This window comes from Rousettus aegyptiacus, unplaced genomic scaffold (genome assembly GCF_014176215.1).
Source record: "Rousettus aegyptiacus isolate mRouAeg1 unplaced genomic scaffold, mRouAeg1.p scaffold_m13_p_17, whole genome shotgun sequence".
NCBI classification, from domain to species: Eukaryota; Metazoa; Chordata; class Mammalia; order Chiroptera; family Pteropodidae; genus Rousettus; species Rousettus aegyptiacus.
The window spans coordinates 296,147-368,235 of record NW_023416292.1 but is presented as its reverse complement, the minus strand read 5'-3'; the positions used below and the strand labels follow the sequence as shown (position 1 = coordinate 368,235).

General features: G+C 35.5%; 1 protein-coding gene and 2 pseudogenes across 1 annotated transcript in view; all 3 read right to left on the bottom strand.

Moving 5' to 3' along the window:
* LOC107503189 (olfactory receptor 10J4-like) overlaps positions 1–14,773 on the bottom strand; it is a 16,417-nt gene extending 1,644 nt beyond the window's left edge. Inside the window, 7 exon segments of the mRNA XM_036235273.1 lie at positions 795–975; positions 10,837–11,489; positions 11,492–11,601; positions 11,603–11,663; positions 11,666–11,787; positions 14,460–14,563; positions 14,675–14,773. Of these exon segments, the coding sequence (XP_036091166.1) occupies positions 795–975; positions 10,837–11,489; positions 11,492–11,601; positions 11,603–11,663; positions 11,666–11,787; positions 14,460–14,563; positions 14,675–14,773 (1,330 nt within the window).
* A 37,397-nt stretch (positions 14,774–52,170) lies between these two features.
* LOC107503181 lies at positions 52,171–62,224 on the bottom strand (annotated as a pseudogene).
* Positions 62,225–63,674: 1,450 nt separating this feature from the next.
* On the bottom strand, positions 63,675–70,927 carry LOC118612961 (annotated as a pseudogene).
* Positions 70,928–72,089: the final 1,162 nt, after the last annotated feature.

Below are 72,089 nucleotides of genomic sequence, written 5' to 3'. Positions count from 1 at the left end.
GGGTAAGATTTCTCTTGTCCAGTGGCCCCTTGTATAAGTGTCTTTTCCTTTGAGAGTGGGCCCTGGGCGCTTTGTAGGACAGAGTAGGTAGCTCCTGTGTCCACCAAAAAGTTCACAGGCTTGCCTCCAACTGGTAAAGTTACCCTGGGTTCCCAGGGGCTCATAATGTAAGAGCCCTGACCTCCTCATTCTGCGTCCTCGAAAAGGATGAGGAAGGCCTTCTGTTGGGGGGCTTGTCCTTTTTCAGGGCACTCATTCTTCCAATGTCCCTTTTTCTTGCAATGTGCACATTGGTGTTTTTCTAACCTGACTCTCCTGGGTCCATTGTTTGCCCTGGGTGCCTGTTTTCAGCCTCTGCCTTTTCCTGGCGGTCCCTTTGGCTGGGCTCCTTGCATGGTTGCAAGCAGGATCTTGGTCATCTTAATATGTGCTATATCTACCTCATCTCTATTGTTGAATACTCATTGGACTATGTCGACTAGCTCAGACAGGTTCTTTCCTTCAAACTCTTCCATCCTCTGCAGTTTCTTTCTAATATCTGGGGCCGACTGACTGACAAAGGCTAAATTCACAGCTCTCCTATTATTAGGGTCCTCTGGTATATAACCGGTACAACTTTAAGAGTCGTTCCAGGAACGCCGCCAGTTTGGATGACCTCGCTTACCTTAGATAAGTTGGAATTCAGTTTTTAGTTTGGATGACCTCGCTTACCTTAGATAAGTTAGTGGGTCATCGGGTGGCAGACCAGAAGCCCTGGAGCAGAAGCTGGTGATACCGTTGGGGAGCCTCCTTACCTTGGTCAATTTTGGGGTCCCAAGGCGGACGCGTTTTCGGGAAAACATGTTGGACACGGGCTGGATTGGTGGAAGGCTGCCCGTTGGGTTCTACCGCCTTTGCAGCCTCCTTCTGGATCTGCTCCCGCTCCTCTGAGGTAAACAGGATCTGGAGGAGTAGCTGACAGTCGTCCCAGGTCAGCTGGTGGGTAAAGAAAATAGTCTTTAGGAGAGAGGTTAATCCCTGGGGTTTCTCTGAGAATGAGGGGTTCTGATGGTTCCAATTGTACAGATCACTGGTGGAAAAAGGGACATAGACCATGAATGGCCTCTGGGTTTCTCCCCGAACTTGGGGAGCCAATTGCCAGAGTGGAGCCAAGACTGCTGCCTGGTTCTATGAGTCAGGGACAGGATCAGGGTCTTGTGGGGACCGGTACACAACCCCAGGGCAGGTGTGGGGAGGACTAGCGATCTCGGGGTCCTCAGGGGGTGCCTGAAAGACTGTTTGCAGGTCGAGTGACCCCTCTGATGGCCACCTTGTTCCAAATGTGGGCCAATTTAACTGGCAGAACCTCCGAAGGTCAAAGGGAGTGACACTAGCTCAGTAGGCTTGGGCTCGTCTCCTGAAATCCTTAAAATGGTTAAGGAGGCACTGAAGAGGGGTAGGACTCAGGTGAGTTGAAAGTCATTGAGATCTTCATTGCACATGTGCGAGTGACTAGCTTAATCTGGTACCTAAATCTCTGCCTGCTGGTTTCTTTGAGTTAAAAAATGCCTCTGGCTTGCTTAAATGTGGGTGGATTAGGGCAGACCTCTTCTAAGGTAGGATGACCTCAGTGTCTTTGCAGGCAGACCCAAAACCCCTTAACTCACTTTCCTGCCTACCTCTTTTCTAAGAGCCATGAACCCCCTTATTATTAGTATGGATGTTGAGGGACAGGAGGTCTCTTCTGTATCTGCTTCCTGCTGAGAATGGCCATAGTCCCTACCTACAGGGGTTTCATGGAGCTGTTTCCTTTTGTGCCTCAGTCAGGGTGGGGTCTTGGGTTTCCTGCTGAAGTGCCACCTCAGTCCCTAGACAAGGAAAAGAAGATACAAACTTGTTATTTAAATTATGCATTGGTTAATACTGTTTCCTAAAGAGTAAAATGAAAGACCTTTGGCTTAAAGTCCCCCATCTCCCCCCACCTCCCCAACCCCCTAACTCTCTTCCCCACTCCCCCCCCACCCACACACACACACCCCTAGACTCTAAGGGCTCTGCCAGCCTTAACACCATTTCTGCCTAACAATGGGCTGATGACCCTTCTAAATAGCCAGAGGATCTGAGTCACCAGGGCAATTATCAGGATTTGAGGGAGGGATCCTTTTTCCAAAAAAAGGAGGGAAGAAAACTTAACTAGGTTTACTAAAAAAATTAACTCTGCAAAAGATGTTCCATTTCATTTCCTGCTAAAAGATTAAGAATTTTACAAGCTATGTCCAGTCTCAACAGCTTACTTTTTTTTTTTAGTGTATTGATTGCTCCTCATTTTATATTCTCATAGGTTCTCACCTGTATTTCCAACTTTCTGCTGAGTTATTTCCACTTAGTCTTCATAATTACCTCAAACTCAATGTGTGTTTACAATTGAACTCATTCATATTTTTATGAATCACTTCATGCTTTTTTCACTGAGAAAGGTAACAGTGATCTTTCATTCTAATATAGGAAGAAGGCAAGAAAATTAAAATGTTAATCAGGCCACATTCAGAGACTGCAATGTGCTGATCAGCCCAGCAGCCAAGCCAGGAGGACATCTTCAGAACAAAGGAAGATTTCTGCTGGGATTGCTAACAGCCTATTCCCCACACCTGTGAAGGAGAAAAAGGAACTAATAGTCATTCCCTGTGGCTAAAACCATGGGGAACCTATGGATGAAAGGCTGGGAACTGCCTACAGGCCTTTCATTCTACATATTCTTACCTCTGGTGTCCCTCCCTCCTTGTCTGGAGTGTTATCTCTTTTCTAATAAACTCTCCTTTTGACTTTAACTTTGGTGTGTGGGTTGAATTCTTTCTACATTCTCTGCCAAAGGACCTTCTTCTCTTGGTGCTGGGCTTGATCTCCCGCCACCAACTCAGGAAAATTTGACTCGTGTTACAGTAATCCGAGTGGCAAACATAATATGATTTCTTGTGTGTGTGTGTGTGTGTGTGTGTGTGTGTGTGTGAGAGAGAGAGAGAGAGAGAGAGAGAGAGAGAGAGATAAGAATTTAAAAGTTGTATTTCTCTCTATGTGTGTGTGATATAAGAATATAAGAATTTAAAAGTTGTGTTTCTCCCTGTTGCTACTGTTGCAGTGGTCTGTGTGTGTGTAACCCAGATAATGCAAACCCAAGAAAAAAATGCTTTAGCTACCCGAAGTGTGTAAGATAAACAGACACCCATGCAACTGGCTGATGAGACACCGAAGACATCATCATAGAGTATAAATTGAAAGCGACTCTAATGCAGACTTAGAGAGCATGGTCCTTTTCCTCCCGGGACTACGTTCCTCCATCTCTTGGTTCCTGACTGCTGTGCTCAAAGAAGAGGCCTCCGCTGATCGACCATCGCAGATTGACAGCATCTGAGCCAGCATCGACCAGTCACTGCTTAATACATGTCTTGTCTCTGCCAGCACCGCCGAGTGGTCTACTAGGACTGAAATCCATCAGGATCTGGTATGATTGAATTTGTGTGATGCTTTGGCAACTATTTGTGTGTGTGTCATCCTTGCTTAGTTTTTTTCTCGCTGGGCTTGTTATATATACATATCTTAGATGAAGTGCTCTCTGACACCTGTACTGACTTGATCTTAGGGAACAAGTTGAGCCACCTATGTACACATCCACGGAGAAGTTGGACACCTTGGCCTGCATCAATTTCACCGTCTTCCTCTTGTTTCGTATTGAACCTGGGATCAGAGTACGATTTTTCTTTTGTAATAATATTTCCTCTCCATTTCTGCTCTCATCACTTTGGTTCAGGTTTCAGTCATCTCATTATTGATGATATTTTGAAAACATGGGAAAATATTATGAATGTAGTATGAGGGTCTCAGTTTGAAGCTAAGTTGTGTTGCTACTGGGATTCAGACATGTCAAAATTAGACTCACAAAAATTCATTTGTATAAAATAATTTCTATGTGAAAGAAATTATGCGGAGGGATTTGTATAGGGGTAGAGGAGGTGAAGAAAGAGTCTGGAGAGAGATAGCATGTTTTATGCTTCTTAGTAGAATGTCTGGAAGAGGACATCCAGGACAAGCTGGTTTCATGAGGGGCACTATAATGCATAAACAAGTCTGTCTCTGCTTTCAAGTAATAAGGAGGAATGCAGGTTGAGAACTTTTCCCACTCTTTAGAGAAGACTGCAAAGACACAGTGGAATAGCATAAGACCTGCTTGTCGCTAAAATTCCTAAAAATATTTTAATCAAATGAAGACAAAATGAAGCAACACAAAAGTTGTGTGTGTGCGTGTGCGTGTGCGTGTGCGTGTGTGTGTGTGTGTGTGTGTGTGTTTAGGGGGGGATCTTAAAGGAGACATGTTATATTCCTTAATGGGACAGTCAATATTATACAAATATGTAGAATTGATTTTTGACAAAGGCACAAAAGCAACTCAGTGGAGAAAGAATAATTTTTGCAACAAATGATGTTGAAACAATTGGATATCCATATATATAAAAAAACCTCACGTCTTATACAAAAATTTACTCAAATGTGTCTTAAATCTGTATGTAAATCCTAGAAGTATAGAACTTTTAGAAGAAAACATTCATGAACAGAGTTAGGTAATGGAGTTTTTAGACATGACATCAAAAACAAAATCATTAAAGACAAAATCGATTAGTTGAACTTCATCAAAATCAAAGAAATGTTTTGTGAAAGTAACTAATATGAGAATAAAAAGGCAAGCAACAGACTGGTATAAAATATTTGCAAATAATATTTGACAATAGACTTGTTTCCAGAATATATAAAGAGCTCTAAAATTTAAGAGTAGGAAGACAGACAATCCAATTAAAAATGGCAAAATATTTGAAGACACTTCACCAAAAAGATATAAGGATGACAAATAAACATATGAAATGCCGCTCAATATTATTAGCCATTAGAGAAATATAAAGTAAAATAATTATAATACAACTACATACCTCTCAGAATAGCTAAATAGAAAATACTGACAATACTAACAGCTTACAAGGTTGCAAAGCAACTGAAATTCTAATATTGAAAAGCAAATTGGTACAGCCACTTTGGAAAACAGTTTAGCAATTTCTTATAAAGTTAAACATACACTCACCATATAACTCAGCAATCCCATTTCTTGTTATTTACCCAAATGAGCAACCACTAAAAACGCTATAAAAGAGATCTACTTAAAATGCTATAGAAAAATCAAAATACGATTCAATTCTCAAGTGTGTTTTCATGGGAAAGCATGAAAAAGAAAAAAAGAAAAACATAAAAAAATAGACAACAAAATAAAATATTGACTTAAGCCCTAATATATTAATAATTACATTAAATGTAAATGGTCTAATATACCACATTAAAACAAATACTGGCAGAGAGGATTTTATAACATGACCCAACTATATGCTATCTAGAAGAAATTAGCTTTAAATATAGTTATTTAGGCAGATAGGAAGTAAAAGGATGGAAAACAATAATCATGCGAACTTCAATCAAAAGAAAGTAGGAATGACTATATTAACAGCAGATACAATAGAGTTCAAAGAAAAGAAAATCACCAAGGATTAAAGATTTTGGAGAGAAAAAACACAGGGAAAAGTGCCATTTTCATCACATATTTTGGGAATAAGCTATCAATATGACTTATCACTATTGATGTTACTCTTAATTACCTGGATGAGGTAGTGCTTTACAGGTTTCTGAACTATTAAGTTCTTTTTATCCCACTTTCCCACTGTACTTTTTGGAAGGAAATCGCTATGCGCAGTTCACTCTTTAAATTTTTGTAATTCAAATATAGTTGGCATTATTAGTTTCAGGTGTGCAACATAATGATTTTACATTTATATGTCTTATGATGTGATTACCACAGTAAGTCTAGTACCCATCTGTCACAAAGTTAATATAAACGTTGTTAACTATGTTCCATTTACTATACACTACAACCCATGGCTTATTTATTTTATTACTAGACATTTATACTTCTTACTTCCCTTTACTTTTTTCACTCATATCCCCAGACTTTTTCCCTTTGTCAACAATCAATTTGCTCTCTGCAGCTTATTCTTAATAAGAGAAAAATTATGTTCTACATCAATGAGGGTGGAGTATGTGTAAAAATTATTTGGAATTCTTCTACCTAGGATATTTGTATATTCTCTTTCATTTATTTATTATTTAGTAACTAATTTATATCCCATCAGTATGAACTTGTGAATATTTATTTTATCTTTTGGTTTATAATCTGTCTTTTAAGCACTTTCTTACTTTTAGGCACTACAAGATGCTCCAGGCTCATCTTGTATATTTCCTACCCTATTTCTAGAATCAGCCTTTTATCCAAAGATTTCTAGTTCCTTTTTTTGGAAAACGATATTAGAAACCAAGATCTGGGTTTCTATAATTCATTACTATAGAGATCATTCTGGCCTTCTCTGTTGCTTGTCTGTAACTTTCCATTCTGATGATGAAAAACCTGGTTTCAGCCATTTGTCATCCATTTTTTAAATTGTTCAGCACTTTATGGAACTTTAAAAATTCTTAATCTGAATAGCTGTAGGAAACAATTTTAAAAATTAGAAGACAGTGCTAATGCATAGTTGCTCCTGCCTTTAGTCTTACAGACTTCACTCATTTCCCAAGTTACTTAGGTCAACACCTTTCCTTTTTTGCACAGTTGTAATACAGTTAGCTTCTTTCTCAGCCTGCATTCCATTCTGAGATCTTAATCTCCTAAATTATTTTTCTTTCATTTGCATACATTAAGGGTCTATAGACCACTTCCAGTAGTATAGACATTTTAACGATGTTGAGTCTTTCTATTTCTTGCACAGTATGTGCTTTCATTTACTTGTTTCTTCAATTTCTTTCTTTAATGACTTATAATTTTCCAAGGACAGATCTTTTACCTCCTTAGTTAAATTGATTCCTAGATATTTTATTGTTTTTGATGCAATTTTAAGTGGGATTGTTTTCTCAATTTCTCTTTCTGGTACTTCGTTATTGATGTATAAAAATGCAACCAATTTCTGAATATTAATTTTGCATCCTGCAACTTTACCGTATTTATCAGTTCTAATAGGTTTTTTTTTTTTTTTGGTGGAATCTTTAGTCTTCTTTTTATATAGTATGTCATCTACAAATAATGACAGTTTCATTTCTTCCTTTCCAATTTGGACGCCTTTTATTTCTTTCTCTTATCTAATTGCTATGGCTAAGGCTTCCAATACTATGTTAAATAATAGAGGTGAAAGTGGACATCATTGTCTTAATCCTGATCTTAAGGAAAATGCTTATAGATTTTCCCCATTGAGTATGGTGTTAGCTGTGGGTTTGTCATTTATGACCTTTATTATATAGAGGTATGTTCCCACTATTCCTACTTTGCTGAGACTTTTGATCATAAATGGATACTTGAATTTGTCAGATGCTTTTTTCTGTGTCTATTGCTATGATCATATGATTTTTATCCTTCATTTTGTTTATGTGCTGTATCACATTAATTGATTTACAAATATTGAACCAAACTTGCATTCAAGGAATAAATCTCACTTGGGCCAGATGTATGATCTTTTTAATATATGATTGAATGAATTTGCTTTACTAATATTTTGTTGAGGATTTTTGCATCTATGTTCATGAGTGATATTGATCTATAATTTTTTGTTGTAATGTTTTCGTGTGGTTTTAGAATCAGGGTAATAATGGCCTAATAAAACTAGTTTGAGAGCATTCATGCCTCTTGAATTCTTTGTAATAGTTCGAGAAGAATAAGTGTTAATTTTTTTTTTACATGTTTGGGAAAATTTAACTGTGAAGCCATCTAGTCCAGTATTTTAATTTATTGGGAGTTTTTTGATTACTAATTCAGTTTCATTAGTAGAAATCAGTCAGGTTAGATTTTCTGTTTTCTGGGTTTTTTTTTGACTCAGTTGTGAAATTGTATGTTTCTAGAAATGTATCCAGTTCTTCCAGATGTCCTATTTGTTGGCATATAACTGTAATATTTTCTTATATTACTCTGTATTTCTATGGAGTCATTTGTCACTTCTCTTTCATTTCTGATTTCATTTATCTGAGTCTTCTTTTTTCTTTATGAGTCTGGTTAAAAACTTATCATTTTTTTATCTTTCAAAGAACCACTTCTTGGTTTCATTGATCTTTTGCATTGTTTTTCTAGGCTCCATTTGATTTATTTCTACTCTGATCTTTATTATTTCCTTTCTTTTACACACTCTGGGCTTTGTTTGCTGTTTTTTATTACCTAATTCCTTTAAGTGTAAGGTTAGATTGTTCATTTAAGATTTTTCTTTTTCCTTGAAGTAGGTCAGCATTCCTATGAATTTGCCTCTGAGAACTGCTTTTATTCTTTCCTATAGATTTTGGGTCATTATGTTTTCATTTTTGTTTGTCTTAAGGTATCTTTTGATTTCTTCCTTGATCTCATTGTTCACCCATTCACTGTTTACTAGAAAGTTATTTAGCCTCCATGTGTTCGTACATTTTTTAGTTTTTTTTTTCCCTTGTAATTGATTTCTAGTGTCATACCACTGTAGTTGGAGTAGACACTTGAAATAATTTTATATTTTTAAATTTACCATTTTGTGTCCTAACATGTGGTTTATCTTGGAAAATATTCCATGTGCAATTGAAAAGAATATATATTCTATTTCTTTGGGATTTAATGCTCTAAAAATACTGATTAAAATCATCTGGTCTAGTGTGTCGTTTAAAGTCCCTGTTCTGCTGTTGCTTTTCTGTCTGGAAGATCTATCCCTTGATGTCAGTGGAGTGTTAAAGTCCCCTGATATGACTGTTATACTGTTGCTCTGTCCCTTGATGTTAGTCAATATTTGATTATATATTTAGGTACTCCCATGTTGGGTGTATACATGTTTACTAGGTTATGTCTTCTTGTTAGATTGATCAAATGTCCTTCTTTGTGCCTTATTATAGCTTTAGATTTACACTTTATTTGGTCTGATATAAGTCTTGATACATCAGCTTTTAAAAAAATTTATTTGTTTAAAATATCTTTTTTCATCTCTTTGCTTTTATTTTGTGTGCGTCTTTTGATCTGAAGTGAGTCTCTTGTAGACAACATATGTATGAAGTCTTGTTTTCTTATCCATCTAGCTAGCTTATGTCTTTTGATTGGAGCCTTTAATTCATTTGCATTTAAAGTAATTATTGACATATATGTAGTTATTGGCATTTCATTATTCATATTTATGTCTTCTCTCCATCTTTTTATATAAGTCTCTCTAACATTTCTTGGACTATTGGCTTGGTGGTGATGAATCCCTTTAGCTTCTTTTTGTCTGGGAAGCTCTTTATCTCACCTTTAGTTTTAATTGATAGCCTTACTGGGTAGAGTAGTGTTGGTTATAGGTCCTTGCTTTTTGTCACTTTGAATTTATTGTGCTAATCCTTTCTGGGCTGAAAATTTTTTGTTGAGAAATCAGCTGACAGTTTGGGAGCTCTCTTATAAGTAACTAGCTGCCTTTCTCTTGCTGCTTTTAGGACTCTGTCTTTAACCTTTAGCATTTTAATTACGATATGTCTGGGTATAGAACTCTTTGGGTTTATCTTGTTTGGGACTTTCTGCACTTCCTAAGCTTGTATGTCTACTTCCTTTGTCAGGTTTGGGGACTTTTCTGTCATTATTTCTTCAAATAGGTTTTCAATCCCTTGCTCTCTTTTCTCCTTCTGGTACCCCTATGATGTACATGTTGGTACACTTGATGTTGTCCCAGAGGCCCCTTAAACTATCCGTATACTTTTGGGGGGATTCTTTTTTCTTGATCTTGTTCTGATTGGGTGTTTTCTGCTACCTTATCTTCTAAATCACTGATTGGATCCTCCACTTCATCTAATCTACTGTTGATTATTCCTAAGGCATTCTTAATTTCAGTTATTGTATTCTTCATTTCAGACTGTTTTTTTTTTTTTATGTTTTCCATCTCTTTGTTAAAGTTCTCACTGAGTTCATCTATTCTTCCCCTAAGTTCATTGAGTGTCTTTATAATTAGTGTTTTGGACTCTGTATCTGGTAGGTTGTTTACCTCTATTTCATTTAGTTCTTTTTTTGACATTTCCTACTGTTATTTTATTTGAGACATTTCTTGGTTTTCTCATTTCTCTCTGTTTCTATCCATTAGGTAGATCTGTTATGTTTCCCTGTCTTAGTTGAGTGGCCTTATGTGGTAGATGTCCTGTGTAGTCCAGTGGTGCAGTGTCTCTGATCACCTGTACCAGGTGCTCCAGGAAGGACCCTTGTGTAGCTGTGTATGTCCTTCTCAATCAGTTTGCGAACTGGCGATCATAGCTTGTGTCTTACATAGCTGTCTAGGGTTTACACATGTAGTAGTAGGCAAAAGGTAAATAATTAATGAAGTGGAAAAAATTTTAGATTATAGTGTAAAATGTAGCATAGGAAGTGTTATATGTAAATAATGAAGAGCTTACTATTTTAGTGTCCCTGATTTTCATGCTGAAGCCAGCTTCAGATTACATAAATTCCTGTGCTATGATATGATATATTCTTCCCACCTTCACTGTTTTACAATATCTTATGCCAAGGATAACAGGAATAATGTCTAACGCTACCTTATTCAATTTTCACCAAGCTTTGTAATCCCATCTATCAATCTTGGAAAATCCATTCATTTCATTTTTCATTAATCTTTTTCTTCCTCGTTTCACTATATCACTTTCATTCCCAGACGCTTCCCAGATCAGGTACCTGGTGCCCTCATACAATCTCTTATCTGACTGGCTCCCTTACTATGACACCTCACCAAATTCTTTTAAATTTATTCTTATTAAGATTGAATACACATAAGCAAGGGGCTTTCTGCCCAAAGCTCTGAGTAAGGCATCTTGGACCTCTTCGTTCCTCAGGCTATCTACAACAGGGTTTAGTAGGGGAGTGATGACAGTGTAGCTCACAGAGATGAGTCTATCCTGCAGGGAATTTAGGGATTTGGATTTTAATTAGATGAAGGAAGTACAGCCATGGTGAACAATGACCACTGTGAGGTACAAGGCACAAGCAGGAAAGGGCTTTTTCCTACCCTGAGCAGATGCAGCAGATGTAATCTTGAGGATGGTTGTAACAATCAGGACATAAGAGATAAAGATCAGTATCATAGTCAGACCAAGAACACACAGATTGATGAACAAAGTGATACATTTTTTGATGGTAATGTCAGCACAGAAGAGCTTTACTGAGGGTCAGATGTCACAAAAAATGCAGGAGATGATGTTGGTATCACAGAAGGGCAGGCTAAACACAGAAGAGACTTGAATGTTGGCTGTGCTTTGGCCAATGCTCCAGGATATGTTTGCCAATTGTATACAAGTTTTTTTGCCCATGATGACTGAATACCATAAGAGGTTATAGATAGCTATGTAGTGATCATATCCCATGGCCATCAGCAGGACGTACTTGTTGCCAACAAAAGTGAGATAGAAGTAGGTGGCACAGTTGAAATGGAAATGCCTTGTTGGGGAATGAGGAGACTGAAAAACATTCCAGGGATAATAGCCACTGTATAACAGGTCTCAAAAATGGATAGCACACTCAGGAAGTAGTATATAGGTATAAAGTTGACAGTTGATGCAGATATCTGTCAAGATGATAACATTGCAGGCAAGGGTTACAGGTAAAAGACCAACAAGACCACAAAGAGAATGAGTGTGTACTGCCATCCAAAAATAGAGAAGGCCTCAAAGGTAAACTCTGTGAATACCATGAAATTGAATCTTGGCTCTGAGGAGAATTTGGGTCTGAAAGATATAAAGTAGAAATTTGGGTCTGAAAGATATAAAGTAGGAAGGTGGAACATTCATGCTGGAAACAGTAGGCTGGTCCAAGTTCATCCTCAGCCATATGCAGGAACTCAAAATGCGTATAACTTTGTATTTCAGAAATTGTCAGCATTTAGACACTGTCAAATGCTCAAAAGACTTCTCAAGTTTCTCTATGCCATGATATTAGAGACAGATGGGGGTGGGGGAGTAAATATGTAAATATGTAAAAAAAGTAGTAGAAGTACCTAACAAACTTGGCTAGAAGCAGATGAAGACCAGAGAAGTCACCAGACTGAGTGTACGCAGTCCTGGAACTCCACCAAAACCCATCTACTTTAGACCAACATTGGTCCATCATATGTCAGAGACCCAGTGCAAAGGGATGTTCTTAAAAGGAAGATTCAAACTAGGGACAGATCTCCCCATATGAGTCACACTTCTGGGAGGTAAGAGGCCAGCTTCCGTTCTAATCAGAAGGCTTAGTAAATCAAGGTACATAACACTTCCCCCTCTCACGTTTCAAATTTAAAATGACTAATGTGTGGAATAAGGCAGTGGTAGGAGACATCTCTTTTTTCTTGAAGAGATACTAGTGTGTGGACTGAGGACATCTTCTGATCCAGAGCCAACTCTCTTGTCAGCTCTGCTTTTCTCCAAATAACTCTTGTTTTAATACCTGAGTCTTCTTTCTGTGTGGAAGATATTTTCTGCTTCTATTTGCCAGTCTCTAGTTAAGCACAATAAAAAGTCTAAAACTTATTAAAAATTTGAAGTACCAGTAACTATAAGGAAACAGTGATAAAAACAACAAAATATTTAATTTTTTAGAAATCTCTGACTTTAACCTCAGTGTAAGTGGTGGAATGCTTGATCTTCTTTGCCCACTTCACTTGTTTCTACTTCTCATCTATAAAATGAAGAGAATAATATCTACTCATAATTTTACTATGAATTATTATTTGTAAATAGCCAAGCACAATCCTTGATACATAGCAGACAAACAATACATTAAGTTTCTGCTTCCCTCCCTTTAACTGTCCTCCCCATCCTCATTCCCCATAGACCTGGGTCCTACTTGTATGTCAGACCCACTCAAACAGAACAACACACACACACACACACACACACACACACACACACACACACACACACATTTATTCTCTCTCTCTCTCTCTCTCTCTCCCCCCCCCTCTTTCTTATTCATGGATGGTTCTTGTCATTAATTTCTCTAATCTTTAATGATTAGAAAGTTCATCCTCATTTCCCTTTTCTTTTCCAACTCTAGATTGTAAAATGTGTAGAGATGAGGTGGGGTTTGTCTGGAACCAAAAACCTTTGTGATCAAATCCCAAGTCCACTTACTTCACATATGACCTTAGAAACACATTTCAGCCCCAGTGTTTTTACCTGTGAGATGGACTAATGGAAGGATTACATGAGGAGATGCCTGTAATGAGTTAAGTAGTTGGTCTGGTATAGAGTAGACTATCAATGAATGGTAACTGTTGATAAAGATGAGCATAAATTTTAAAATATGAGTATGTTGGGTCATTATTTTATCTTCTCTTCTCTCCCAAATCTGCCTTGAGGTTAGAAGGTGGTCAGTCTTCATCTAGATAGCATTTGTATAGCAGCCCACAGTTTAGAGGATGTTTTTCTGTCTTTTGGAGAAATTAAGGGAAGCAGATAGCAGAGAAGGAAACCATATTCAAGCAGGGGTATGAATCCCAAAGACTAGGGGGAGAATCTGGATGTTGATTGAAAAGGGTAAGGTATTCCTGGTGCAGCAATTCTGCAAGTATGCCTGTGTCCAGGACCCCTACTTTGGATCCTGCACTCATGAAATTTTAGCCAGCCATTCACTAACACCTTCTTGGACTCGGGTAGATATCTGGGCAGGAAAAAAAGGAAAAGATGAAAACTTCTGTTTTGGTAATATGCTTTTACTAGTATAAGGAGGAGAAATAGGTTCATCCAACCAGGGTCAGATGTTCCATTTCTTGTCTCCAAGCTCCACAGACTAGAACTGTGATAGAGAGTGGCAAGGACTAGAAAATGTTCCCAATTCTCCTGGCTCACTCGGTGTGGTACTCTGAAAATTACATTTTAGGACAAATTAACCAGTTAAGTTCTTTGAAAATTCTACCTGAGATTTTTAAAGCTAATGCCCAGATAACCTTTTCTGAGTGTTTTTTTTCCTTCAGTATTTATATATTTTTTTATTTCCTAAGTTTTGTGGCACAGCTGTACATTTGTTTTCCCACTTGATAGTATTCCCAGGAGAGAAAAGAAAATGAGAAGGCGATTTCCATTATGAGGCAAGGTCTATGAGGCCCCCTCTAGACTGCTTCACTGAGTCTTGGAGTATGACTTACATCCCACCAGACAGGTCTGAGACTCATGTAGGCTTCAGGAGAATGAGGCTTGAGAGCATGGGACCTTGCTTGCCAGCATTCCTGCTGTGTTGTGGCAGACATGACACACAGAGACGCTGCTGAAGAGGAGGACTAGAAGAAAAACTCTAAACCCACTAGGTTCTATTGGTTAAACCCTTTCCCTAGTAAGTCAGATCTGGGAGTAATGGACAGAATACAGCACCAGGCTCCCTGTACCTCCCCCATAACCCTATCCCTTTAAGTCTGGATTACAGTTCATCAGAAAGAACCATTCTCCCATGCTCCAGGACTCTTGGGTCCCTCTCCTCAAAGCCAAAAAATTGTTCCCAATTCTCTGGCTCACTCAGTGTGGTACTCTGAAAATTACATTTTGAGACAAATTAACCAGTTAAGTAATATTCAAATACTATGGTGTCTGGGGATCTCATTTAATAAGAAGCTTATCAATTCCATCACATAAACAGTACACAGGCAGTCTGGGGTTTTCCACAGAAACGAAGTCTTTGCATCAAGACATCATCTTGCTCTGCTGAGTGGATGAAGAGGAGCTCTTGCCTCATGGCCATCATTGGAGAGAGGGCCTCAGAACCCAATCATGTTTAAGGGTGAAGCTTCATTAGGCAAGCCACTCACACTTTAGGCTCTCTGTACCTCAAGAGCTAAAGGATCTCTGCCTGAGATACTTTTCAATTTGAGTGTTCTAGAAATTGATCCATTCATTTACTGATCCCTTCAACAAATATTCATTGAGTGTCTCTCACATTCCAGGTACTTGAATGTAGAAGAAACTGGGGACATGGCATGTGTACTGCCGGAGCCCGCCGGCAGAGATCGAACAGCACCTAAAAGAGGAAGGTGAAGCCTCAGAAAAAAGAAGACAGGAAAGTGCTTCGGAAGGGCATACAGTCACTGTTGCAGCCCTGAGTTTATTTAACACAGCCTTTATATAAGTTTTTGGATACAATAGCAAAGCCCAGAGAACAATAGCAAATCCCAGAGTACAATAGTAAAGCACAATGTACATTACCATAGGAATGCTGACATTTACTAAGTTCCTATATATCTTTCCCTCAGGGTACAAACATCCTTTTCTGGGCTGTAAAGCATTCCACTATCTTAAAAGGATTTCTTTAGGAGGCAAACCTCCCCTCCGGGGTCAGTAATGTTTAACTCCACACCCTGCTTCCTAGAACCATTGTTAAAGCAGTCTCAGCAGTTGCTTCATGGCTATCAGCTACTTGACTTCTTCAGTGTCTCTTAATGGCTCCCAACAGTGTACTACATGGCAGTTCTCCTGGGTGTCCACATCAGACTCCACGGTACCATATAGAAAAAACAAAGAACCTTCACCTTGAGGGAGATCAGAAAGACTTCATTGGAATCATTCCTGCATCTCCTCTCTTTCTCTCTCCCAATGTTTAGACAGTCAGTAGACCCAGCCTTGTTGCCCTTCATAATGCTAGCCTAAAATGGGACTTTCCAAAGGTCGAAGGATAATCAGATATCAAATCTATTAAGGTTAACTGTAAGGAGAACTTCGGTAATTCCTAGTTCTGGTGTCCAGTTTATGCCTATCTCTTAAAGATCTCAAAAATCAGAAAGGCTCCCTTTATAAGAATGAGCTTACTGAGAAATGAATACTTGGAAGCAAGACAGTTTATTGTGGTGTCTTTGACAAGCCAAGTAATCTGAGAGAGACTGACAAGTATGAAATACTTGCCAGATATTTGGTTCAATGTCACACAATCTCTTTCAAGGTCATCAAAGGTTTACCCAAGAGAAACTGGAAATACTCAGATTCATAAGCCATAAGGACCTAGAGACCCATAGCTTAGAGATAGATACGCAGTATATTTATCACTGATTGAGAACAACCAGTGCATAACCTCAAGAGAACTGCCTGAAATCCTTCAAGGAGCAGCTAAAAGAAGCTAAAAAGCCGGTCAGCAGTTTTATCAAGATGTTTAAATAACCAGTTAATTCTGGTTATTTGTTAACATCCCTTCTTCACAGTTTTTCTGGTAGATCTATTTAAATATGTAGCTTTTGGAAATTAGAAAGAGAATGGAATTGCAAATCATGAGGAAGGAAAATAATCATGATATTGAAATTATGAACTAAAAATGACTAAGTTTTTTTAAAAAAAATATAATTCTTACTGTGTACATTTATCTGAAAAAGAGTCTAAAGTGGATGGAATATTTTTCTGAGGAGATAAAAATACATTAATGATTCCACCAGCTATGTGTTTTGGTAATTTGATCTTTGACATTTTGACTTCTTAAAGACAATTTTTTATTCTTCGATTACAGTTATACACATTATTATGTTATTTTCACATGTACAACATAGTGATTAGAAATTTATATAACTTACATAGTGGTTACCTCAATAAATCTAGTGCCCATCTGACACCATATACAGTTATTACAATACTGATATTTTCCCTATGTTATACTTTATAACTCAATGACTATTTTGTAGCTATTAATTTATACCTCTTAAACCCTTTCTCCACTTAATTCATTCCCCAACCCCACCCCTATTTGGCAACCATTAATATAATCTCTGTATTTGAGTTTGTTTCTGTTTTGTTTCTTTTATTTTGTTTTTTAGAATCTACATATCAGTGAAATCATATGGTGCTTGTTTTTCTCTAATTTTTTCACTTAGCATAATACCCTATAGATTCATCCATGTTGTTGCAAATGGTAAGATTTCATTTTTTTATGACTAATATTCCATTGTATATATGTACCACTTCTTTTTTGTATGTTTTTTAAAAAGTTTATTTATTTAAATTAGTTTCAAGTATATAGTACATTGGTTACACATCTATATAGTTCAAAACGACTCCTCCGATTGCTCTCTCTCTCTCCCCTGACCCTCCACCTAGCCATCATATTAATGTTAACTGCATTCCCTCTGCCATGCTCCCCATCCCTATGCCCAACTATCAACTACTAATTAGTACTTCTTTAACTCTTCACCCCATTCTCCCAGCTCCCTAAACCCAGTTCTCTCCTCTGTCTATTACCAAATTGTCTTCTATATTTATGTGTTTGTTTTTGATTAGTTTGGTTTTTTTGTTCCTTAGATTCCGCATATAAGTGAAATCAAATGGTATTTATCTTTTTCTGTCTGACTTATTTCACTCGGCGTAATAACCTCTAGGTCCATCTATGTCATTGCAAATGGTAGGATTTCAATTTTTTAATGGTTGAGTAATATTCCATTGCACATGTGAACCATAATTTTTTTATCCCCAATCATCTGTTGATGGACATTTAGGTTGCTTCTATATCTTGGCTATTGTAAATAGTGCTTCCATGAATACTGGGATGCATAGATCTTTACGAATTATTGTTTTGGTTTTCTTCGGATAAATACCCAGAAGTGCACTTGCTAGGTCAAAAGGTATGTCCACTTTTAATTTATTGAGAAACCTCCATACTGTTTTCCATAGCGGCTATACCAATTTTCAATTCCACCAACAATGTATGAGGGTTCCTCCACATCCTTGCCAACACAGGTTGTTTTTGATTTATTGATGATAGCCATTCTGACAGGTATGAGGTGATATCTCATTGTGGTTTTAATTTGCATTTCTCTGATGATTAGTGGCCTTGAGCATCTTTTCATATGTCTATTAGTCATCTGTATTTCTTCTTTGGAGAAGTATCTGTTCAGGTCTTCTGCTCATTTTTTAATTGGATTTTTTTTGTGTGTTGTTTTTGAGTTGTGTGAGTTCTTTATATATTTTGGATATTGACCCCTTATCAGATGTATCATTAGCAAATACCTTCTCCCAGTCAGTTGTCTTTTTGTTTTGTTGGTTTCCTTTCTGTACAAAACCTTTTAAGTTCGATGTAGTCCCATTTGTTTATTTTTCCTTTTGTTTACTTTGTCCAGGGAGATTTATCTAAAAAGAAATTCCCATTAGTAATATCAGAGAATTTACTGCCAATGTTTTCTTCTAGGAGTTTTATGGTTTTGGGTCTTAATCCATTTTGAGTCTATTCTTGTATATATACCACTTCTTTGTTCAATAATTTATTGATGGGCACTTAGGTTGCTTCCATATCTTGACTATTGTAAATAATGCTGCAATGAACATATAGATGCATATATCTTTTTAAATTAGTGTTTTGGATTTTGTTGGATACCTAGATGGGAAATTGTTTGGTCATATCCTATTTTTGATTTTTTGCACCCATTTGCAATCTCATCAATAGGGCATAAGGGTTTTATTTTCTCCACATCCTCACCAACACTTGTTATTTGTTGATCTATTGATAATAGCCATTCTGATAGATGTGAGGTGATAGCTCATCGTGATTTTAATTTGCATTTCTCTGATGATTAGTGACATCGAACATCTTTTCATATATGCATTGGCCACCTGTATGTCCTCTTCGAAAAAATGTTTAATCAGGTTGTCAGCCCATTTTTTAATCAGAATGATGTTAAGTTCTATGAGTTTTTAAATTTATTTTGGATATTAACTCCTTATCAGATGTATCATTGGTAAATATTTTCTCCCATAGAATAGGTTTCTTTCTGTTTCGTTGATGGTTTCCTTTGCTGTGCAAAAACTTTAAATTTGGATTGTAGTCCTATTTGTTTATTTTTTTTTTCTACAGTTTCGTTTTGTCTGAGGATACACATCCAAAATAATAATAATAATAATAATAATAATAATAATAATAGTAGTAGTAGTAGTAGTCATGGCTATGTCGAAGAGTTTACTGCCTATGTTTCTTACTAGATGTTTCCCAAGAACACCTAGAAGAGTTACTCTAACCCATTTTGAGTTTATTCTTGTACATTGTATAAGAAAGTTGTCTAGTTTCATTTTTTTATATGTATCTGTCCAGCTTACCAAATACCATTTTTTGAAGAGACTGTCTTTACTCCACTGTATATTCTTGCCTCCATTGATGTAGATTAATTGAACATATAGTTGCAGATTTATTTCTGGGCTCTCAATTTCTGTTCCATTGATCTAGGTGTCTGTTTTTATGCCAATACCATACAATTTAGATTACTATAGCCCTGTAGTGTAGTTTGATATTAGGCGTTGTGATACTCCAACTTTGTTGTTCTTTCTCAAGATTGCTTTGTCTATTTGGGGTGTTCTGGAGTTTTATATCAATTTTAGGATTATTTATTCTAGTTCTATGAAAAATTCCATTGGTATTTTGATAAGAATTGCATTGAATTTGTAGATTGCTTTAAGTAGTATAAACATTTTAATGATGTTTCTTCATATTAATGAGCACCATATATGCTTCTATTTATTTGTATCTATCTTCTTTAATTTTTTTCTTCAATGCCTTATAGTTTTCCAAGTACAGATCTTTTACTTCCTTGTTTAATTTGGTGGTAATTTCTGTCTTTTAACAGTTCGAATATTTAATTCCACTTTCTCCTAACTTGTAGAGTTTCTACTCAAAAGTTCAATGATAGTTTAGTGGGTTTTCTTTATAGGTTACTGTCTTCTTTTCCCTGGCTGCCTTGAGATTTTTCTTTGTCATTAATTTTTGACAGTTTTAATATAATGTGTTTTGAGGAAGGCCTTTTTGGATTGAGATAATTAAGCGTTCTGTTTACTTTGTAGATTCTAGAATCTATTTCTTTCCATAGGGAAATTCTTGTTGACTATTTATTTGAATCGACTCTCTGTTCCCTTCTCCCTCTCTTCTCCTTCTGTTATACCTATTATTCTTTATATTGCTTTTTTGTGGTGTCAGATAGTTCTTGTAGAGTTCTTTTACTTTTTTTTTTTTTTTTTTTTACTCTGGAGCCTCTTTCTTCTTCCATCTGCATCATTTCCATACTTCTGTCTTCAATATTACTAATTCCTTCCTCCATCTATTCAGCTCTATTTTCTAAGCTTGCCATTTCGTTCTTCATCTATTTTACTGAGTTCTTCACCTTCAAAAGTTCTATTTGGTTCTTTTTAGTGTTTCAATTTCCTTGGTAAAGTATTTTTGTTGGTCATTGATTTTGTTTCTGAGTTCATTGAACTATCAATTAGATTTTTTTGTATCTCGTTGAGTTTTTTTCAGAACTGCAATCTTGAATTCTCTGTCATTTAAGTGGCATATTTCTATATCTTTATTTTCTGGGGATTTTTAATTTTCTTTCTGAGTTTTCTTGTCAGTTTGGTTGTTCATTGTATTTGATGAATTATTTCTCCACCTAGGCATTCATGTACTCTGCTCCTTTTTTTAAATTGGTTACTATTTAGAGTGATCTCTCTTTAATAGGTTGATAAGATAAGGTTTTTCTTTTGTTTTCCGGGAGGTAGTGCACAAGCCTCCTGCACTACCCAGGCCTCATAGATCTCTGCTTTGTGGCAAAATAGATAAAAGAAAAAAAATAAATAAAATAAATAAAATAAAATAAAATAAAATATAAAATAAAATAAAATATAAAATAAAATAAAATAAATAAAAATGACCTTTTATTCCTAGGGAAATGTTTGTCTCCTCTGTGACCAGGTCACCTTGGTCTCAGGTCTCCACCTCCATGGGAGAATGTAATGTGCAATGGTGATTTAAGCCTCTGAATTGTTGCTGAAGTCTTGGTGCTGCCTCAGCAGCCAGATGCATCATTGTGCTGTTTCCTCCAAAATCAGCCTGGATGCGGGGGAGGGGTAGGGCGGCTTGGGAGAGGCCACTCATGCCTATGGCTTTTTTCCTTCCAGTAATGGTAGCCACCAAATTTCTGCTTCCTGGTCTCTATATCTCCACCCTTGTAACTGGGACCAGGTGCAGCATGTTTCTTCTCAGTTCCTGGGGTATTCACTATTTTAGTTTCCCCTGGGTCTTGCTGTTAGCTCTGGGAGGGTTTCAGAGGTGCACTTTGGAAGGGTGCAGGAAGCTATATGATTAAAGCATAAAGTGTTCTGAGTTATTAATTAAAAAGAAGGTAGATTTGAAGCTACTATGGGCTATTCTTAAATATATAAGTCTAAAATTTATTTTTATTTCTTGTTTATTTTTATTTTTATTGCCTAAAGCACCTGTTTTTTTCTAGATGGTCTTCCATCCAATACCAACCAGGCCCTGCTTAGCTTCTGAAATCAGACAAGATTAGGTGTGTTCAAGGTGGCCTGGCAGTAGACTAAATTTTTTTTTTTTTTTTAAGGATAGTATTGATCAGGGAGCAGTAAAAACAAAAGCATGAATACTCATGTAAATCCTTGTTTACCTTCATGCAGTGCAGTTGACTCCCCATCCATACTAGAGAAGGTTCAGGGAAGAGCTGAGAAATGCCCTCATGAGAAGGCAGGGGCTCCCATGTGCAAGTAGACAGAGACTCTGAAGTCTGAGGTAGAGAAGCAAAGAAAGGATGTGGTTCATTTCAACACATTATGAATAGTGTGTGAACAGAGCTAATATAGGCTCATTAAATTCACAAAATACTAGGAAGTACATAATCGAATATTCACTTTGCTCAAATTTCACTTTTGTATTTTGGAAAATCCTACAGAACACGGCATGGTTCAACCCCAGATTCTTAGCCAGGTTACCCTTATTTTTCTAATAGTAAGCACCAAGGACTTATCTTTTTTAAAGCAGCTATGAACCACACAGCTGTAAAACCATTCAGAACTACTCTTTATTCCATAAACATGACATGATTATCCTTAATAATGATGATGATAATGATAATAGTAATTATGGCTGACATTTTTTGAGATCTTACTATGTGGCATTCATTTTACTCAGTTTTATGCATTAACCTATTTGAGTATTATAATATTTTTCTTAGTTAAATACAGTGCAGTACTAATATTATCCATTATATTGATGAAGAAAGTGTGTTACAGTGAGGATTAGATTTGACCAAGGTAAAGTAAGATTCTATCATAGGGTCTTCTGGCTCTGGAGCATCTGTACTTAATCACTGAGCACTAGTAATTCTCTTGTTGCTTTGTCTAGATCTTTACAAATGCTGAACCCTCTAACTAGATGCCCCCTGTGACACTTGCATCATTCAACTGTGCCTACCTTGGATAATACCTTTTTCCTCCCCCAATTTTGGCTTTATTGAAACATAATAGACAATTTGTTGCTTGTATTTATATTGTACAATTCAATGAGTTTTTTTTTTCAATTATAGTTGGCATACAATGATATACCAGTTTCAGTTGTACAGCATAGTGATCAGAGATCCACATAACTCTCAAAGCAATCGCCCCACTATATCTAGTACCTACTTTCCCCCTATGTATTTATTAAAACATTATTAACCATCTTCCCTATGTTATACGCTACATCTCCATGTCTATTCTGCAACTATCCATCTGTACCTCTTAATCCCTTTGTTTGTTTGTTTGTTTGTTTTTGCTACTACCCAACCCATCTAGTAGCCCTCAAAATATTCTCTGTATTTATGAGTTTATTTCCACTTTTTTGTGGTTGTTGTTTATTTTGTTCTTTAGATTCCACATGGACATGAAATCGTGCAATATTTGTCTTTCTCTATCCAACCCATTTCATTTTAGTGCAATACCCCCTAGGATCATCAAGACAATATCTTTTTCCATTCCCTTACTTTTAGTCTCTGTGTGTCTTTTAATCTGAAGTAAGTTTCTTGTAGGCAGTATATGTAGGGGTCTTGTTTTCTTATTCATTTAGCCATTCTCTCTTTTGGTTGAAGCATTTAATTCCTTTCCATTTGAGATACTTGTTGATAGGAATGTAGTTAGCGCCATTCTTTATTCCTATTTTTGATACATGTTTTTTTTTTCTTCTTAAAGAAGTCCCTCCAACATTTCCTGTAATACTGGCTTGGTGTTGATAAATTCCCTTAGCTTATTTTTCTCTGGGAGGCTCTTTATCTGTCCTTCAATGCCAAATGATAGCTTTACTGGATAAAGTTTTCCTGGTTGTAGATCCTGGGTTTTCATCAGGTCAAATATTTTGTGCCAAGCCCTTCTGTCCTGTATAATTTCTTTTGAGAAATCAGTTGCCAGTCTTATGAGTGATCCCTTGTAGGTAACTAACTGCTTTACTCTTACTGCTTTTAAGATTTTCTCTTTGTATTTAAGCTTTGGTATTTTAATTATGATGTGTCTTGATGTGGGCTTTTTTGGGTTCCTTTTTTTTGGGATGCTCTGAGCTTCCTGGGGTTATATGTCTATTTCCTTCATCAGGTTAAGGAAGTTTTCCATTGTTATTTCTTCAAGTAGCTCTTCAACATCTTGTTTTCCTTCAGTTACCCCTATGACATGGATATTTTTACATTTAATAGTTTCTCATAGCTCCTTAAATTATTATTATAGTCTTGGCTTCTTTTTTTTGCCATTATGATTGAGTGTCCTTGGCTTTCCAAGCCTCTATATTGGTGGTTCAACCCTCTTCTTTATCTACTCTGTTTATTCCCTTTAATATCCTCTCATCTCAGATAATGTGTTGTTCTTAATTTCTGACTGGTTTCCTTTTATGATTTCCATTTTTACATTTTTAATCTCTTTGTTAAAGTTCTCACTGAGTTCATCTACACTTCTCCTGAGTTCATTGAGCATCTTTATAGCCAGTATTCGAACTCTGCATCTGTTAGATTGCTTAACTCCATTATTCCCAGATCTCTGTTCTGTTTTCTCATATGGGTTCTGCTTCTTTGTCTTCCCATTTGGCTGCCTTTCTATGTCTGTTTCTATGTTCTAGGCAAAGCTCCTAAGTCTCTTGGTCTTATTAGTGTGGCTTTGCATAGTAGGTGTCTGGTGGTATAGTCCTGAGAGGGGTTCAGCTGCAGGTCAAGGTTAGCCCCACCCTGTGCTCCTCCAGGGCCACCTGCTAAGATTCAACCAACAATCCACAGGTGCTGTGCTTATAGTTGCCCCCAAAAAACATTTCAGAAACTGAGGCCAGCTGCCGCACAATCTTGGCGCTTCTTAGCAAGGAGCACCTGACTCACCAAGGACACACTTGGATGTGGCTAGGGTGGAGCCATGAGTGGGGGAAGTGGAGTTTCAGGAAATCCTCTTGGAAGAGCGACCTCCATTATCTAGTTTGATGATGTCTCATCTATGGCAGCACTGAGTCTACATACTGGGAGAGGGGAGGGCTCAACAGAGGAACAATGGATACCACTGGCATTTCTGTCTGGGAGAAAGCCTTGCTTCTGACCCTCACTCCAACAGCTCAGTGTCCCTCTGTAAAGTCCCTGTTGCCAACTGGATGCTGGTGCTCAAAGCGAACAGGTCCCTCACTGCAAAAGTCTGCTCATGGACATAGCCCCTTTAAGAGGCATCTGCAGCTGCTGGCTGCCACTACCACAGCCTCTGTCCCGCTTAGCCTCTCAGGACCAGGAAGCTTCAGTTATTTGCCCACTCCTACTTTCTAGCATTGCAGGTTGATTAATTATTTCTTTCCCTAGCTGTAGTGCCTCTGTTCATCTATATCCCACGTATAAAGAAACTGAGAAATAGAGAATTTAAATAACTTGCTTATGGTTACTCGGTTAGGAATTGGAAGAAACAGGATTTAATCCTGGGAAGGGTGGCTCCAGAGTCCATACTTCTAATCACTGAGTCTCATTGTTTCTCATTACATGCTATTCCCCCTTTGAGGCATAATAATAAGAAAATGCATTTTGACACATTCATTATAAAAAATCACTTAGTAAAAACTTAAAAAAGAAAAACATGGCACACTATGAAAATTTAGGATGCTTATAGCCTTTGATTTTGCATTTTCACTTTCAGTATGTAAAATAACATGTTTACAAAGTTTGCTTTTATAGAGTTGTTTATAATGTCAATAGCTGGAAAAAGACCAAAACATCCATTAGTAATAAGCTGAGTTAATAAATTATGCCACTATTAAAAAATTCAGATAATTTTTTAAGTACTCTATGGATGGACATCCAAAATATTGTTAAATATAGTAGGAAAAGTATTAAAGTGTACATAAGCACATGTGTGTTTATACAGTAGCCTCTATATACAAGGCACATTTGTGTTTTTATATGCTATATATTTCTTGGAAGGAATATAAGGTAGAGGGGTGAAAGGAGGGAGTGAGCTTACTGACTACATTAACATGACTTTACTATTCATTTGTTTTCAATAATATGGCTTTACTATTCTATTATCTTTATCAATATGACATTATTATACTAAAAAATTCTTGCCCAGGAAGACAAAAGTTGTGGTTGTGTATAACTTGTTCTTAGGAACCTCTGCCAAAAACTGATGTCAATGACCATCAAATTGTTTAGCTTTTAAATAAATAACAGCTAGATTTGGAGGAAGATGATGGTCTAGGTAAAAGCAGAGTTTGTATCCTCCCAGGTTGGCATTGAAATTACAATGAAATTATAAGACAATCAATGTGAAGAATCACCTGAAGTCCAGCTGATTATAACATCTACTTCTGATAATATAAAGGAGCCACATCAACACCATTAGGAGGGGCAAAGTCACCAATCAGGCTGGACCTGTACCCGCCGGTGGTGGGAGATCACTGGGTAGGAGAATGAGGCTGCAGAAGCTCCCCTGAAGGAGAGAGGGGTCTTGGTCTCATTCAGGGGCTTCCCGGCACAGGTCCCAGCCCAGGGAAGAGGAAATTCCAAAAACTCTGACTGTGGAAAGCAGAGGGGAATCCGGCCATCTGGATGAGATGGAAGGAGACTGAAACCCTAGATACCCTTTTGAAGGACCCGCACACAGGTTTTCTGACCTGTGGACACTCATCTGGGACACCAGTGGTCGGTTAGAGGCTCACATAGAATTCATACTCAGAAAGTCTGCATTACCTGGTGCCAGAATGAGGGCCTGAAAGGTAGCCACCATTGTGCCTTAGTCCGGCCCCACTACTTGGCAATCTACAGACCATGCCAGCTTCCCTGTACAGATCCTTCTCACAGGGCCATTAGGAAGTGCTGGCCTGTGGAGATCGGACTGCCCCACCCAACTTGCACATTGCCCCAGGCTTTTGTTGCTGGATAGCTGCCTTGCCCTGCTCCGATGCAAGGCCAAGAATTTGCAGCTAGCGGCTCATGCTATGAGCCCCATTTCTGAGATAGTTTCAGGCAGATCACTACTGCCAACATGAACTTGGGCAGATCTTGGGGATCTGGGCCAGTCCCAAACAACAGCTAGTCTTGCTGTGATCTCAGACTTCTGTGGGAATGCATGAATGGATACCAAACTGCAGCAAGACTGAGGCTGCCATTGTCTCTCTAAGACCCTGGCCTATCCCACCCACAAATTGCCTCACGTGGCCCATTGACAGTGAATTGCCACAGCCCCGCCCTTCCCTGCCAGTTCTCTCAGTCCACACAGGCAAGAGAGGGCAGGCAGTGCATAGAAATCAGTGACAGGCACACACACCTCTGCTATCTGCAAGAGTTGGCAATATTGCGTCCAGAGAGCGCAGGGGTCTGTAGGACCTCCTCAGACGGCAGTTGATCTCACTGTGTCTGTGACTACAGCAGGAACTCCCAGGCGCAGAGTTGCTGCAAAGCTGAGGCTGTACTGGCCTGATGGCCCTTGTCTCGCTGAGATCCCACTTCACTCAAGCCACAAAGTGCCTGCAGGCCATTGACAGGAATCCTCCTGTGCCCTCCTTGGCTCTGGGGTTGTGCAGTCTTCGCTGGCCACAGACCTTGGCTGGTGCAATGAGTGTTGCGGGCAGACCACTGCTGCTTGTCTGAGCTGCAATATCTCTTGAGGGAATTGCAGGGGTCTATACTGGCCTGATGGCCCTCTTCTAAACAGCCCAGTCTCTCAGTCCTCCAATCTCCACGAGAGGACAGTGACCTTCCCCTACTCTATAATTCAAGACAACAGAGGCCAAATAGCACTGCCTCACCCCCTCAGACAGCCAGCAGGTAACCCCTATGGCCTCCTGCTCCTGCTTCGGGTAGGGCACCAGCTGATACCACCACCCCGGCCATCCTCCCTTTGCGAGAAGCACCACTCCAGGGGCATCACACAGATAGGCCCTTAATGGTTTACATGCCTTTCTTGACTAGTGCCCTGTATAGGTGGAAGGCACAGAATACACCTATCTTTGAGAAATGCCAGGCATTAATGAGACTCTTAGAAAGTGTCTTTCAGACTCACTGCCCCACCTGGGACAATTGGCAACAGCTTTTAATTACCCCTTGACCTCCAAAGAACTCGGACACATTCAGACTGAAACACAAAAGATACCTGTGGGAGGGAGGAGAGTTGAGGAAGCAGGGGAACAGATTAAAGAGGAATTTTCATCCACCCACCCAGACTGGAGACAAAATTCTCAGGCAGTGAGAATGGCATTAGATCGCTACCACTAGATTCTAATTGGGAAAATTAGGATGGCTGCTCACCAGCCAACTAACCTTTCTAAGGTAACTGAAGTTATACAGGGAGAGACCTCAGGAATCCCCTGGAGCATTTCTTAAATGAGGTGTACTGGGTATACACCCCCATTGATCCTGAGGCCCCTGAGAACCAGCAGGCAATTAATATAGCCTTTGCTATTCAGGCAGCCCCTAATCTCCAAAAAATTAGAAGGTTTTGCAGAGATTAACCTGTCCCAACTTGTTGAGATGGCCCAGAAGGTGTTCGACAACAAGAAAGCACTAGATGACCCAAATGTATGGCTAAAATCCAAAGCTACTGTTATCAACCCAGCCAATCTGTTGCCAGACTCAGACCCCAAGACCCCCATTCATGACTGCACGGATTTCACAGATGCTATGTGTTCCTCATGGCCAGACCTCAAAGACTGCTCTCTGCTGAGGCTGATGGATGGGAGCAACATCATGCATGAAAAAAAGAGGTATGCTGGGGCAGTGGTCGTAACTCTAACTGGCACCATCTGGTCACAAGCTCTCCCCCATAGGACTTCTGCTCAAAAGGCAGAACTCATCGCCCTCACTGAGGCACTAAGATGGGGAAAGGATAAGGCAGTTACAATACACTGACAGCCAATATGCCTTTGCCACTGCACATGTACGTGGAGCCATCTACAAGGAAAGAGGGCTTCTGATTCCAGCTGAGAAAGACATTAAGAACAAGGAAGAGATCTTAGCTTTACTTGAAGCCATATAGATGCCTAAGGCTCTTGCTATTGTTCTTTGTAAAGGGCATCAATAAGAGAATAGTCCTGAGGCTGAAGAAAACCTACGAGCCAATGCAGAGGCAAGAGCAGCGGCCACAAGGCTAGTGGGGCCCCCACCACATCTACTGACTGTTGTCCCTTACCCAGAACTGCCTCTGATGGAAGTTGTTCAGACTGAAATAAAGTGGCACTGAACAACAACTTGAGTCCATACAAAAAAATAAAAGCACCAATTATAGAATTACACAAAATACAGTATAAATGCATGTTTTTACTTAGATGAATTTTGATATAAAAATGATTATATGTATTGCTTTTCCAATGAAATAAAGATTACACACTACCAACATATTACCATTAGTACCTAGATTATTAAGGGAAGGATCATTTCTAAACTTATTTTGGCTCCTCTTGTCTTTCTCCTTGTCCTCCCACCTTCCTTCTCCCTTATTCACCTACCACCAGAAGCTCCAATTCTGATCTGCTTCCTATTTCTCCATCTTCTTAGACAACTTTATAACATTTTCAACCATTAGTTACATAAACATTTTATTCTTCCTCTAAGACTGTTTTATTATTCTATGCACAGAGAGGCATTTCTTCCAGCTCCACATGGCCTATACTTCAAGTGGCATTTTTCTAGTCAGAAGTAATCATAGGAATTTTATAAATCAGACAAAATCATATGACCCTATTGACAAGGTCAGAATTCTATATCTGTGTAATCTAGTTAAGTCTTTCCCCAGTTTTAATTCTCTACAATCTAATGTACATTTGGAGATATACATGTGAGTAAAGGCAATTTGATCTGAATTGGTAGAAAGTATGCACTGAAGAAAATTTATAACTTGCTCCAATTCAGTCCTGCTCTATAGAATCAACCCCCCGCACTTTTTTTTTAATAATTTTTTTTCAATTACGGTTGGCATATATTATTATATTAGTTTCAGGTGTACAACAAAGTGATTAGTAGTGATCACCCTGATAAATCGAGTACCCATCTGACACCATTCATAGTTATTAAAATATTATTGACTACATGCCTTATATTATGCATTACAACCCCATGACTATTTTGTAGCTACCAATTTTGGTACTTCTTAATTCCTTCCTCTTTTTCACTTTTCCCAATTCCTGTACATCTGGCAACCATCAAAATGTTTTTTGTATCTATGAGTTTGTTACTGGTTTTGTTTTGTTCTTTATATTCCACATATAAGAGAAATCATATGACATCCATGTTGTTGCAGATGGCAAGCTTTTATTCTTTTTTATGGCTGAGTACTATTCTATTGTATATATGTGCCACCTCTCTTTTACTCATTTATCCATTGACAAACTCACAGGTTGCCTCCATATCTTGACTACCGTAAATAATGCTACAATGAGCATATAATTTGCATGACCCTTCGAAATAGTATTTTGGTTTTCTTCAAATAAATATCCAGAAGTGGGATTACTGGGTCCTTCTTTGTCTCTTGTTATAGCCTTCTCTTAAAGTCTATTTTGTCTAGTATAAGTATTGTTACCCTAGCATTTTCGTTTGTTTTTATTTCCATGAAATATCTTTTTTTATCCCTTTACTTTCAGTCTCTGTGTGTCTTTCAATCTAAAGTGAATCTCTTATAAGCAGCATATATTAGGGTCTTGCATTCTTATCCATTTAGCCATCCTATTTTTTGATTGAACCTTTTAATCCATTTACATTTAAAGCAATTATTGATAGATATGCAGTTATTGCCACTTTATTATTCATATTTTTATCTTTATTTTTCCTTACTCACTTTTTCCTCCTCCTCCTCCTCTTTGTCCTACTCCTCTTCCTCCTTCTTCATCTCTTTAACATAATGGTTTGGTGATGACTAACTCCCTTAGATTTTTTTTTGTCTGGAAAGCTTTTCATCTGTTCTTCAATTCTAAATGATAGCCTTGTTGGGTAATCTTGGTTGTAGGTCCTTGCTTTTCATCATTTTTGAATACTTCATTCCAATCCCTTTTGGCCTAGAGAGTTTCTGTTGAGAAATCAGCTGACAGTTTTATGGGAGCTCCCTTGTAGGTAACTAGTTGCTTTTCTCTTATTACTTTTAAAATTCTCTTTTTGTCTTTAACCTTTTGCATCTTAATAATAATGTGTCTTGGTGTGGTTCATCTTGGTTGGGACTCTCTATGACCATTTTCTTCTCCAGGTTAGAGAATTTTCTGTCATTATTTCTTCAGATAGGTTTTCAATTCTTTGCTTTCTCTTCTCCTTCTGGTACCCCTATGATGTGAATGTTTGTGCACTTGATGTTGTCCCAGAAGCCCCTTAAACTATTCTCATTTTTCATGGATTTTTTTCTTGTTGCTGTTCTGATTGACTGTTTTCTGCTATGTTATCCTCTAAATAGCTGATTCAGTCCTCTGGTTTATTTAATCTCCTGTTGATTCCCTCTGATATATTCTTCATTTCTGACTGGTTCTTTTTTATGTTTTCTATTTTCCTTTTTATGTTTTCTGTGTCTTTGTTAAAGTTCATCTATTCTTCTCCTAAATTCATTTAGCATCCTTATGATCAGCATTTTGAACTTTGCATCTAATAGATTGCTTGTCTTTATTTCGTTTAGTTCTTTTTCTGAAACTTTTTTTTTTAATTTGGGACATGTTTCTTTGTCTCCCCAATTTGGCTGCCTACCTGTTTTTGTTTCTACATATTAGGTAAGGCTACTATGTCTCCTGGTCTTAGTAGAGTAGCCTTATATAATAGGTGTTCTGTGGGTCCCAATAGTGCAGTCCCCCTGGTCACCAGAGTTGGGTACTCTAGATGTGTCCTTTGTATGGGTTGTGTGTGCCATCCTGTTGTAGTTGCACTTGGTTGCTGTTTGCATGTCAATGGGAGAGATTAATCCTTGGGCTAATTGGTTGTGATGACTAGCCGGTGACTACAGTGGAAGAGGTGTTGTGTATGGGGCTGACCATATAGAGCAGAATTTGCTTTAGCAGGGCTCTGTCTCATGCCCAGTCTGCCCTTTGGGTATGTCATCCACAGACGCAATCTCAGTGGTGCTCTGGCTTGGTCTGAAGCAGGCCACCCGTTGTGCTGGCCCTAAGACCTTCTGGGAGAAGTCATGCCATAGGCCAAGTTCACCCACAGACTGTTCCCTGCCCAGGGCCATCAGTTATGAGCCACAAAGCAATCCGCAGATGTGCTGGGCTTATAGGTGGCTTAAAAAATCAAGCTGAAAACTGAGGTCAGCTGCTGCAAGTGCTAGGCCTGGGGCTGCTCAACAAGATATATGAGGCACACTGAGGCCAGATGCTTCTTATTTGGGTTTTTGAACCTTTGAGAGTTTAGGAAAGTTCTCATCATGAGACAAGACAGGGCTTTTAATGGAAAAGCTACTAAAAATATCTTGGGTAGGCCTATAATTTGGACAGAGCGGGGTCTTAGGTAATCACCAGTGGGGTTACTGTATTAGCCAGTTTGATGAAAACTCAGATATAGTGTTTTCCTGCATCTGCAAGCCCTGACAGGGTAGGGCTCAACAGAGAAACAGTGGATTCTGCCAGCACTCTGTCTAGAAGAAAGCTCCCCCTTCAGCCTTTATTCTGAAGCCAGACAATTCAGTTCCTCTTCATATGTCCCAGGCACCTTTCAAGCTGTTACCCAGCACTGGAGCTCAGAGGAGGTGAGTGTCAGTGAGTTGGTTCTTGCACAGGCCCTTTAACTTCTGTTCAGCTAGACTTTAGGTGATTTTCAATGATGGTTGTTTTGAAGTTTAGTTATAATTTTAATGAGGTCATGAGAGGAGACGAGCATAGCATTTACCTACTCCATCATCTTGACTGAAAATCTTATAGTAAGTCTTGAAGGTGGATAATGCCACTCTTCCAACTTTGTCCTTTTTAAATATTGTGGATCTTTTGCTTTTCCAAATAAACTTAGAATCAGTTTGTTAATATCCATAAAATAACTTTCTGAGGTTTTGATTGGGGTTGCATTGAATATATAGATTAGATTTGGAACAACTAATATCTTGACAATATTGAGTGTTTTTATCTGTGAAAATAGAATATCTTTTCATTTATTTATTTCTTTAATTTTATTCATTAGAATTTTGTAGTTTTCCCGATATTGACATTGTACATATTTTGTTACATTTGTACATATTTTATTTTTATTTGGGTTATATAATGGTATTTATTTGAATTTCAAATTTCACTTGTTCAGTATTGATATGTGAAGAAGTTATTGAATTTTTTATGTTAATCTTATATCCTGTAATTTTGCTATTATTGCTTATTTGTTCCAGTAGTTTGATTCTATTGGATTTTCGATGTAATCATGTCATCCATGAACACACACAGATTTATTTATTTATTTCCAATCTATATGCCTTTGTTGTTGTTGTTGTTGTTGTTGTTGTCTTATTGCATTAGTTAGAACTTCCAGTACTGTGTTGAAAACAGTGAAGAAATGGGACAACCTTATCTTGTAATTGATCTTAATGATGTTGCTATAGGTTTTTTAAAATATTCTTATCAAGTTGAAGAAGTTCTCCTCTATTTCTAGTTTACTGAGCGTTTTTATCATGAATAGGTGTTGATTTTGTCAAACACTTTTTCTACATCTATTGATATACTTATGTGATTATTTTTTCAGTCTTTTAGGGAGCCTGAGCCTCTGGACTGTGAACTTCAGAAGTGTTTCTCATTTTTTTTCAATCCTCTTAGGTGGAAGAAGATGCCTAGAGGAAGCTGGAGTCAGGTATTTTCCTTTTCCTGCGTGGAATTCTTAAGCTTTGCTGTAATTGGGTGTTTTTCATCTCCCAGTTGAGTTTGCCTCTGTTGATAACCCAACAGGTCTGGCTGTGGTTAACTAGTTTCTCCTGTATATAGGCCTTGTTTTGAACAGAGTACTTTTGTGTACTTCAAAATAGTTTATTTTCTTCAACCTCTGCCAGAAGCATAGGGGATTTTTTCCCCCTGATATTTACTGTAGAATCTGGTAGAGCTCTTGGGAGTAAAACTCACAAATGAGGACACTCTTTTACGATTGGATCTCTCTGCAGTTTTGAGCTCTCAGACTTGTCCATGCAGACTCCATAGCAATATATCAATTAGAGTTCAGGTTTTCCTATGCTGGCACTGTTTGCCATGGTGGTTTCATTTTATTTTATTATTTATTATGATGATATTGATTAACAAAATCCAATGTTTTAAGTGTACAATTCAACAATAAATCATATGTATATTGCGTTGTATGTTTACTGCCCATAGATTTCTTTCTGTCACCACATATTTCACCCAATTTACCACATCCACCTCCCTCATACCTCCTCCCTCATACCACCTGCCCTCTGGTGGCCACTAGTCCACTGTCCATATCCATATGTATCTGTTTGTTTTGTCAAGTTTGTTTGTTGCTTTTAGATTTATATCACGCATATAAGTGATATGTGGTCTTCAACTTTTTCTGTCTGGCTTATTTCACTTAACATGATTATCTCAAGATCCACCTATGTTGTTGCAAATGGCAGTATTTCATTTCTTCTTATAGCTGAGTAATATTCCATTATATATCTGTACTACATTTTCTTTATCCAATCATCCATTGTAGAACACTTCAGTTGCTTCCGTGTCCTGACCATCAAGAATAATGCTACTATAAACATCTTTTTTGAATGAATTTTCAAGTCTTTGGGGTAAATACCTAGTAGAAGGATTGCTAGATCACATGGTAGATCAATTTTTAGTTTTTTGAGGAAACTCGCTACTGTTCTCCACAGTGGTTGTACCAATTTGCATTTTCATCAGCAGGGTTAGAGGGTTCCTTTTTCTCTAAATTCTCTCCAACACATGTTATTACTTGTCCTGTTGATAATAACCATTCTGACAGGTGTAGGGTGGTATCTCATTGTGATTTTGATGTGCATTTTCCTAATAGCTAGTGAAGTTGAGCATCCTTTTATATGTTTGTTGACCATTTATTTGTATGTCTTCTTGAGAGAAGTGTCTGCTCATTTTTAAATTGGATTATTTGGTTTTTGTTGTCATTGCAGTTGTCATCATTGTTCTTTGTATATTTTGGATATTGAGCCCTTATCAGAGGCGTTGCTTGCAAATATATTTTCTCATTCGGTTGGTTGTCTCTTTACCTTGTTGACAGTTTCTTTTGCTGAGCAGAAGCTTTTTAGTTTGATGTAGTCCCATTCATTTATTTTATCTTTTACTTCCCATGCTTTCGAGGTCAAATTCATAAAATCCTCTTTAAGTACAAGGTCCTTGAGTTTAGCTCCTATGTTTTCTTCTGTGCATTTTATTGTTTTAGGTCTTATATTCATGTTCTTAATCCATTTTGAGTTAATTTTGGTGTGTGGTGATAGACATCAGTTTAGTTTCATTCTTTTGCAGCTGATTTTCCAGTTATCCCAGCACCTTTTATTGAAGAGGCTTTTATTTCTCCACTGCATGTTTTTGGCTTTTTTTATCAAAAATTATTTGCTTATATAAATGTGGGTTTACTTCTGGACTCTCAATTCTATTCTGGACTCTTGATTCTATTCCACTGGTCTGTGTGTCTGTTTTGCTGCCAATACCATGTCGTTTTGATTACTGTCACTTTGTAGTATAATTTGAAGTCAGGCAGAATGATGTGTCTAGCCTCATTTTTTTTTTCTCGGGATGGCTTTGGCAATTCAGAAGGTCTTTTGTGTTTCCATGCAAATCTGACAATTTTTTGTTCCATTTCTTTAAAAAATGTCAATGAGATTTTCATGGGGATTGCAGTAAATTTGTATAATGCTTTAGATAATATGGTCCTTTTAACTATGTTGATTCTTCCAATCCAAGAACATGGAATATTTTTCCATTTCTTTGTATCTTCTTTGATTTCTTTTAATAGGGTCTTATGGTTTTGATTATATAGGTCAATCACATGTTTCATTAATTTATTCTTAGATATTTTATTCTTTTTGATGCAATCACAAGAGTGATTCTTTTTTCCAATTCTTTTTCTGACAATTTATTAGAGTATAGCAATGCTATGCTTTTTTGAATGTTAATTTTATATCCAGAATCTTTACTGTATTTGCTTACTGTTTCTAGTAGTGTTCTCTGTGGAGTCTTTAGGGTTTTCTATATAGAGAATCATGTCATCCACAAATAATGACAGCTTGACTTCTTCGTTTCCTATATGGATGCTTTTTATATTTTTCTCTTGCCTGATTGCACTCGCTAATACCTCCAATGTTATATTGAATGACACTGGTGATAGTGGACAGCTTTGCCTTGTTCCTGATCTTGGAGGGAAGGCTTTTAGTTTTCCACCATTAAGTATAATGTTGGCTGAGGACTTGTCATATATCGCCTTTATTATGTTAAGGTACTTTCCTTCTATACCAATTTTGTGAAGTGTTTTGATCATAAATGGGTGCTATATCTTGTTGAAGGCTTTTCATGCACCTATTGATATAATCATATGATTCTTATTTTTTAATTTGTTTACATGGTGTATCACATTAATAGATTTGCATGTGATGAACTATCCCTATGCCTCTGGGCTAGATGAAGCCTACTTGGTAGTGGTGTATAATCTTTTTAATACGTTGCTGTATTCAGTTCGCTAGTATCTTATTTAGGATTTTCGCATCTGTGTTCATGAGAGATATTGGTCTGTAGTTTCCTTTTTTGGTGTTACCTTTACCAGGTTTTGGTATCAGAGTAATACTGACCTCATAAAATGAGTTAGGAAGTATTGCCTCCTCTTTAATTATTTGGAAGAGTTTGAAGAGAATAGGTATTAAATCTTTAAATGTTTGGTAGAATTCGCTGGTGAAGCCATTTGGTCCTGAACTTTTACTTTTTGGTAAGTTTTTGATGATTGTTTCAATTTCCATACTGCTGATCAGTCTATTTAAATTTTCCAGTTCTTGAGTTAGTCTAGGAAGGTTGTACTTTTCTAAGTACCGGCCTATTTCTTCTAGGTTATTACATTTGGTGTGTTATATATTTTTTCATAGTATTCTTGTGCCTGAGGCTCTTCTTGAGAAGATGTCACTCTTTTCAGAAATACATTTGAGGAGGTTTTCTTTCCCTTCCTTCCTTCCTTCCTTCCTTCCTTCCTTCCTTCCTTCCTTCCTTCCTTCCTTCCTTCCTTACTTCCTTCATTCCTTCTCTTTCTTTCTCTTTCTTCTTTCTTTCTTTCTTTCTTTCTTTCTTTCTTCTTTCTTTCTTTCTTTCTTTCTTTCTTTCTTCTTCCTTCCTTCCTTCCTTCCTTCCTCCTTCCCTTCCTTCCTTTCTTTCTTCCTTTCTCTTTCTTTCTTTCTATCGCAGATTTGCTTGTAAGCAGATAATGCACCATGAACCTTTCTCTCTATTAACAAAAACCTTTCAATATTGGGCTTCATGTTTTCAAATTTGTTACGGTGCTTGTTGAGGTCTGCAAAAGCTTCTAAATCTTTCACTGTGCTTTCTTGGAGGGAAGTGGGCAGCATTCTTTTTCTTTTTTAGTTATGCATTCCTGTGACAGTTCCAACAACTCCTCTTTAGTCAGTTCCCCAAGAACCACCTCTGGGAGCTTCTCAATGTTATCTTCATTCACACTCAGGTTAAAATTGTTTGCCATCTCAACTATAGTGTGTTAATTTTTGCAAGTTCCTCATTCTTGGCAAACGCTTTGAAGTCATGAACAAACTTCTCCAGTGTTATTTTCCAGATGCCATTAATACACTCCTTGGTGACATCACCCCAAGGTCAAGCAAGGTTATTGATGTAATTTTAGACATAATACTTTCAGAATTGCATCAATGTCTTATTCAGTTACATTAATAGCCTGAGCTAAGGTCCTCCACAGGTAATCGTCCTTAAAAGTTGCTATAACTCCTTGACCCATTGGTTGGATCAAAGGGATGGTGTTCAGAGGGAGAAATGCCACTTTGATGTTGGGATGAAGATTACCAATAAAAGGAGGATGTCGGGGAGCTTTATCAACAACAAGCAAAATCTTGAAAGGCATGCTATTCTCCAAACAGTGCTTCTCCATTTTGCTGGCATAGAAATTCAGGAGAGCATCTTAGAAAAGGAGATGTGTCATCCATGACTTTTTATTGCTTCTCTATTATACTAGCAGTGTGTGATTATTGATATGCTGTTGTTCTCACTGTGCCAAATCACAAAGGGTTTCAATTTCAAACCTGTAATATTGCCCCTAAGCAAAACTGTTGTCCTGTCTTTAAAAACCTTGAAATCTGGCATTGATGTGGCCTCCTTATGGATAATAGTCCTTTCAGGCATCTGTTTCCAGAATAGGAGATATCATCCATAGTGAATATTTGTTCTGGCAAATAATTTTTTCTCCACAATCAATTTATTTACAATTTCAAAAATTCTTTAGCTAGCTTCACATCAGCATTCACAACTTGCTTTCACATTATGTAACAAATAACAATTCTTGAGTCATTGAAACCACCAAGAACTAGCAGTGAAATTAACATTGTAGTCAGGTCCAGCTTTTTCTTTTAACATCAGAAAACCCTTTTTGCTTTGACTGTGATTGTCTCAGCGCTGAAAGTAGTCTCTAATGTGTCTTCAACTCTTCATTCCAGATCATTAGACATTTCTCCATGTCTGCTATAGGCCCTTCTCAAATTTTGATTAGTCTCACTGCCTTCAATGAAGCAGATCATTTAACAGCTTTTGTCACTTTTTTCTTGTTCTTCAAGATTGTAGCTGTGGTGAAATGGCAAATGCCTAACTGGTGAGCAATAACCATCACTGATTTTCTACCTTTGTAGACCTTTGTATAATTCAAGAACTCAAATCACTTTTAATTTCGTCTCTAGGTCAGCCTCTTGATGCGGCCTCTTACTGGCAACATTAGCAGTGAATTTTGTACACCAAGGAGCCATGATGAACAGATCAACAGGAGATTAAATTAAACACCAAAAAGAAATGATGCAAGTAATAGATGAGGTAAACACAAGATGTATAAGGTAGCTGCCAGCATCAGATGGCATACTGTTTTACAGCAAACTATTTTTTATATGTATAGAGTACATTTTAAATAATGAATAAAAGAATGTTATAGTAAAAACATAAACCAGCAACATTATTATCATTATCAAGTATTACGCCCTATGCATGATTATATGTACTATACTTTTTCATGACTGGCAGTAGAGTAGGTTTGTTTACACCAGCATCACCACAAACATGTGAGTAATGCTTTGAGCTATGACATTACAATAGCTATGACATCACAAGGCAATAGGAATTTTTCAATTCCATTATAATCTTATGGGACCACTGTTGTATATGCAGTCTGTCATTGACCGAAATGTCATTATAGGTATTTGACTGTATTCTGGGCACCAAACTCTTGTGTTTAATATATTATGCAAATATATGCTACCATTTAATGGCTTGCCTTTGGGTAATTTTTATTGAACAAAAATTAATTTAATGTAATCAAATGTATAATTCTTATCTTTTATAGTTAGCATTTTTGTATCTTTCTTGAAAAAAAATTTTCTACCTTAATGTCAGAATAATCTTTATTTTCTTCTAAGCATATTAACATAATTTTTATATTTAAATCCTTTTGGAATTAATTTTTGTATATGTAGTAAGATAGATGTCCAAATTCATTTTTATTTTTTAAATGATAACCAATTATTCTAGCACCTTTGTTTGAGGAGTCTCCCCTTTCCCCACTAATCTACAATTCTATCTCTTTCACATATTATAATTCTATATAAGCATGGGTCAATTTGGGCACTCTCTGCTCTGCCCTATTGGTCAATTTAGATCACTGTACCAAAATTGCACTCTTGACTATAATTTTATAGTAAATCTTAATTATTAGGGAGATAAATTCATCTTGCTTTATTTCATTTTTAAGGAGTTGGACATTTGCTTTTCCATACAAACTTTAGATAAAATTTTTGGAATTGCATTAAATTAGAAGATTATTAAGGATGAATTGTTATAGGCTATTTATCCATTTATTTAATAGTTGGAGGTCCTCAAGCTTACCACTGAGCTAGCTGATTCCCTTAGTTAACCTTTATCTGCACAAATACCTTTAAATAAATTTTATAATTTTCATATAAGCTTTTAAGATTTTTTTGAAAAGTTTTAAAAATATAATTTCAAACTTACAAAAAACTTTCAACCATAGAACATAAACTTTTAAACATTTATATGGATACTCCAATTATTCACATTTATCCTACTTGTTTATCATTCTATTTCTCTCTCCTTCCTTCTGTATTTCTATCTATCTATGTATCTATGTATGTATCTATGTATTATGTATCTACGTATCTATGTATCTATCTATCTATCTACCTACCTACCTATCTGTCATCTATCATAATCATCTATCATCTATCTATCTATCTATCTATCTATCAATCATCTACCTACCTACGTAATTTGTTTCCAAATTACTTGAGAGCATGTTGAAGCCATTGTGTCACTTTACCCTAAATATTTTAATGTGTATTCCCTAAAAAGAAGAGCATTCTCTTATATAACTACAGTATAGTTAATAAGAATTAATGCATATGTGATATATACAGAGATAGACACATAAGTGCATAGTAATATTAAATATTACAATACTGTTATCTAATCCACAAATAGAATTTAAATTATACCAATCATATCAATAATGTGCTTCACAGCTAACATTTAACATTAAGTGTGGTATTTATGTTGCTGAATAACTTGCTATATTTTCTAGCTACCACTCTCTCTCTCTCGCTCACCTTCTTTGGTATCTTTTTACAAATTTTCTTCTATCTTCCAAGTTCCAGAGGTTCTTCTTTGTCCTTATTTTTAGGAGATGACTTTATTGTCTATTTCATTAAGAATTCATGTAAGTTAGAAGTGATTGTTAAAGAACAACAATTTAACCAAGTAAATTTAAAGATATAATTGGCTTTATTAAGTGATTCATGAATCAGGCAACACCACATTTAGCAAGTAAAGAAATAATCTGAGCACTTGCACAAAATAGGTTTTTATAGGCAAGAAGAGTTTGGGGCAAGGAAGTTAGCAGCAAACAATTGTTTTAAGCTATGACCTCTTCTTTTGTTTAGAAGGGAGTTACAAGGGTCTTATCATGCAGATTATCTTGCTAGTGCTAATTAGGAAATTTCAGATTGACTGTTTCAAGATCACATTCCTGGGGAGGTTGAAACTGCAGTTAAGTCTTGTTTTGCTCTCATGGGGACAAATTACTCTATTTTGGGTCCATTATTTCTTTTTTAACAAGCTTTTGCACTGCTCCAACAACCACATCTACCCAACCATGTGCATCTGTGCTCAATTCTGAGACCTGTACACTCTCCTTGATGGGAGATCTCCATGACTTTCTAACAAGACCATTAACACACTTGTGTACTGCATCCCAATCTCTTTTGCTTGCTCTGGACTTTCCTTTGGCAGTTCTCCCAATTTCCTTTGAATCATCAAATTTGTGTTAGATCACTTTCATTTATAAACTTATTTATTCTAATTTCCTTCATTCTAAAGGAATACAAATAAAAAACAAAAACAATCTTCTTTGATCCTACATTTTTCTCCAGCCACAGGCTCATTTATTCACTTTCTTTTCCATCAAAACTCTAAAGGGATTATGTGGTCCCGAATTTCTCACTTCTTATTCTTTCTTGAATTGGCACTAAGTAGGCCTTTAATACCATCACTCTACCAATACAGATTTTTTCCAATGAGACTAAACACACCATATTGCCAAATCTAATGGTCACTTCTAAGTCATTGTACTTGGCATTTTGGTAGCATTTACCTAAATAATTAATTTTCTTTTTTCAGAAAGCATTTTTTTCATGTTACTTCCAGGACCTACCCTTCTATAGTTCTTATATTTTTTACTTTGTTCCTTTCCTCCCAGTGTTCTTTCTATTTCTTTTTTCTTCTTTTTGTCAATCTCTTGATGTTGCAGTACCTCCATGTTTAGGCACAGACAATTTCTGTATTTATACTTGCAACTTAGTGATCTCTCCATATTTAAGTCTCCAATCCATACTTCTTTCCCAATTTAAAGCTGTACGTTTAACAATCAGCTCATTATATCTACTGGCATTTACTTGTCATCTAAAATAGAGCATGTCCTCAACCAAACTGGTCAATTCTTTATCCAAAGGTTCACCTTATTCCAAATCGTCCCTATCTCTAATGTGGACCACAGCAATAAGGTCCTGACTAGTCTCTTCTTGGTTCCTCTTTGGCTCTGAGGATTGATTTTCTATGCAGTAGCAGCCAAGGTAAAATTTTTAATGTATAAACTAAATGAAATAATTTCTTTGCTCAGATGTCCTTACAATTATTTTCTATTTCACTTAGAATAAAATTAATATCCTTATCATAGCTTATAAGACAATTATTTGAATCTTTTCCTTAATCTTTTTGGTAATTATTATACCCAGCCACACTGGCCTGTTTGTCATTCCTTTCACATGCTCAGTATAACCCATTTTCAGGCACTTTCTCTTACTTTTATGTCAACCTGCAGCACTCTTCTCCTAGGTTCTTGTATGGCTACTTACTCCTTCACTTTGTCCATTTTTTTACTAAAGTGTCTTATTCTAAGAAAAGCCTTTCCTGGCCACCCAACCTAAACAAGCTACATTTTCTTGCTGCCGGTAATGAATGCCAACATAAGAAACATACAAACCTGTAATGAATTTTTGTAAGTGTTTATTTGAGCCAAACTGATGACACATGCTCCGAAGCAAGATCTCAAATGCTCAAAGGATAAGAGTTTTGCAGTTTTTTATACATCTATAATTAAGGAAGTAACTTAAGAAAAATTATATGAAGGTGAGGATTAGATTATAGGATAGTTTACAAGATGATATGATCTCTTGAGAGTTCTTACCCTTTTAAGGGGTGTGAAAAAGAGGCATTTCAAAGGTGTGTTAGCTTAGATGCACAGAAACAATGGATACTTTTACTAAGGTAGTCCTATGCCCAGTATGACCTGCCCAGTTAGGAATTTAAAATCAGATCACCCTGTGAGGTTAGTTTTCATTAGATTTATTACCACATTCCTTTTTCATCCACACTTCTCACTTTTGGTCACAAATCAATTCGAGATTTGCACTGATAACCAAACTTTTGGTTGAATTGTGTGTTCTCATAGCACTAGGAAGGCTTATTCTTAAGTAGTCTCAGTATCAATGTTACCTTGTTGCAACAATGAGCCTTTGTGGATGGGGCAATATAGTAACCATGGGATGTGAGCTGGGGCTGAATTTTCTTCAAAGGAAAGAGCAGGTAAGTGGAAGGCAGTTAGGTCTCATGGTCTTCATGGACAAAAACTCTAGAACATTTCTATCCTGTGAAATATTATGATCTGAGTTTTGCCATCTGTCTCATTTTTCTGTATTTTGCATCGAGTATAACATTTATATAAGCCATAAAAAGAGTATTAACAGTTACTTTATATACCTGCAGCAATCGTAAACACTTGGACTCTATAGAAAACCCCAGAAAACAAGTATAACCATTATTATGACTAATATCATTAACAGACAGGTAAAAACAGTCAAAGAAATGTTTTCTGAGTTCAACAGCAATACTTAGGGATTGAGGATTTTTCAATGTCTTGGGATACCTGTTTACCTCTAATGTCAGTGGCTTCTCATTCTCAAGTCATCTTTGGTGCTCATTGTAGATGGAGGTGTGTATCAGAGGTGAGGGTAAATGTCTATTCATGGTTAGGCACCTGAAAATGTTCATTTCAATGGAGTTGGAGAGTGTCTTTATTTGATGTTCTTTTCCCCACCTCTACACCCCAAAAAAGTCCAGGTGGCAACCCATGATCTTAAAGTCTTTATCTCCTTGGCACTCACTGTGAAAGAAAGCAGTTACTAATTTGGCATTTTCTTGAATTGACCTTATCAATCCTTGGCAATAGCATAAATGTTTCCTTTCAATAATGTTAGCTCATAAGTTCCTTTAACTAATTTAATGAACCGTGATGTATAAAGAATATAAAAACAAAAATAATGGTGTTTGTCAGGAAACCTTAAAGAACCAAGAGGCCCTCTTGGGTTCCCCATAGCCTCGACTATTTATTTAATTTACAATCATTGTTTACCCACACAATATTCCATAGAAGTTCATCACATATTCTATAATAAATCCTGTGCCCTATAATTTTTTAAAAAGTATTTGAAATGTCCAAGAGGCCCTTCTGAAGAACCACAAAGTTATTCCTACATATATTGAAATTTTAACTCTTAAAACCTCAATTTCTAGTGAAAACTAAGAAGTTGAATTTATGATGACATTTTATAACTTCTAGAAACATGTTTTATACATGTCAAAGTCAATTATTAACATAGGTTTATTTTTATAAAACCCAGGTAAACTATAAATATTATATGTGATATCAACAATTCAAAAAACATGTCTCTCCTACTTAAACCAACAAACTTACTAATGATTAATCTTAGGTCATGTGAAGTTGAAAAGCATTTGAGTAAGTTTATTTCTGAGAATTTTAGAATATCCAAATAATTTATTTTCAAGTAATTTTAATAATACCATCTAGAGGTAGAAAATGATTTCATACATATGTATAGACACACATAGGCAGACACAAACAGAGACCTGTTAGCCATGAGAAAAACTAATTAGTTTATTAAAGAACAGTTGAATACAATTTGGGGGGGGGAGCATTTATAATTTATATCTGTCCTTGATAAGTCAAGTTCCAAATCACCATCCCCTTTTAAAAATAAAGACAGCTGTTTTTAATACTTCAAAGTATTGGGTTGGCACCTAAATGACATCATAAGTTGATCCATTTATTTAAATCCTCTTTCTGAAGCTTTGATAGACCAATTAAATATGCTTTCCATTCATTCCACCTAATTTTATAGGTAGCCTGTTCTAATTGTGTGCACAGACTATTTAGAGCTATTAAAAGGTTCTCATCTTGGCCATCTTCTTGCAGGAGTATTAATGGGAGGCTGACTATCATGGAGCTCATTGGCCTTCGAGGCATGATTTTAATTTTTCTTAGAGATCCATAGAGCTTAGACAAAGTTCTAGGGGAAACCAGCTTTTATATTTATGTCTCTAGATGAGCCAAATGAGGTGAATATCTCTATAGAACTGCTTCATTTCCTAGAAGAAATTTGTCCTCAGGCAACCCCACAAAGATTCTTTGTCACCTAAGAATATTCAAGCAAGAGCTTACTAGCTGCTGCGAGAATTGCAACACTTTCCAAGTCAATGGCCTCTCTCTTGGAGTGAATTCATTCCAGGGAACCCTGCTCTTCGCAAAGAACTCTTCCTAGGGTTCCTGCTGGCTTCTCCAAGATCAGTTGTGTCCATACTGGATGCCTTCTGGTATCCATCTCTGTCATTTTGGATTCAGGAATCTGTAACAAGTATTATTACCCCATTGGCTATTTGAGTTGGGGAAACAAGTATCCTTTCTCTTTGGAGCTAAAGAAAATTCAGTCTCTTCTTTAACAAACAAAGATTTTGTTTTGACTCTAAGCGAGGAAACCAATTTTAAAAACTGGAATTAAAAGCAATCATCCATTTTTCTTCTTTCCTTGGGTTATCTCAATTCTATTCACTAGGATATTCTAAGGATAGCTCAAATAAAATCATGGCCTGCTAATTAAAGAAAGGAGGTCCAGGATTGTTGGGAGCCATTACAAGGCACTGAAGGTGTCACATATTTTGGGAGCCATAAAGCAGCTTCTGAGACTGTGTTATCAATGGTTAAAGGAAGCAAATGGTTGATTTAATTATCACTGACCCTGGAGGGGAGGTTTGCCTCCTAAAAAAATCCTTTTAAGATAAGGGGATGTTTTACAACCCAGATAACAAGGATGTTATATGATCTTGTGTGAATGTCAGCATTCGAATGATATACCTTGTGCTTTGCTATTGTATCCAAAAACTTATATAAAGGCTGAGCTAAACAAAGGCGGAGCTGCAGCAGTGACTGTATGCCCTCCCTGAAGTTCTTTCCTGTCTTCTTCTTTTTTCTTAGACTTCACCCCCCTCTTTCAGGTGCTGTTCGACTTTAGCTGGCTGGCTCCGGCACAGGATTCTGAAAGAACATTCACTCAAATTCAACCAATGCAAAGCCAGGAACCTGTGAAGAGCAATGTGTCCTTGCTGGTACCTAATACAAGGTACCCAGGGTGGTCCTGGATGGGCTTCCTCGGAATGCTGCTGGCCAAGTCAAATAAATGTTGACATAAAAACAAACCTGTAGAGAATTTTTATGATTTTATTTGAGCCAAACTAATAATATATGCTGAAAAGCAAGATCTTAAATGCCTCAGGTAATAATACCTTTACAATTGCTTTTACACAGTTGGAATTAAGAAGGTAACATAAAGAAGATTACATGAAGTAAGGATTGGATTACAGGATAGTTAACAAGATTATATACTCTTGAGGGTGGTTATACTTCTCAGGGGTCTGAAAAAGAGTCATTTCAAATGTGTGTTAACCTAGATGCACGAGAAAAAAATGGACAGGGCTTGCTTAAGGCAAAAATAAACCTTTTACTAGAGAAGTTCTATGCTTGGGGCATGACTACCCACCATGGCCTGTCCAGTTAGTAATTTATGATCAGATCACCCTGTGAGGTTACTTTTGGTTAAATTTATTAAAGCACTCCTTTTTTCATCCATATGACTATCCTTTTGTCCTTCTTTACTTTCGTTTTTCTTCAAACAGTTATCACTATCAAAATAACATTATATATTACTTACATGCTTTTAAAATTATTTATATTCCTATTTAAATGTATGTTCCTGACAGCAGAAACTTTGATTTGTTTACTGCTTGTTTGTTTTAGTGTTCTTTATTTCTTCTATTTAGTATTTATTATATATACAATTTTCTATCCCTTTTTATTTTGTTTCAGATAGTGTTATATGATATAAGAACCATAAAACATCTAAAGGAGAATGTCACTTAATGGAGAAATGGCATTGGTGGGCATTACTGTGTATAAAATGGTCAGGGGAAGAAACATTGTGGATTAATTCTCATTTGAGTTAATGTTTGTATGATAGAAAATAAGCAAGCATGAATTAATGAATGAGAATCTGGAGAAAGAACATTGTAAACTAAAGGAATAGCCAGTGTAAAGATCCTAAGTGGGAATAAACCTGCTCTGTTGGTAGTTACTGGACTAGTAAGTAAAGGGTTAGCCATAAGAGATGAAGTCATTCTTAATAGCATGGGGCAGAAAGGACAAGGAGGGCCTTACAGACCATCATGAATAAAGTAGATTTTATTACAAGTACAATGGAAATCCATTGGATAGTTTTAATCAGAGGAAGGGCATGAACTAATTTTTATTTTTAAAAGATAACTTTAGCTGTTGTATAGAAATTTGGAAAAAGAACAAGTGTAAACAAGGAGAGTAAACAGAGAGAAAAGATTGTTTCTGGATAAGAGTAGTTTCAGTGGTGATGAAAGAAATGGATAAATTCAAATTCAATCCTGTAGATAGAGATGACAAAACTTGTCAAGAGACACTAGTCTAGATGGCCCCAAAGGCTGATTTACTCAGCAAAGAGCTGCCATAGCAGCCTGCCACAGACAGGCTGATACTAACTGCTGAGTTCTTAATGTTCCCCTTTTCTAACAAGGCTGTCTCAACTAGAAGGCTCCCATTGTTACATCATCACTTACATGGTCCCTGTTTCTCTTTTTAAAAATTTTTATTTTTAAATATTCCATTCCTATATCTACTTATGCATAGCCCAAGCTGTAGGTTAATGAGAATTTGAGAGATCATGTGAACGTTTTTTACTTCTCTACTTTAAGATTTTCTCCATATAACATTATTTTGATTTGCACTCTGTGACACTAATAGAGTGTGTATATTTTTCCCCCTTTTGCATAAAAATGTACTGTCAAATTCAATGCTGAGAAAGGGGACTGAGGAAAAAGTAGGGTTCAATACAGACTCACTGGCTTTCAGATTGAGCAACTGCATAGAGAGGGTGTCATTTATTAGCTTGGGGAATGTATACTACTTTTTTTCTTATGTGTTTTATGTGAGATGACCCTAGACATTTAAGTGAAAATGTCTAAAAGAGATATATAATTAGATAAACCTGGATCCAAAAAAGATCACAGCTGGAATTATAAATGTGAAATATCTCCTTATTTTCTTCAGTAATCATCATAAAGCAATAAAAAAAAATCTAAACTTATCTTTTCTCTAGGAAAAGTTATTGAGAAAGTTGTCAAAGAGCTGCCCCTCCATAACAAGAGTCTCAGCTCCAGATAATTTCAGGCTATTAAATATGGTATAAAGTCAGAAGATAACTATACCAAACCATTAAGGAATAAATAATGCCAATGGTCCCTTGCCAGAGAAGCCTCTGTCTCCACAAGTCTAACACTCCCATCTACATCAGCAGCCCAGCTTGGGGAAATCCTTTCTACTTACCTCAGGCAGCATCATCAGCGATTAGTAGCAGTCCTAACAGCACCAGATAGACCAAGGAGATCAAAATAACACAGAAAATATGCTCTGAGAACTATATGGTCACTGGAATTAGAGCCAGGATCTGCATGCTAAACCTGAACTGGAAAATTTTCTGCTAAAATAAAAGATTTATATAGGATCTAGAGTCTTCTAAAAGACTAAACAAAATATCTGGTGTACAAATTAAAAATTATAACAGAACAACAGGAAAACCTCAAAAAATGTGAAAATTAAGCAATGCATGTCTAATAAATCCATGAGTCAAAAACGAAGTCTCAAAAGTAATAAAAGAATATATAGAAAAAATAAAAATGAATATATGGTATATCATAATATGTAACAGCAGCTAAAGTAGCGTCAACAAAGTAATTTGTAGAACCGAATGCTTACATTAGAAAAGAAGAAATATCTCAATTGATAGCATAAGTTTCTACTTCAAGAAACCAGAAAAGAAGAGCAAAACCCCAAAGCAAGTAGAAAATAGGAATTAATAAAGATAAGAGCAGAAGTCAATGAAATTTAAAATAGGAAAATAATAGAGAAAATCAATGTAACAAATTTTAAAAAATAAACAAAATTGATCAATCTTTAGCAAGTCTGACAAAAGTTAAAAAGAGAGGAGATGCAAGTCACCAATATCGGGAGTGATGTAGGGGTTATCACTACAGAATCTGCAGCTATTAAAAGAGCAACATTAGATTTATAAATTCAACAACTTGAACTAAATGGATCAAGTTCTTAAAAAATCAAACTACCAAAACTCAAACAGATAATCTAAATAATACTATAACTATCAAATATATAATAATTTGAGTAATCTTATAACTATTAAAGAAATTGAATTCACAATTTATAAACCCTGACAAAGAAATGTCCAGGTCCAGATGGTTTCAATGGAGAATTCTACCAAACATTGAAAGGAAAGTTAACATTATGTTTCCACAATCTCTTCAAAAAACAAACAAACAAAAAACAAAACAAAACAAAACAAACAAACAAAAAAAACAGAAGAGGAGAGAACACTTACGAACTCACTTTGTGGGTTGATAACTTATGAGGCCAATATTATCTTGTAACCTAAACTACAAAGAAAACTATAGATCAATATCTCTCACAAACTTAGATGCAAAAATTCTTAACAAAATATTAGCAAACCAAATCCAACATTGTATAAAAAGAATTACATACCGTGACCAAGTTGGAGTTATTCCAGTAATGCAAGGCTAGCTCAATAGTCACAAATCAAATAAAGTCATCCACCATATTAACAAGATAAAGAAGATCATATATCAATTGACACAGAGAAACATTTGACATCCAACCTATTCACAACAAATATTCTTAGCCAGTTAAGACTAAGGAGAATTATCTCGATTGTGTAAAAAGCATATACAAAAGACCTCTAGATAGCCTCATATTTAATGGTAAAAAAGATATAAAGCAAGGGTGCCTGCTCTTATCACTCCTATTTATCATTGAATGAAAGTTCTAGCTGCTGCAATAAAACAAGAAAAGGAAGTAAAGCAAATGTAGGTCAGAAAGGAATAAATAAAATTGTCCCTATTTATGCAGATGACATAATTGTCTTTGTAGAAAGACTCTGGCATCTACCCCCCCCCCCAAAAAAAACACCCAAACCTCTTAGAACTAGTAAGTAAAATAACCAAGGCCACAACATAGTATATAAACATATACAAATCAATCACATTTTTATATACTAACAGTGAACATGAAGAAAACAAGATTAAAGGCACAATACCATTTACAATTTCTCCAAAGAAAATGAAATACTTAGCAACACACTTAACATGTATAAGAGTTATATGTTGAAATTACAAAATACTAATAAAAAATTTTAAAAAGAATTAAACAAATTGAGGGATATGTTGTGTTCATGGATTAGAAGACTCAACATGGTGAAGATGTTGCTTCTCTTTAAATTGATCTAAAGATTTAATGCTATTTCTATAAAATTGCAGTAAGGTGCTTTTCGTAGACATAGACACGCTTATTTAGGACTTACAATAAGTCCTTAGAACAATACTGTCAAAGAATAATAAAGTGACAGGATTCAGTCTACCCAATATTGAGACTTTCTATACAGTTACATTAATCAGGACAGTGCAGTATTTGAGGATCAATGGATGCATAGATTACTGGAAATTGAACCACAGAAATATGTTCAACTGACTTTTGACAAATGTGCAAATACATTTCAATGAAGAATGATAGTCTATTAGACAGACTGGGCTGGAGCCATTGGATATCTATAAGCAAAAATTTAAAACTTGACCAAAACCTCACACTTTATGCAAAATGAAGTAAAATGAATCATGGACTTAAATGTAAAACATAAAACTATAAAACTTTTCAAAAATTATAGAAAATTATAGTAAAATTTTCTAATTCAAAGGAGACTTGAACAAATGGAAAATGACAATATTTTTGGACAGACTCAAAACCATCAATATGTCAATTTTCCATAAATTAATTTATAAATACAATAGGATTCTAATAAAACAATGCCAGAATTTGGTTTGCTTGTAGGTGAGTGTTACACTAAAAATAAAAAGGCAAAATGAGAAATAAGCATTTATTTGATACCAAAGATATTGCAATTCTATCATCCCAGATTCGGACAGAAACCCAAATAGTGTCTAGATTACAGGGTGAAAGCAAGGAATTTTTTATGAAAAAAAGGAAGGAATAATTCCATGAAAATAAGAAAGAAATTCTATTGATGTTATAAAGATGAGTTACTCTTTAACTCTAATGATTGGTATGAATTCTATCTCCACATAAGGGAATTCATAATCATAGGTGCTTGTGGTCAGGATCTCTGCTGTTCTGCTGGCTTCACAAATAGTAGTAAAACAATGTTGGCTTGGCCAAGACCAAAGGTTGTTTTGCCAACGAGGGTTGAAGGACCAAAACACGTAAGGCAGTTTCTATAGTACAGTGGCTCCAACTTTTTTGAAATGGCTCCACTTATGTCAACTTTACATGTGTAACTGTTGATTATGTGTGTGTGTGTGTTGGGTATAAGTTAAACAAGCTGCTTCTAAAATTTATATGAAAAACTTAAACAAGCAAAACACCCCTCAAAAAATCTGAAAGAAAAATGTCAGTCAACTAGCCCTATTAGATAATAAGATATAAGAAAACATCATGACAATCAATGTTACTGACACATGGAATAAACAGATAAATGTAACAAAATAAAAATTCTACATTGTTTGCACACTGAACTTTGTTTCAGAGGAATTTGATTTGCTCCAGGGAAGGGTAAGCCAAATAATCCAGAATAAAAAGAAGTTAAATGGATTCCAAAAATATTGTTTTAAACTAATAACTAAAACATTTGTCTTAAAAGCTGATAAAAAATTTTAACTTTAGCAAACTTTTCTAGAGAGGAAAAACTGATTTAGTTTGTAAAGAATGATCTTGAATAACAAAAGTCTAAGTACAAAAGTATTTTGTATATGATATGTATAATGTAAACTATAGAGTTTGTAAGACATCAGTTTTTCTGCCAAAATAAAATAAAAGCATCCAGCTTTGTAGAGAAGACAACACTGTTGTTAGTAGGATATTGGGAAAGGCCCAGTGCAGCACCCACCAGCTAAATGCTTATGTAAGAAAGGAGGGAGGGATCTGCTAAAAGCACAAGGGGTGTATATCCCTTGCTTCCCAGAGAAGCCTCTTAGAAAAGGCCTAAATCTTGTTGGAGCAGAAATGAGTGAGCAGAGAATCTAGGTACATGGTTTGGTGACACTTCACTGAGTCACATTCACTCCATTACACGGTCAAGGGTACAGTTGAATGTTTAGGCACCCTCAAGAAGTAGCTGAAAGAGGGCCAGTGGACCTAGAGTAGTCGCAAGGAAGATAAAGTGAAGAGACAATATTAATTAAAGAACTGACAAGATCAGAGTCATCTCAATGAACCATCAAGGTTGGCCATGGGGGGGTTATATATCTCCATAGAATCCAACATGGGCAGGTGGAGGTGACCATGAATCAGGTTTCTCTTCTTTCATACTAAGAAAACTAGAGCCTTGACCAGAACTTGATTCACCCCCAGGATATTCAGGTAGAAGGGGGAGAAGCAAGACCTTGAATTTCCCTGTCTTTACTCATAAAATGACTTAATCACTAAATAGCATGAGTTTAAATGAAAAAGATTAGATGAACTTTTCTTCCATCAGACAGATTGAGAGCTCAGAATTACAAAGTAGATTGAATTACAGATATTTTAAGGTTAGCTTTTTTTGTGAATACATATATAGCCTATAAAATTCAAAATCACTTTAGATATTTCACTTAATATTTACATATATCAAAAATTTTACAACTACACACTCGTGTATTTCTTTTCTATCTTTTTACAAATAGCTCAGCACATTAACTATGATTTACTCAGAAACTGTAACTTTTAATCATTATAGTTTTATTCAACACCTATTTTGTCTCACAAATTGAGTTTAAAGTTCACTCTGATTCTTTTTTATAGTTTTGAGGTAAGGGACAGTAAATAGTCTTTTATTCTAATTAAGTCGATTTAATCTTATGAAGGTGTTTTCACAACCAAATCCATTACTGTTGACTTTTCCAGATTTTCAGGAGTAATGAAATTATCTAATTCATCAGAAAGGAATTATGCTGACTCTTTTTCATATTTCCATTTAATTCTTTCCTTGTCTTTGTGACTTGGCTTCCAAAGGACAGGAGAGGACCCAATTTGAGAAACTTTTCCAAATTTTTTTTGGCTCCTCTTGACCCTCTCCTTTCTTTCTGTCTTCTTCTACTCTCTTTCCACTGGAAGCTGCCATTTAGATCTGCTTCTTTATTATTTTTTTCCTTTAGCCAATTTCATAGCATTCTTTTAGCAATCTGCTCCCTGAGCCACTTGTCTTCTCTTCCTCAGAACTGTTGTTTATCCTGGCTATGAGGGAGATATTTCAATATTTCAACCTCAGCAAGACTTCTTCATATGGCTTATCTTCAATCAGAAGTGAAGATTCAGACCCAGTCAGGTGAGCTCTGTTAATGAGGCCAGAGCTTCAGGGCTGTCATATGTGGTTAAGAACTTTCTACTTAATTTCCCTCTTCCCACCTTGCATCCCCTAGTTTCCTTTTCTTTGGAGTCTCACATGCAAGTGACAGGAAACTTGCAGTGGGTTGCTTGAAAATATTCTCTCTAGAAGGTTTTTAGGTTATTTGAAAACAATTTTCTAAAAGATATCTATATTTTTGCTTTGCTTATCTTATTAAAATACCAGACAGTTAGATTTCTGTACAATACTCTTTCTAGTACCACATGTTTAACTATCTGATTTATTAAAAGAACATTCAGTCAAGTTGTGATTTTAATGTAGCTTATATTTCACCAAAGTGGACCAGTCACTTTAAATTTAAGCTTCAGATGAATGTCAGACCATCATACTCTGACCTTATAATCATCTTCTGGAATAGGGCAAATGGATGTCTGTTTACAGACATGTATTTTGTTAATGAAGAGATGGAGGAAATGAGAATTAATTATTAGAGGGTAGTCCCCAGCTCTACTTTTGCTCTGGCCTTGGCTGTGATGTATGAGACTTCACCAATCACTTGAAACCCTGTATCTATAAGTTTACCTAAAGCTTCCATCTGGAAGACACAGATGTCTATTTGGTTAGCAATTTAATCCTAGGGAAAAAGTTTCTACTCACTACTCTCCACAGAGTATCCTGGGCTTCTTTGTTTCTCAGACTATACACAGCAAGGTTTAGTAAAGGTGTTTTGGCAGGGTAGGTCACTGAGGTTAACTGATCTTTATCCTTGGTGTTCTCTGACTTGAGCTTAAAGTAGGCAATAGAAGCACAACTGTAGTGGACAATGACCACCGTGAGGTGAGAGGCACAGGTGGCAAGGATTTCTTCTGGCCTTCAGCTGAAGCAATCTTGAAAATGGTGGAAATAAAGAGGACATAGGAGATGAAGAGAATTGTGGTCAAGAGGCTGATAATTAAGGCCAGAATATAATTGATGATTAGGGTAGCACTGGCCAGGTCCAACACAGGTCAAACATCACAGAAGAAATGCTCGATCAATGTGTTGCAAAAGGACAGTCTGACATGAACACAGCCTGAGCCAGTGAGAACAAGAACACCATGGAATAGACTGAGGATGCCAGCATGGCACAGACCCTCCATTTCATGATGATTGAGTAATGAAGTGGATTGCAGGTGGCCACATAGCGATCATACCCCATTACTGCTAGCAGGTGGCCGTTAGTGATGGCATAATCAAGGAAGAAAAAGAGCTGAGCCCCACAGCCCTCCAGGGATATAGATTGGCTCTAGCTTATGAGGCTGGAAAGCATGCATGAGATAATGAGTGGGTAGTACAAAGTCTCTGATGTGGAGAGGACGCTTAGAAAGAAGTACATGGGGATGTGGAGATGATGGTGAATATGAATTATAGTCACAATGATGACATTGCCAGCCAGAGTTAGGATATACAGGGCAAGAAACACCACAAAGAGTATGAATTAATGTTCCTGGAAGGTGGAGAGACTTTGGAAAACAAACTCTCTTACTTTTGTGTGGCTAGCTATCTTCGATGAATATTTCAGGGCTGAAAAAATAAAAGAAGGTCAACACCATCTCTTGGCAACAGAGATTGACTTGACCTATGGTGAGCACACTGTTCAGAGCAAAAATTCAATACCACAAAGACCCAGTTCAAAACTCTATGTATCAATTGTCTTTTGCAGGGACATAGAAGACTAGATCCTAAACTGGAAGTAAAGATACAGGAAATTTTAGCAACATTATCTAAAAGTTTGTGGTAAACCATCCTTTTCAAGTATGCCTGGGTCATTAAAAAAAAAAAATGACCAACTATGTCTGGACCCTGAAGTTGGTCACAAAAATTCTTAAAACGGGATTTTCTTAAAATGTAGAGTACATTCTCAGGCCACAGTATGATTAAGTTGGAAATTGTCACCAAAAATGATAACTTGAAAATTTTCAAATGTTTGATAATCTAACCTATGTTTCAAAGAGGAACTTATAATGGAAATTAGGAAATTTTTAGAACAAAAAAGTAATAAAAGAATCATATACTAAAACATGCATTTAGAATATTATTAGAAAAAAGTTTATCATTTAAAATGCTTGTTCGTTATTTTAAAAAGGAGGGTGAGAAGTAATTAGTTGAGCACATATCCTAAAGAGTTATCAAAACAAGGATAAAAAAGAAAGAAGAAAAAACAATAATGATGAAACAGATGTTAATGATATATTAAAGAAAGATAAAGATAGAGCAGATCCACAAAGGTAAAGTTTATAAACTTTAGGTAAACTGCTCATTATACAGACTAAGAAAAACAACTAAAGACATAAATAAATTCTATTATGAATTAATAAAAGGATACAATTTCAGAGGTTTCACACACAAAAAGATAAAAATTAATGTTATGAACAACTTTATCTCAATACATTTTTAAACTTCTATGAAATGTACACATTTCTTAAAAAAAATTACTTATCAATGTTGAATGAGGAGAAAACCTGGAAACTATTTTAAGAAATAAAGACTACATTTAAACCTCCAGGCCAAGAAAAATTTACTAATAAGTCCTATAAAACATTCAAGGATAAATTAATTTTAATCTTATACAAACATTCAAGGATAAATTAATTTTAATCTTATACAAACTATTTTAGGTGATAGAAAAAGAGGAACTACATCTCACCTCATTTTATGAAGCTGGCATTATCTTGATACCAAAGTTAACAGTCCAATCTCACTCAGACATAAACGTAAAATTCTTAAGCAAAATGTCATGAAACCAAATTCAGCAATGTATAAAATGGATACATGACCAAGTTGGTGTTATTTCAGAATATAAAGTTTGTTTAACTTTAAAACAATACAATCTTATACTTCAAATAAACTTATTAAAGGAAAAAAATCATATTCCAATAGCTGCCAAAAACATTTTTAAAATTCAATATCTACTTATGAGAAAAATCTTTAGTAAACTAAGAATAAAAGGTTTTGTTTTGTTTTGTTTTGTTTTGTTTTGCTTTGCTTTGTTTTTGTTTTTGTTTTTTTAAAGCCGATAAAGCATGTGTATAACTCTTCTACAGCCAACATATACTTAGTGGCGAAATACTAAGGGATTCTCTTTAAGGTTAGAAACAAGTTAAGGGTGACTTTGTATTCATTTCTCTTCAAAATTAGATTGGATATATTCTAGCCAGCCCAGTATAACAAGAAAAGTAAATTAGAAATATAAGGATTGAATAGGAAGAAATATTCTTTACAGATGATGTGATGTGATTCTGTATGTAGAAAATCTAAAAGAAACTATTGATGAATTATTTGAATTACTAAAAGAGTTAAACAAGCTTTCTTGTCCAAAATTTATATGTAAATATTCACCACATTTCTGTATTTCAGCATGCTGATAGCAAATTAAATTTAAAGGGGCTATTACTTATAATAATTTTAAAATATAAAGTACCTAGGAATAAAGAGCTTTATCAAAAAATTACAAAACTTTAATTAAGAAAACTGAAATAAATGGAGAACCATACCATGCTTATGAGCTGGAAGATGTAATATTCTTAAGATTCCAATTAATCTAAAATTCTATGACCCAGGCAATCTATTAACTCAGGACAATTCAATCAGAATCCCAAATGGGTTGTTTTTGCCTGGTTGTATGTTAGATTGACAACAAATTCTAAAATTTATATGGAAGTACAAAGATTCAAGAGAAGCAAAAATACTATTGAAGAAGAAAACAATATGAGAGAATTTGCAATTCAAATATCATTACTTATTACAAAGCTACAGTAATTAAGGTGTGGTGTTGGAACAGAGATAAACAATCATACTAGTAGAAGAAAATGAAGTTCTGAAATATGAAGAAAATTCTTCACAAAGGAGCTGACATTGCAGATTGGTGGAAAACAAAGAATAGTCAATTAATGGTCCTGGAATAGTTGGTTATCTTTATGGGAAAAAATGAAATTAGAGTATCTTGTACCATAAAAAAAAAATCAACTTCAAATGTATTAAAATCCTAATAGAAGGAAAAAAACAACAAACAAATCATCCTATGAAGTGTTTAGAAGATAATACATGAGAATATATTTAACATTTGGGGCAGTAAAAGATAAAAAACATAAAAAAATAATCATAAATTTTATTACATAAAAATTGACTTCTATTTTTCAAACTAAATCACAAAAAAAAGAAAAAAGACAAAAACAGTAAAAAGATATTTACAACAAAAATTTAGGTAAAATGTTAGTACTTAGAATATCTAGAGCTTCTAAAAATAAAAAATTAAAAATAAAAAAGATCAGCTAACTGTAATGATAGGTTAAAAAATGAATAGGAATTTTAGATGAGAGAATATATAAATGCGATATGAACAGAGTTTTAATATCATGAGTAGCCAGGGGAAAATAAGACCACAGACCACAAATTAAGACCGCAGATCATTTCACACTCAATAGACTGCAAAAATTAAAACTACTGCAATGGAAGCTCTAGTTTCTATTAGAGGAAGAATAAATTGATATCATTTTGAAGACCAGTTTGACATTACCTGCTGAAGTTGAAGAACATATCCTATGAACCAGCAATATTACCATTATATATTTCATCTAGAAAAACCAGAAACACATGCAAGAGGTTTATAACAGTTTAGCTTACAATAGAAAAATAAAACAAACACACCAAATGTGTCTTCAAAGACAGAAAGGATATTTAAATTGAAGTAATTGCTCATGATGTAGTATTTTAGAGCATTAAATGAATTAATTATAAAGCAGGAGGGCAAACTGCAGCTCATGGGTCAGCTATCTGTTTTTGTAAATAAAGCTTTATTGGATCACAATCATACCCATTTGTTTACATATTGTGTATGGCTGCTTTTAGGTAGAGCTGACTAGTTGCAACAGAGATTGTGTGACCTGCAAAGACTAAAATGTGTACTAACTGATCTTTTATAGAAAAAGTTTGCTAACTCCTGTTAAAGATTAAAGGGACTAATTACATTTTCACGAATCAACATAGATCAATATCAAAATCATAGTGATGAATAAAAGAAAGAAATTACATAGACACTTGTGTATGTATATATTCCATTTACTCTATGTTCAAAAGAAGGCAAGATTAAATAATATATTGTTTAGGGATAATATATTCCTTTAAAAACATGGAAATGCTTTAACCTAAAATTGGTGATACTGACTATTTGTCATATATTTGATTAGGAGCACTATGAAGCTTCTAGATTTATGATGCTGTTTATTTCTTAGCCTACACAGAGAGTACCGAGATGTTTGTTTTGTTATATTTCTTAAAATATATGTTTGTTTTATACATTCTTTTTCATGTATGCCATATTTTGCAATAAAAATTTTAATGTTATACATCAAGAAAAGTGTTTATGATATTGTCAAGGAAAAAATATTATAAAACAGTAAAGATCATATGATCCTAATAGTTAAAGAAAACAAAGATATATATCTACATCTATGTGACTATGTATGTATAGAAAAAAGACTGAGGGTATACAAATGAATATATGTATATTTGTAAACAGAAACTAATACGTTATTATTTTTAAATTATATATTATACAACTTTTAAATGATGCATGTGAAAATTTGTAATTTAATGGAAAATAATAAGTTAAAAAGCAGGATATGATATAGTGTATACAAAATAATCTGAACTATACGAAAATGAACGTAGAAAAAAACCTGTGTGGAAATCATTTAAATGTTAATAGTGCATGATTCTGCATGATATAATTATGGGTAAATTTCTACTGTCTCCTGAATTTTCTGAAGTTTCCGTGATAAATGATATGTATTACTTATGCAGTGAGGGAGAGGATAGGTTAAGTTTTTAAACCTCCACTGCGGTCAATCTTACCACCTCTTTCCATTTTAGTTCTTTCGGCATTTCATTTATTCTTAAATGGTACTACTGGTCACCTACAACTGAAATTATTTATTATCTGACTTTTCAACTAGCTTATAAACTTTTTGATGACAAAGGTTATTAATTAGTCATTTCCACATACCCAGAATTTAGCCCAATTTTTGCCATATCTTAAGCTTTTGATAATTATGTGTTAAATGAACCAATAAATGAAGGAATGCTCTTGCGGTACTTCAGGTCTGAAAGGGAGATTCACACCTCTGCTAGACACATTCAGCAGTACTGCCTTGAACACATGGAAACCAGGACAAAGTATTGAAGTGAGAATCTAGACTTCAGAGCTGTAGGGGAGTGAGTGGTAGAGAACATGGTCTTTTCCATTAGGCAGATTGAGGTTATGAAGCACTCAAGCAAAGGAAAGACAGAAAATCTGGCATACAGGTAGACAGGAAAAGATAAACTCTATACTGTTCATTAAATTGCAAAAATTAAAAGAATGCCAGGGAAAAAAGACATAAACGAACAAGATAAAAAAACATGGATGCATGAATTAAATGTTAGCAAATCATTATCATTAAGAAGGAACATAGATAATATGGTTTTCCAATCCTTAAACTGACTTTTCTCTATAAATATGGTAGAAAATTATGATTTTTTTGCATTTTATAGTTTACTGTACTCCTTGAAATATTAATATATCTACTACTCAAAAATAGCCATGTGATAGAAATACTATGACACTTAATTCCAAAAAGGATAAAGGAGTTGCTTAATATCACATATTTAGTTCATGGCAAAGCTAACTTGGAAACCTAGCTCTCTTAACCATGGCCTTTGCTCTTGAAATATCTCAATACTGGAGAAAAGCATTCTTTCTATCTCAACTGAGATTCTGATACAATGTAACACTGATACACAGAAGTTAATGAGCCTTTTTTAGGAAGATACTAAAAAAAATGAAGGAAGTCATTATATCTTGTTCTAGAGTGTTTGATGTCTCTGTGAAGAGGCAGAGACAAGGACTTGATAAGTATTAGCCAATTTCCTTTTGGTTCCTAACAGCTACTAACATCTGGTGGGAGGGCAAGACTCAGAGGAAAATAATGTTCCTTTTATTTGTTTTTGTCTCTCTCAAGTCTAATATTTATCTGTCTAGAAACCCCAGCTCCTGCCCAATTCACATCCACATCTCACACATACACATGTGTGTGTGCATATGCACACAGAGATATACATACATTGGATTATGAAAAACATATTGTTTGGGCAATAATATCTGGATACCTCCATGTTACATTGCTGAATGGGAGCAGAAAAAAAAACCTAACCCTGAATTTAGCAGAATAAGTAGGGGGAATGAAAGCAGCATATTAACCTCAAAAGCTGTTGGAATAATAAAGCCGTCCCTTACACTCTGGATTTCTGAGATAGTTAGAATGAATGTGCAGAAATTAATATTTGGTTAAAGAATACTATATACTAACCTATTAAGATAAGCTATGTATTTTAAAGTTTAGTAATTACCCTACAAGGAAATAAAATACTCCAATTTTTGTAGATGGAAAATTTGAGTCTCAGAAGGATAAGATCCTTGTCAGACTCACAAATCTAGTAATCAGGTATAAAACACAGGTATGTCTGACTCTAGTAATCAGGTATGAAACACAGGTATGTCTGACTCCAAATCTCACACATTTCCATTAGATTGAAACCCTAAGCTTGAAGTTCAGTTTAGAGGGAAGGAGACAACAGGTGTATGAAAATGCCTGATCCTCAGCCTATTCGTTCAAAAGATACAAGGGGACATCAGCAGTAGATGACAACTCTGGCATTATAAATGTTGCCTTATTTACTATTGTCCATGATTTCAAACAGATTCCTCCATTCTTTACAAATGAAACTTATGAGAATACTCTATTTCACTTTGTAGGTACCTGCTCACAATCAGCCATCATGCACGATATAGAGAAAGTATCTTGCATATTGAAACTCTAGTGTTCACAAAAATTATCAGAAAACCAGAATAGGAAAAGGAAGAAACTTAGAAAATTGAAAAATCAACTCACCTCTCTCTCTCTTTTTTTTCTCTCTACCAACAACCACTTACTTCTTGCAAAGTTGACAAAAGAGATGAAAGAAATTATCTGAATTGCTGGTGCACTTGAACTTAAAAAAAAAAAGAAGAAGAAGAGATAGGACTGTCTCCAAGAGGCCTGTAGGGGAGAAACTGAAAACCTCAAGCTAAAAGTTTAGCATACCCAGAGTACCAGAAGGAAGCTCATGGTTTGGTGATCAATATAAGGTTTAGAGCACCGAGACCTCTGTCTAAGAGAAACTTCTTGAAAAGTTGAAGCCTCTTGAAGCATCACAGAAAGTGAAATGTTTTTGTTAAAGTGAAAACCAATGAACCCAGAAAAAGCACACAAAAATTAAATACAAGTCTATTTTTCTATATTTGGAGATCATTCCTTCCTTTATTAAAACAACAAATATTAATGAACATCTACTTATATTCTAGATATAATGCTGACAAAAAACAGTCATAATGTTTGCTCTCATAGAGCTTATCAAGGAGGGAGTTATATAGAGCTTTAGCTAAGCCACTGGGTATCTTTGTGCAAATTAGATAAAGGGGCCTCTTCTGGCTAGATGCAGCCTATGTGCATACTGCTTGGTCAGTAGACAGTGTATTTTTTCAGTTAGTAAAAGGGCATTTCTTCATATGGTTAGATGGAGCTCTATAACAGGATGTATGACTTGTCAAGTGGTCTGTGGGCTGGATTTTATTCCTTACTCTTCTCCTTAATTAGGTGTCCTTATGTAGTACACAACCTGTACACCAGGCAATTTTAAAACAAATAATTTTGCAAATAAATGCATTATTACAAACAAAAGCAAATACTACAAGGAAAAAATTAAAGGTCTTGTGAGAGCATATAATAAAAGAAGACAAGTTTTGCTAGTGTGGGTAGTCTAAATATTTTTCTGAGGGATGATGTTTGAGCTGGGATCTTTAAGATAAATATGAGTCTACTAGGTGAAGTTGGGGAAGAGAATTTAAAGCAGAGAGAAAAATGTGAGTGAAAGACTTGATAGTTAAATGATAATAACTTAACCAAGAACTGAAAGAAAGCCAAATTGCACACACAAAATCTAAGGAGAGATGAAGTTAGAAAGCAATAGGATGAGATTGTGTAGGGCCTTGTCATAAGGCTGATGTGGAGTAAGCAACAATTTAAAGAGGTGAACAACACAATCAGATGTGGTTTTCAAAACATCAGATTTTAGTGTGGAAAATGAACTGGCAAAGAGCAAGTTTAGAAGAGAAAGTTCTGCTGCAGTTTTCCAGTGGAAATCTGAAAAGATCTGGAACTAAAGTGGTGGACATGCAGATGATTTTGACTTGTTGGGACATATAAAACCAATTCACAATAGACATCTAGAACATATGGTCAAGTGACTCACCTTTACCAGGACTCACAAGTGATTCAGGAGTCATGTCTCAGAAGAATGCTTATCTGGAGGAAAGTTTTCTTTCTTTTAATATAAATCTGAGAATCTGAGGATTCTGCACTGTGCCCCCCCTTTTGACTTATGACAGAATCGTGAATTAATTAACCATAATGAAGAATCATCACATCCTCTCACCCATGTCTCTGACTAGAGCTCTTAAATGAAGGTATAGTCATTTTCCCTTGAGGACATACTCTGTGACATTGCCACATATACATATTATAAACATATTATAAATCTCAATCTCTGTAAAAAATTGACTCTCTTGGAGTATATTGTATCTATGAGGTTTACTATCCAAGGAATGAGTGACAGCTCAGAGGTAATATCCATCAAATGAATACAGTTCTTTTAGGGAAGGCTACAGAGAAATACATATATATATATATATATATATATATATATATATATATATATAATGTGTGTGTGTGCATCATCAAAGGGATATGGCCATTCAAGGGGGTTCTAAGAATGCGAACTGGCTCTAGTCTGGGAACTGGGTGAGGGACCATGATGCTTCATTATGGTGACTCAAGTCACGATTATGTTCACCAGATCTGGAGATTTTAAAAATGTATCATTACTCTTATATAGATCTAGTTTCCATTCTATTTCAGTCTTAGTAACACCATGATCAATGAGATACACTGAAGAGCTCTGAAAGCAAGCAAATCTGATTACTACTGTTACCCATTTTAGTAACCACATATACTCTTTATATTTGACCCGTTGGTCTCTCATTCTCCTTACTGAAATCAGTGAGCCATTAAATGGCACTATCTCACATCTTCAACCATAGACTACAAAGAACAGACATTATTTAATTTCCCACTCCTGAGTCCATATGATAATTAACCAACTGAACAGACAATGAGAGCTACTCTCATCTCCTTGAACAGGTACAGTAAGTCCAGAATCTCTGTTAAAATGCACACATCGATACATGTTGCTTAGTCTGAATATTATATTTCTTTTTCCTCTAACAAATTTAGAATAAATTTCTACATACATTTTTCAGGTTCCTGATGTTATGAATTAGGGGCCTTTTGGGATGTGTCATTAGGTATGGATCAGGAGGCAATGAGAGAAAATGGAGCAGACAAAACTTTTAGTTATGGTGGCTAGAGGAAGCCAACAATTCCCTTCTGAAAAGTAGAAAAGTGAATGATATATCAAAAACAACAAATTCAGGGCCCCAGAAATTGACCAAAGGCAGATAACAAGTTATGAAACACTTATGCTCAAAAAAAAAAAAATTGCTAGAGATTCAAGTAAATAGAGTTTGTGACTTTTTTGTCTTAGGATGCTCCCTTCCTTGTTCCCATACCCCTCTCTGATTCCCAGTTCGGTTGGGTAAAAAATTTAGGGTTTTTTTTTTTTTTTTTTTATCAGGGTTAGTAGTAAAACCCAGCAGCTTTCATGGCAGGGAGGTCAGTCTATATTTGCAGTGGAGGTGTGGCAAAATCCTGCAGCTTTGCTGGTTCAATGCAGAGGCTCACTTGAAAATGAATAGAGAAAATCCACAGCTCTGTCATTTTGATGTTGTAGACTTGGTTCTCGGCAAGTAGCAAAGAACCCATGAATTTAACTGGTAGATCCTGAAAATAAGAGAGCTGTAGAAAAGCTGGAATAAGTTCCTCACACTGTTTTGGCTGCATAGGAACTATGAATGAAACCTGAGAACTGGTTGGAACTTTTAAATCATTCCAAAATCTGCATGTATGTTGATCAGCAGAGGTTAGAGCCTAATGGGGTCTAGATGCTTGCATACAATCTCTACCTAAATCATTGGCTAACCTCTAAGTCATGTAGTCACCGGGAAACTCCTGAGAAGCCAGGCTAAAAAATAATAGTAATAAAAAAATGAGAAACTGAGCAGACATAAACATCTATACACGGCAATTTTTGCATTTAAGTTGAAAAAATTATTTAAAAAAAACAAGAACAAAGGTGACTTTCAAAAATATAATTTTTTAAGCGTTGCTACAATATATTCAGTTACTGATCAAATCTTAAAAGTCATATAAAGAAACATAAAAATGTGATCCAAATTCAGGAAAAAAGCAGTTAGTAGATAGAAGTTGATTCTGAATGGTCTGAATATAGAATTTAGAAGAGTCATGAGAGCAGATTTTATAAATATATTCAAAGAGTTAAAAGAAACTCTATTCAAGGAATTAACAGGAAAACATAATGGTGCTGATCTCACAATTACGGAATCTCAAAAGAGAAACAGAAACTGTATATATATAGAGTTCAATAAATAAGTTTCAGTAATTTATAGAATAAGTAGACAGAGAATCTGTAAGGATATATAGAGTACTATGATATAGATATAGATATAGATATAGATAGATATAAGTATAGATATAGATATAGATATAGATATATGCAAATGCAAATTCTGGAGTTGAAAACTAAAAATTTAAAGTGGCGATATGAACAGATGATTTGGAATGGCAGAAGAAAAATTAGTGAACTTGAAAATCATATAGATATAGATATATGCAAATGCAAATTCTAGAGTTGAAAACTATAAAAATTTAAAGTGGCAAAATGAACAGATGATTTGAAATGGCAAACTTGAGAATCAGTCAATAGAAATTTCCCAGTCTGAAGAGCAGAGAAGCAAGAGAATGAAGAAAAATGAAGACTCTCAGAGACTGGTAGGACAAACATTTCAACATAGGTATAATGGGATTCCCAGAAAAAAAAAAAAAGGAATAAAGGAGTAGAAAATATATTTGAATGAGTAATGGCTGAACACTTTCCAAATTTGATGAAAAACATTAACTTAAAAGATCCAGGAATCTCAACAAATCTTCAGTAAGATAAATGCAAAGAGAATCATATTTAGACACATCACAATCAAACTGCTAAAAAGACAAAAGAACACAAAGACAAATATTGAAAATGAGAGAAAAGTGTCTCGCCATCTACACAAAACCCAATATGATTGACAGCTGACTTCTTAACAGAAAGAAATTGAGTCCAGAAGATAGTGAAAAGGCATTCAAATTGCCAAAAGAAAAAATGTTTTAACAAAAATTCTATATCCAGTGACAATATCCTTCAAAAATGAAGGCAAATAAAGGTATACTCAGATAAACAGATTTTTAAAGAGAATTTGTTGCTAGCCGACCTATGCTAAGAAATACAGGATGAAGTTCTTCAGGTTAAAAGGAAATGACAATTGACTGTGACTTATATCAGTAAGAAAGAATGAAGAAAACCAAAAATGCTACCTATGTAACATATATAGTAATTATAAAAGAGTGTGTCTATGCATTTAAATTCTTTCCCTTAATTTCTTTAGAAAAAAACTTAACATTGTTTAATACCGTATTTTTGGATTTATAAAAATGAAGATGTAATATATATAATAATACTAACACAAAGAAGAGAGAGGAGGAAATGAAGTCATATTGGGGTAAAGTTGTTATATTTTATTAAAGTCATATTATGTAACCTGAACTAGATCGTGATAATTTAAATATGCATAAAACAACAGCTAAAAAAATTATTTACAAAATCAATACATACAGTGTGGTACCTATAAAAGTATTGAATATGGTACAATAAATGTATTTTTTAACAGAAAATAAGACAGTAAAAGGAGAACAGTGGAATGAAAGGACATGAAACAAAGAACAAAGAGCAAAATGGAAGACATTAATACAATCATATCATTAATTACATTAAAAGTGAATGTATTAAATCCTCTGATCGAAAGGGAAAAATTGTCAGATTGAATTTTAAAAAGCAAGATCAAACTATAACTGTCTACAGGAAATACAGTTTAGAATTAAAGACATAATTACTTTGAAAGTGAAAGTTTGTATATAGATATACTATTTAAACAGTAGCCACAAGAGAACCGCAGTGGCTGTGTTAAGAGACAAAATAGACTTTCAGACAAAAAACATTACAAGAGACAGGGAAATGCACTTAATTATGATAAAAAAAAGTCAACATGTCGGGAAGATATAAAATTATAAATGTATATGTATTGATAGAGCCCCAAGATCCATGAAGTAAAAACAACAGAATTGAAAGGAGAAATTGACAATTCGGCTTATAGCTAGAGTTCAATAAATAAGTTTCAGTAATTTATAGAATAAGTAGACAGAGAATCTGAAAGGGTATATAGAGTATTTGAAATGCGTCATCAACCAGCTTGACCTGACATTTATGGAAAACTCCACACACGGAAAACAGAATACATATTTTTTTCAAGTATATATGGTTCATTCTCCAGGCTAGACCATGTCAGGTCACAAAATGGTCTCAATAAAGTTTTAAAATTGAAATCTTTGTCTGATATTAACATAAAACAATAACTTTATTTTGATTAGTGTTTACATTATATATTTTCCCATCCTTTTCTTTTCCATCTTTCTATATGCTAATAATTGAGGTGCATCTTTGATAAACAAATTTTGTTTTTCTATAGTCTGACAATCTTTGTCTACCAATTGGTTTATTGTTTTATATTTAATGAAATTTACAGTGTAAATGTAATGGAATTACTGGTATATTTTGACTTAAATATACCATGATGATTTTTTCTCTATTTTTATTTTATTTTGCGCATGTACCTTTCCTTTTATCTTTTTGCCTTGTTTTGGAGTAATCAAGTATTTTTATTATTCCTTTCCATTTGTTACTTATACATCATTTTAATGGTTATTTTAGACTTACATTTTAAGGACTGTACAAAGACTATATAAAACCTTAATTTAATTCATCCTATTTTAATATTATTTTGTGCATTTTAATTTTACAAATATTTTAGAATTCATAAGACATTAGTTTATTATTGAATAATATTAAGTATGATATTAATTTATACTTGCTCATGCATTTATCTTTTTATTTTTTTATTCATCCTGGTTATTTTTTAGTTTTGTTTTCATCTAAGATGAAGTTTCATTCTACTGGAGAACTCCATTTTATATTTCTTTTTTTAAACAAAATTCACATTTTATTCAGGTTGAAATAAACTATACACAATTGTTTTCTTCATCAAAAATAACAATATTTTCTTCATTATTTCTAGTTTTGTAAGTTTCCTAGGTTTTGCTTATAAATCAGGATGAGGCAGTAGATATAGTCATGGAAAAAGACAGAATAAAACAGACAAATCAGTTGTCAGTATCCATGGCCTCTGACCCTGTTTTGACCATGAAACAGAAGTGTTCAATGCATTAAAAAAGCTTATGACAGTATAGACTTAACAAAAGAATGTAAATAGCAACAACCAGATGTGGAACAACATGGCAGATTCTTCTATCCAAACTTTAACTATAACTTGTTTCTTTAACATAACTTAACAGAGACAAAATTTACAATGAAATCCTTGTTTGGCAAGCTCACATGCTTCCGTCACTGTCTAGTAATTCCTTTAGCTGTCCATTACAGATTTTTAACTGCATACTTAAAACTTCTGTTATTCACATATTAATCATGGGCTTCATTGTAACATTTTATAAAATATATATTTTCCTTCCACACCTCCTCAAAATTTATTTCTTCCAAAAACTTATAACTCAATACCCAACAACTGGATCCACAGTGATAATAAATGTTTTGTCTAAAATAACTAAAACAATTCTAAAGTGCATTAGCAGAGATCATGCAGTAGTGTGATCTTTTGGAAGAACAGTTAGGTTTCCAAAGGATGAGTTCAAACAGGGGCCATTAAACAGGCAGATTTTCAACAGTTAACGTACTCAATGGGAGGACTATAGGTCAAGATATTCAGTGGCCTTACAGCTTTTCTATAAGATGTTTTAAAATGTCTTACCGATTTCTTTTCAAATATCCAATATAACATAAAGCCTATTTTTAAAATTTCTTGGATATTTTGGATAATTTCTGAATTATCTGTAGGAAGCTGTGACTTAGTTGTATAGAGTTAGAAATATGTCCATTAAATCCAGATCATGTTGTATATAGAAATTTATGTTAAGCGAAGCTAAGTTACTTGACCTTTGGTCTGTCAAATTATTCCTTATGTATGCTTGAGACATTTTCACCTATTTTTATAGCATTCATTCTTGATCTTCATTATAGGAAGAATACATAGGACCTTTAGCAATGTATAAACATTAGGGAAAAATTTGATGTCTGGCCGATGGAGCGCTTCATAAATGGTGGGTGGAAGCTCTATATCTTTCTCTTTGTGTTTCCACTTAATTTTCCAACAATGCAGTTCAGCTGAGAGTGTGTCAGAATCGGATAAGTCACTTCTGTCCATGTCAGCATGGTGCTCCACTGATGAGTTGAATTTGAGCTGTCCTATGACACAGGGTACCAGAGATAAGTATTAAAGAATTTTTAGGTGTGGTTCTGAGAATATATCTTTCAGTTCCTGAATAACATATTCCACTGTAAAAATGCTTAGAACTATTTTATAGTAACTCTCAGAGGTCAGCTAAGATTCCAGGTTAACTTGCTGAGCTCTGTGGAATTTCCCAGGGAACTTTGCCTGAATATCAAGTCTGGTTGCCAAATCGGTGGCTTCCTCAAACCAAAATTCATGATAAACATCAATATTTTTTATTACTTCATTTAATGGATGCATCACAACAGTCAAGCTGCTGACTACAAAGAATACATCAGAGGTTTGCCCCTTGGATATTTTTCCCAAAGGCTCTTGTAAAAAATAGACCGTTTTAAAGAACAATGTGGTGTTGATTCCAACATAGCCCTCCAGGGACACAGGAGGCAAAGAGGACTGCTGAGTCAGCAGCTCCAAGGAGGATAATGAAAGAAGCATTCCCTGGGTTATGTTTGTCCCCAAGGACACTTCACAGTGCTCCCATAGGTACTATCTGTCCCTTTGGCCATTCCCATGGACACTATCTCCCTACTTCGCTTGAGGGCATGGATGGTCCTGTCCTCCCCAGCACTAGCTAGGCGGCAGGTCCAGTTCAAGGGAAGACTCTTGTTCCCCAGGATGAGGCAATGCCTCTACCCTCTGCTCATATATAAAACAATGCCTGCTCTTGGCTGGCTGCCTGTTCCTGAAGCTCCAACCAATCAACTTCTGAAGCCTCCTTGTATTGTAAGTAATCAATGGCATGTCTCACTGGTCCTCCTGGTGTTTTTTCAGAATATCCAAGGCTCAGGTGCATGAAACTGGCCTGGAGCTCCTGCATTGTGAACAACAATGATAACGATGCAATCAAAACCTGTTACTGCACTACAGAATACAAATGCTTGGCCAGCTGTGCAGTTATTCCATCTAACACTTATGTCAGTATTTATAACATCTAAACATGAAACGAATGCCTGTAAGAGGTTTACTAAAATTTCAAAAGCATCATGCCTGTCTATTCATTGAGAATGGCAAATTTCCTTTAGTTATTTACCCCTATCTTCACTGTTCTGAAAGAGGACAGAAATTACATTGTCAAGCTCTAAAAGCAGTTGTGGTGATTAATGGAGAAAAAAATAAACTTCCTCAATTATTCCTAATGCAACAGACAGACACTTCCATATCAGGCATGGGTTTTGCCAACCACATATTTAAGGCACAGAAGAGCTGAGTGTATAGATAGCTTGGGGATATTTCTCTAAAAGTCTAGAAGCAACATTTTGGAAGAAAATCCACCGGACACAACGTAAGCCTGGCCATGACAATACTCCACGTTTAACCCCCACTACTCAGTTGTCGTAGTGTGAAATTTCACAGCCAAAATTTCAGCATCAGCTTTGTAAGGCTGTAAAGCCCACCAATTTCTCTTAGGTTATGCGATTTGTCAACAAACCTCACTAACACAGCAGGTACACTTCCCAGCTATGTCTACTATGACATCAGTGATAATGGAAAAGAAATGAGTCTCTCACTTCCTTCAGGATTTCTTCCCAAATGCAGCTCTCACAGATCTGCAGCACCTGTTTCTGCTGTGTTTTTGAACAGAACAATGTGTTGATTGCTGTTTTCTCAAAGTACTTTCTCAGAACCTCTTCACTAAAATTTATTCTGGCACTCCAGCAGTGCTTGAAAGTTATCATGAGTAAAGAGACCTTCTGAAATTTCATTAGCTTCATGTCCATCCAGACACGTTTTGTTTTCCCATAAGAATCAAATTTTCAATTAAAGATTTTAAGTATTCTTTGTTTTCCTTCTCTTTGGGGGTTAAATGTGAAATATCTTCATCTTTTTCTTCACCCTCTTCTGCACTGGGGTTCTGAGCATTACTGTTGTTTATTTCTTTGTTTTTGCTCCTGTTCAAAAGTTTTGTCATTTTTTTTTCTCGTTCAGTGTCCTGATTTCATCTTCACTTAACTCTTTTATTCATTTTCTGTCTCTGTTATGTGGATTGTTCAAATGACTGGTAAGATCAAATATTGTTGGAATTGTGTTATCTAGAAGAACTGTTCTGTAAGGACTTTCCCAATGACTTTACAAGTATAAGCTTAAGTTAATCTTGAGAAACAAAATAACACTATCATTCTTTAGTTTTCTGATGCCTCTACAAAATGTATAGTTTTACAGATCATAAAGTCCTCAGAATGTTTGGCACATAACAATAACTTTTATTAACTTTACCTGGTGTTTTATCTTCTAAGTCTACTCTCTTACAATTTTCCACCCACTTCCGGCATCTGGCTGGATTCTGTGGGAACCTGAAAAAGGGAAGGTCTGACTGCAGTTAGGGGCAGTGCAAAAGTTCAGCATCATTTCCCTCCCACCCGGAGGCTCAGTGCTTCCCTCTCCACCTCTTCAGGACAGCCCATCTTCCTGTGGGCTGGGGAGAACCATTTAACATTTCTTTGATGGCGGTCAGCTGGTGATAAATTCTTTTATTTTTTTCCATTCTTAAAATTTTTTTGTGTTTTGCTTTTCTTAGTAAAGGCTATTTTCCATGATTATAGAATTCTAGTTTGGCAGTTATTTTCTTTCAGCATCTTGAAGATGTCATTCCATTAAATTCTGTTTTCCATTATTGCCATTAGGAAGTCAGTTAAAAGTTTTATTGTTATTCCTTGAAAGTAATGTATCTTTTTTTCTCTAATTACTTTTAAGACTTTTTCTTTTCATCTTAATTTTTAGCCATTTTATGTTATATGCCTGCATGCATTTTGTTTATGGGGGTATGTGCATATATTCTGTTTGAAATTCAGAGTGATTCTTGAATCTATATCTTGATGTTTTCCTCAGGTTTAGAAAACTTGTGGCTATTATTTCTTCACATATTGCTTTTGAGGCATTTTACTTTTCTTATCCATCTTGGACTCCAATTACACATATGCTAGAACTTCTCACTGGGGTCTAGTATGCTCTTTTATATATAGCACATTCTTTATGTACAATGCAATGTAAGCAGGGGTCATTATTTTTGCTGTATTCTGTTGAGCAGAAGCAAGTCACGGTTCTGTCCACACTCAAAAGTAAAGTGTTCTATATCCTTATGACTCACTGAGGATCACTTTGGGTGCATCTGCCACAATCTATTTATCTTAAAGTTGTATTTGAAAACTTTCATACAGCAATTTGTGTATAGGTCTGTTTCTATCGAGTGATTTTTTTCTTCCTGATTTTTAAACTACAGACAACAAATTAAAGTTCCTCTAGGAAACTGTAAAAAAGTGGGTTTCAGGCTAACATTTCTATATATCTTTCCTTTTCTGGAATCCTGGCCCCTCAACTATTCACTGACTTAGAAGCTATATCTACATATTATAGCCATTATAATATCATTTTAGAGATGAAGAACTAATTCAACCCTTCAACTTTATTTAATAAGTTAATTATCCCAGTTAATCCATCTTCAGTTGTTGGGATTGTATTCCCTGGTACAACCACTTCTAGCCATATTGCTTTCCAGCAGGCATTTAAA